Consider the following 66,848-nt stretch of genomic DNA (forward strand, 5'->3'; position numbering starts at 1 on the left):
GCCATTTAAGGAGTGCCCTGTGGGCTGTGGCGATACAAAATTATTTTTTTCAAATAAGCCTGCAGTAAAACAGTAAAATAATTGTTAAGATTGTATTTTTTATTTTACATGTAGGTACCTATATAAATCTAAATTTGAAAAATTAATGATTAAACTTTTTGTATTATAAAGATAATATTCCACGATAATAGGTTTAAAGATAATATGGGACCTGAGCATATATTAATTATATTCAATTGACTAAATAGTACACATAATTTATATTTTATGTAAAACCGTGTAGTTAAAAATTGGAATAAATTGTATTGAAGGATTCCAAATCTACGTCCAATAACTCAAAACTCCTCGTTGAAATTGAAAATTAACATCTTTAAAAAAATCATTTATTAGAATAATGTAGAATAAAAAAATGGAGGTTCTCATTTGAAATATATTTTTAACCGCCCCCCTTCCTTCTTAAATGGCTTAAAGTCTAAACTTTAGACATTTAAAAATCTAAATATTATAAGCTTACTAATTTCCGAAAATCAGAATTTCAAAAACTGCATAGTAAATTGAAGAAGTTTCACCTCGTAAAATATGAGTAAAAAATCAAAGTGCAATTTTCGGTGCATCACTTTAACTTAAACGCTCTAAACTTTTAATGCTATCTAATGATATTAGTGGCCTATTACATATTGGTGGCTTATGAAAAAAACCAATATTACTAAACATCGACGATAAATATATATTAATTTTACCGTAGTACTATACTTTCAAGTTTTTTTTCCAAACAGGCTTACTCATTTTCATTATTTAGCAATGTATTTATTACAATTAAATAGGTACTTGGATTTTTTTCATTTAAGAAGTGTCCTGTGGCGTTAAAAACTTATTCTTTAAAATTATAATACCCCTTTTACTTTAAATAGTTAAACAGATTATTTGTTATCACCTAAATCGCAATTCGAACTTGTAGTTTCTCAGTTGCTTAACTTTATGTGGGCACCTAATGTTAACAGCCTTAAATAATGGTTTTACACAAAATATCAAATAGATCAATAGAGTAATATTGCAATAGTAACCTGTCTAGAACTTATAATACTCGGACAATTTTTACAAAATTATAAGATTTTAATGAAAAATATTTATTAGAAATTGTACATACTTACTATATTTTTAAATAATCAGTAATCACTTATATTTATTTTTAACATTTTATTCTTGGAAAGTAGTTCAAGTTAAATAATTCAAAAACTTCTAGTTTTAATTTAAATTTATATAATATATGTTACGGTAAATTATGTTAAACGGAGAATAATGCTATTTAACGGTTATTAATCTGGCAGGTAACCATCATTATCATATTATTAAATCAGATAGTGTCGTATCATTTAATTTATTTTACTCAAACGGAATATTGCAAACGTGTTTTTAGTATAATTACCTAAACAGAATATTAATAAAAAAAAATAACAATGTTATTTATCTTGACATGAAGTATTTCCATGGCATTTACTGTTACAAATTATTGAAGCCCTGCGGCTAGCACAACTACGTTTGTTGTTGCACCACTTCTTGTAATGCCAAAGTTGATTTTTCTGGGAATCCAAAACACAACGGCTATGGTAATAATTACCTCAGTGCAAGGTTCCGATTTGTCACATTTCCTCCTAATCAGCATAATAAAATGTATTTTATGTAGGTACCTCTACCTGTATATTAATATTATGATAACACCCGAGAGCTTATAAAAATAAATAGAGTATGATAAGATAAAGATATTTGAATATATCCAACGCGTATAAATCGGCAATACGATTCAATCGAATTGCAATAGATAACATCGAACATTATAAACAGATGACTTGGACGTGTGTGAGAGAGTTCCGTTACTTTTTTAACGCTGTACATAGTGGCACACTAAATATTAAAAAATGATCACTTCGCATCCATCGACATATTATTATAACGAACACATACAAAATCGCCCGTGTTGAACTTCCCCTAAGAACAGTTTGTATCAGATTTATAATAATGACGGACTCCGTTACACGATTTATACAAATATTATCCATTGCAATTTAGATTGGTAACATCGAACATGATAAACAGATGACTTTGATGTGAACATAATCGAGTATATTCGAACATTTGGACGTGGAGGACTTGTAAGTGTTCACTGGAATATGTCATATCATTGTACCCTATATTTTAATACCTAGATGCAGAACAGTACCTATTGTTTTCTGTATTATTACATCGTTAACATGAACGATAATATTATCATACTGCTGTGCCTAATATGATTTATGATGGGATTATAATTTTTTATTTAACTAGAATTGATTAATTTCAGTGTTGTTGTTTATAATGAAATATACAAACATGCAGTAATCCAAAAATACCAAATTGGGTACAACAATTTATTGTATTTCACAATAAAATTATTGACGTAACCACGTGTTGTGTAGGTATGTGTTTATCGGTAGATAAATAAATGATCACAACAACTATAATTGCATTTGTTCAATGCTAGCTAAGTCTGCCAATTTGTGATTCAACGATGAATAAAAAAACCTTTTTAATTTTTTTGTTACGCAAGTTAAAAAATTAATGTAAAACAATAATATTATTTATATAAGTTATATTTTGAACTGTTATGTGAACCAACCTCATACGTTTTGGCATTTGTATTATTATTATCATTATTACATTATTATTGATAGTACAAAAACATTTGTATAGATCGTATAACGGAGTCTGCATTCTGCCATATTATAAATCTGATACAAACTGTTCTTAGGGGAGTTCAACTTAGGCGATTTTCTATGTGTTCGTTACAATATGTCGATGGATGCGAAGTGATCATTATTTAATATTTAGTGTGCCACTATATACAGCGTTAAAAAAGTAACGGAACACTCACACAACATATACCAATCTATAATCGACGAATTTTATTTATACGAAAAAGCATGCCATTTTTTTCATAACAAGTACATACGAAAATCGGGAGATAATAAGTTTGAAAAATTCTCCAATTTTTAAATTTTAAAATCAATTTTAAGGGCTGCAAGATATGAGTCAAAATTTGAGAAAAAGTATGGTCTGTCATTTTAACTATAAAGCCAAAACTGAAAAACAAAGCGAACTCATCATTATATTGTAAATTTAATTTAAATAAAACTCTGATAGTATTTATTTGGACTCGCTAGGTTTAGTTTCGTCTCTGTGCAGATCAGTGTATAAAAAAATCTTAAATTTTACAGTGAGCAGACGTGTAAAGATAATTCATTCGTTTTGAATTACAATACCTTATAAGTATTAATATTTTTTGAAATGCTACTAGTACAAATATTATGAAATCAGTTAAGAATAATAATAAAAATGTATTATGATTACTACCTACCAGACAAATTTCCTAATCATATATTATCAAGATGACGCCATACCAAGGTTTCTTGTTCGTAATCAAATTATCGCTATACTTAGCATCAACAAGTTTACGTAGATAAATCATCGATCATATTTAATAGAGATTTACGAAGAACTTGAAAAAGAAATAGTAACTACCAATTATGAAAATTATGGAAATTTTAATTAAAGATTTTAATCGTTTTTTTTTATCTAATTTATCATATTATTATAGTTATGCGTAACACTTCATACAAATCCATATTATGAAAAGTGATTCTTGGAAGCTAACCACTATTATTCTCAACAAGTATTAACATTCGTGAAATTATATTTTACACGAGATTTCAAGAATTGAGTGGACCAACATTTAGCGGGGTACCAACCTTGTACCACTCCACAACGCGCTCATCAAAACTAAAAATATTATTAAATATAACAACCAATTATTAATTATAATTAACTATTTCTCTAAAATTCAATTTTCATGTACAATTTTGTTCATGTCAATTTGCATTTAATCTATCACAAAAATAGTGGGTATTACTTGGAATATTAAATTAAAAATGTATATCTGCAGTCATTCAGAAAAGTAAAAACTTAAAAAATAAAAACGATACATAATTGTAGGAATTATTATGTTTTGTAATGATTTGATATTATGTAAAATAGTATTTGTATTTCCAAAAATATTAATACTTTTTGAGAAAATGAGTATTTACTTTAATAGTATCACTTTGTATTTTAATAAAATGTGTATTATATAATATTTATAATATTTATATATGACATCAATTTTTATCAAATATTGATAACTAACGATTTGAAAAAAACTAGGTTTATCTTAATATTATGTAAAATATTACCGTGTTAGTAGTTGCACAGCAAATGTAAATTCTTATAACAGTACCTACCAATTCTGTATTACAGAATTACACTAAGAATTCGGTGACATTCAGCGTATTATACATTTTTTTATGACGTAGGTTTTCTCGTAGGAGGTCAAAGTTAAAATTTCCAGTAATTCTAAAATGCATTGGGGGAAAAAAAAAAACGGGAAAGTGGATATCGCTCTGCAGTGCAGTAGGTTACAACTTACAAGTGTCTGACTGTAATGGATGGTGTTCAATTTGATTTTTATGATATAATATCATTGTATACGAAAAATGATTCTCAGCAGAGACGGTTTGTCAGCCTAGGATATTTTATATTATATTTATACTATATTATTATATTCATGCGGTACACGGTTGAGTGGAATTATTATTATTTGTTTATTATCATATTTTTTATATAGTAATATACATTGGAAGATTTAAGTACCCATGAATAATATTTTTAAAATATAGCACAAAACTAAAATCTTTCTTCTTCGTTTAAATATGTAATTTTGTCCAAATTTGAACATAAAATAACAATAAAAAAAATAAGTGTTTTTACATTTCTTAGATTTTTTGGTTACAAAAAATTCTACTTACGAGGAATGTTGTTTTAAATTTTCAATCCTTAGCTATAAAAGTTGAATATTTTATAACATTTTGACTACAAAATCATTTTAGATTCTGAGTGGACTTCTAGTGGTTTCACAATGGTTTTTATTTTTTATTTATTTTTTTTTATCCTGTATACAAAATTTCTACCAGAAGGAGTGCTTGGATTTCAACATATTATAGTACCTTCTATAGTATCTTTTACCAAATTGGATGAATATGGTACTTTACAGAGATCATTTTTCGATTTTCTCAATAGTTATTTAATGCCACGGGAAAAACCACCGACAAATTACAAAAAATCGCTAAAAATGGGATTTTCATTTCTAACGCTTTTTTTTATCACAATTGAAACGAATAGAAAAATTATAATATTAATTCAACTTACAGGGTATAATAAAATATAAAATAGTCCTCAGAATCGTTTTTCGTATACAGTGATACGATATCATTGAATTCAAATTTAATACAATCCATTATACCCACCCGTAACCTACTGTACACCAGACCGACACCTACCTACCTGCTTTTTAAATTTTAAATATCATAAATGTTGTCAAAATTCGAACTTTAAATGATTAAAAAAAAATGTGTTTCTATCTATTTTTAATATTTTTCAACTGCTATATAAGCAATATATCAGGAGCCTATAGTTGTATTAATTTTGACGCTTTTTTTCAACCAATAAGATTTTATTGATATTTATAGAAAAAAATAAATAAAAAATTGAAATTTGAATTTGGCCTTAAACAGCTTAAAACTAGTCAAAATATTTTGAAAATTTTATTAAGTATAAGAATTTATAAAATAAAACAACAAAATCAGAAAATGGCTACATAAGAAATCGAGTGAATAACCAATATTGTAAATATTTGAACTTCAAACGTTCATAAAAATTTAATTTAACTTTCCATTGTACATTTTTTTTTTTTTTTTTTTTTTGACAAAGCGCGGGTAGACCAACTATTGAGGAATCTTTTAATTTTTATAAATTTTAAAATGATTTGCAAATTTTCGTGATTTTTACGTGTTTCGTCAAAATTCAAACTTTAAACACTTATTAAAAAAAAATTGTGCCTATTTATTTTAATATTTTTCAACTGCTATTGCAACAATATCAGAGTATTGTGTTAATTAAGTAAAAAATGTATGTATTTTTTAAAATAACAGGGAAAATAATTAAGGGAAAACAGGAATTATTATGTATCTAAAACTATAGTTTTTGACAAAAATACAAAATCATATGTGTAACTCATAAAACGAATATCTATAAATATCAATAAAAAAACATTTGCTCAATTAAAAAGATTGAAATTAAATACAATTTTCCTCGTAATTTGTATTATATAGCTATTTAAAAATATTAAACATACATAGGCACGATGATTATTTTGTAAGAGTATTTGTAATTAAAATGTTGACAAAATTCGTTAAAATCACGACAATTAAAAATTAAAAAGATGTTGAAAATTTTTAAACATAAGACTCGAAATGCAATACTAGGTTTTTTATAAGTACCTAGTTCATACTGGAACCAAAAAACCTAAATAATATTATAAAATCACAATTTTTTGTACAGACATTTTAAATTAAATATGGACGAAATTAGATGTTTAAAGTTTAAACGTAGAATAACGGTTTTGATTATTTTGTTGTTATTAAAGATTATTGTTTGTGGTCATATTTTGCGTACATTATTATATTTTAAAATTGTATAATCCTATAATATAAAAATGAATCGCTGAATGTGCTGCTAAGCGCAAATCTCAAGAGCAGCTGAACCGATTTGGCTCAAATTTTTTTTAAGATGATCGTAATTGCCAGGAGAAAATTTTTTACGAAAGAAAATTTTAGGAACATCCACCGGAAAAGTAGATAATTCGAATGTCAAAAAATTCAATAGTGGCGCCATCTGTCCAGAAAAAATTAACTAAATAATAATAGTGTATTGTATATTGCTTGCTATTGGTTACGGGCATGTTTGTTTATTTGTATTATTATTTTTTGTCAATATGTGTATTAAAACTGCCATTCTCGATTGATGAGGTATCATACATTTTTCACGCTCCATTTTCATATATATAGATGAATTTTTGTGCCTAGATTATACCTTTGGGAAGAAGATAGGCTAATTTAAAATTAAATTTTTGTTTTTCTTTCATTGGATTTTAGTAAGGTTAGGATTTTGTATTAATTGATTATATTAATCCACCCTAGGTAGAATTAAGTAATAATGACAAACTTGGTATAACTTTGATACTCTAGAGTTAAACCATAATTTTACGTACAAACAGCACTGGGTCCGCGATCTACCGCAGGTAGATTGCCTACTTTATAATATAGGTACCTACTGCTGCAAACCAGAATTTTTATTCCGGGTGACGGAATAGTTAAGATAGGTTTAGAACACCATACACCGAATATTAATTAATAACGAATTGAACAAAGTTTGAGTCATATAGAGTTTGTAAACTTAAAGGGCATCGAAGTGCACGGGATCAGCTAGTATAGGTATACAATTTAAAAATATCTACGTTCATTTTATGATATTGCTTAAATATGATTCTACGAACTTCTTCACACCATTCTTCGCTTATTCGGTATTGACAAAATGCTTACAACCATATTATAATAAAATTATAATATAAATATATTCTATTAAAATAACTAAATATTATTAATAATATAATAAATGCATTGTTTTCGAAATAATTAATTCAACTTACCGTATTACCAATAGTAAAATAAGTTACTATAATATTGCAATATTAATTAATCATAAAATATACTAAGTAATGAAGGCTGAATGTCTTGTTTGGAATCATTTTTCGTACCTATATGCAATGATTTATGCAGAACTGTTAGGTACCTGCTTCCTCCACCTTTTTTTGTTTACACGTTCTAAAGTATTATTAAACATGGACATTATGCTTCGGTGAAATAGAGCGAATACATAGGATATGAAATCTTTCCACCAAGCTAACTTGGTTGCAAAAAAATTATTATATGATTTATGACACACATACAAATTTAATCGTAATAGTTAGGTATATTTACCTATCTTATTGATAGTATTATAGTTTGAATGATAACTTTTATTAAATATATATTTTTTATTTAATACAGTCAAAAATCATCAACATTTTCAATATAAATTCATAATTCTTAATGTAATATATTGTTTTTAATAATAGCTAAAAACCAGTCTTGTCCTAAATTATTCGAATATAGGTATTTTAATACTTTATTTATATTCTAATATAATTGTGTATCCATTTAAAATGCAGTACTCAAATGGTTACTGTTTTCAATAAGTTTTTTGTATTTTTAATTGTGTAAAGTACTTTATATATATTATACTAAAACACGAATAATAATTTGTTTTTGTAACAAAAAAAAGTTTGTAACTGTAAAAATAAACCATCTCTCCAAATTATTTTATTTTTTACATAGAAATCCAAAAAAGTATGAACGTTTTCGTGTAATATCTTTACACAAAGCTTCATCAACTGTATAATCTATGGACATAAAATTCTTATTCGAGTTAAAAACTCATACATTTTGATTAACTCTATTTAATATAAGTTATAAGTTTATCCAGAAGTTAAGTGAGTAATATTTAACTCAAAAACCAGACATTATCAAAAAAATAAAATCATTTGAACTCATATAATGGCACGATAAAATCCATAACTTATATAATAAACATTTTAGTTTCTAGTAGATTAAGCTTAAAATCTACATAACCATCAATATACAGTATTTTAGTTGTTTCCATAATCCTCGATAAGAGTATAAAAAAATAAAAACAAAGATACATCGAAAACGTTATTATAAATGTATAAATAAGGTGTTGATTATAATACTAAATTATCGTATAAAAAAAAAAAACAAAGAGTGGTAAGAATAGTATATGAATTAAAGTCAAAAAAAAAAACAATAATCCATAAGAAAAAAAAATGTAAAGAAATTAAATAAATATAAAATAACTGCAAGACGAAAATTACAACTATATAATGTTTCTATGATAATATTTGCTAAGATTGACACTTTTGAATAGTTTTTGGTAGAAAGTCTTATGATGCAGTATCATTGTATTTATAATAGTTGTACCTAATCAACTTTCTGGAATTATTTATAATATATTTTATAACATAAATGGTGTGGAATATGCACTTGCTGCACTCTAAAACATTCCAATATTTGGTATGACGTATTAGATGTGCTTTTCACCTTCAGATTTTACGCTTCTTAAATTAAACGATCCTCTTCTAATATCTCGCAACACCAAATCCACTATGCATACTTCTTCGTCTTTGGGTACCATAGATCCTCGGGCGCGCCTTTTAACATTCGGGACGTCCTTCTCCTTTTCCAATTTAGCGGCGAGTATTTTATTCTTTTCCTCTTGTATCCTCCGGTTTGTATTTTCCTGTAGAAAACAAAAAAAAAAAATTGTTTTTAGCAAAGTTGGTAAGTACACAGGTAGGTATTCAAAAATTGTCCATACATTTTGAAACCTCATTGAATTGTAATTATTAATTAATTTCATAAAGTATCAACTGTAATTTGTTAAGTGGCTAACATTTTATTCAATTGTTTGCATAAAAAAGCATTTTGTTGAGCTGTGAGAGATGACTAAAATAATGACCCAAACTATAAAGTCCGTCACAAGTTACTACATACTATATTCTACATTTCTACAGTATAGTCTTCTGAAGGACTATTGTTCGTTCACACTGTGTTTTATCGAATACGCGATAAGCTACCTAACTAATTACCTAAGTGATTTCGAACATTACATATTATTTAAAGATGACCTTACCTTAGCAACCGAGTCGATTCGCTCGAAGAAATTTCCTAACAAAGCAAAGCATTCTTCGATTTTAAATTTGTTAACGTCCTCGCCGAAATGAACGGCTACTCTTTGAATTACTTCCGTTGCACTCTTATACTCCTTGTTTAAAGTTTCGATATCGACAACGGCTTGCTTCATAAAATCTAAACAGTTTAAAAACATTTAATTTATTTTATACAGATAAACATACTACTCTGTTCTTCAAGAACAATGAAAATGTGATTGCGCACAAATCAAAACGCGTCGTACCCAAAGTGGACTGACCTCTCCATTATTCGGGTTGCAGCGTATGCGCAAAGTATACTCAGTACTAACTAGATTCTCTCAGTGAACGAAGTATATACATATGTCTACTTCAGGTAAATAAAACCGTTTAGATTATATAACATTATTTTTATTACTTTTTTTTTTTTTACTCTATATTTAAGTTTATATATAATTGAATAATGAAGACTTAAAAGTCCGAAATTCAGGGTCGCGTTTCGATGTATCACAAGATGCATAGTACGTTTGTCGATATTTAGATCCAATATTCGTAGTGCGACAGTTTATATGTTATTCAATTTATCTAGTTATGCGATTTTCCCGGCATTTTGTAAAAATATGAAATTCAGTTAAGTCACAATTTACACAACTACTGTACTTGCCTGAGAATTGAGAGCATATCTGTTTTTTCGTTTGTTTCGACAACTCTAAATGCAACTTTCTGATCTGTTTCGTTTTGATGTTGATTTCGTCTTCCAGCGACAAAAACGATATCCTATAATATTGGAACCAAAACAGAAACAAATAAATAAACCAAGACCAGGTTTGCGCATCGCACTTCAATATTGTGCACAGTTCACCGTCGTCGTGTACGTATTAATTATACATTTATAATTAATAATGTACGTACGAAAATTAAAGATGAAACTATCATATTGTTGTGGTTGTTATTATTATTACCTGGAGAGATTCCTGAGCGCCGCAGTGTACTTGGTGAAACTCAGTATGTCGTCCATATTGTTCGTCTGCGCCACTTCGACGACGAAATGGAGGAAAGTAACTCTAGGTTTGTTGGCTCTGGTGTCGAGCAATTTAGGCAACGTGTCCAATGTGAATCCGCTCGCGTTGCCAGCATAGCTTCCCTGCAAAAAATTACTTCGTCAACAGGTGAAAAACTACAAAAACACGAGTGCGCGCTAATGCTGGCGATTAAAGAGCATTTTATTCCGATGAAAATGTAATCGAATATTCATCGGTTATTTTAATTTAATAAAAATATTATTATTTTATTAGAAAAATATTTTTAATATTTTTTATTGTTAGGTACTTACAGTTATGTTTAAAAAATTAATTAAATGATTATTGTTGAAAACAATACAAGAAATGAACAGTAAAAAAAATGCATTGGAACACATAATATACGTTCAATTAATTATCTAGATACAATTTTGACCAATACTAAATACAGAAATATGTACCTAACATGAACTTGAAAAAATTAAGTAGTTAAAATTATCAAACTACATAATATATAAATATAGTTAAACCAAATAAATAATAACTAATGAGATAACAGGTACTCCACAATAATTATATTTTTATAATGTAAGAGCAACAAAATATGCAAGAAAAAAACTAAATCAAATATTTTTAAGTGAATACTTTTTTTTGACAATTAGGTATAATATCTTTAATTAAAGTTTATATAGTACTCTTTTCGAAATTTCGTTTGACTTAGTATGTTCATATCGGGGTTAATATTTAAAAGAATTTGTAAAATATATAAGTAATGTTGTGGGTAGTTGTATCATCAGATAAATTGTTACTATTTCATAAGTAAAAGTATCTTTTTATAATCTATTTGTAAATAAGTTACAAAATATTTTATAAAAATCTGATTAAAATTCATGAGTGTGTATATTGTAATTAAGAATTCGTATGAGTCAAAAAACCTATATGACTTTATGTATGAATATTATAAAATGCACGCCTAGACATTTTAATAGATCAAATTAAATAACAACAAACACAATTATTTAGAACAAAGTTTTAAACTAAATTAAGTATTTATGACAAGATGTGAAAATAAGGAAATACATTAGGTAGTATTGCATATTCCTAAAGATAAAAATATTTCTATCTTTTTTTCTTTAAAAAAGTCTAATATTAGAATTTAATAATAAATGAGTACTAAATAATAGTTTTAAATAAATATTATAAAGTATAACAGTTTTCCCATACTCAAAATAATTATAATTATAATTTTTTTTTAACCCATGGAAACTTATGATATTATTGTATTACTATAATTTGGTTTCACACATAGTTAATTTATTTTTATTTTGAGTTTTCTTGTCATTGGTGTTAATACTTGGATGATTTATTTTTTACGTTTTTAATTTAAATTTAACAAATATGATTCTTACGGCATTTAAATAGTTGCCGATAAACAACACAAGCGACAAGAATTGCTTAAACGGCTGATTAGTTATCAGGTCATTGCACATTTCTTTGATGCTGTCCAGTTGACTGTGTATTTCCGATACTATGACAGGTAGTTCTTCTTTCTAACAAAAAAAAAATAAAATATAGATTTTCAGTAATTTATTGTATTCAGTATAGTATAATAATGTTAATATTGTGCACGAGTCATCGTGGAACACTCAAAACTGCAACGTACTTCGATCATGAGTTTTATTCTCAACTGGTAGTTGGATATGCTGTTGAGTTGTAGACAAAACAGCTCGGCCGATCCGATGATAGTCTGGTTGGCGTCTTTTTTCTTTATCAATTTTATCTACGAATTCAATACGGTAAAAAACTAGTGATACCACGCCACCACAATCGACCGGAACACCGAACTTACCTCTTCGTCTGTAGGCAAAACCCTTTGAAGGCCTTTTAGTTTTTCAAGAGGAATTGTCGTCCCATTTTGGAGCGCTTCTAAAATTTCATGTGAACCGGATTTAAACTGTTTCAGCATTATGTTGATCGCTAAGCTCCGATTATTGTCTAATATATTCACGACGTTCGCTTTGGAAATACCGTTTGGCGACAAAACTGCCGGTGAAGATTTTGCTCTGGGTTTTTGGCAAAAAAGTTCGTCAATTTTCCTGAAGTTTATATTTAAGTTAGGAGGGTCTGCTGACGACCAAACGGAATTATCTGAAAACACAAAACAAAACTATTACAATTTAAACGAGCAATTAAATATATGAAAGTAGCTCGTTTTAATATAATTGTTCCAACTTTACCTAAATATTGGTTGTTGACCTTGGTCCAGTTCAAAGTCTTCATTTTGGTTTTCGGTAATGAGTAGTATTTAATATTGTTATTCGTTCTTCTTGTAGGTACTGTCCGATGACCATCAGTAATATTCGCAATAGTTGTACCAAGTCCCATCAATTCCATTGACGATGACAATGTTGATAATGATTGAGTAGCTTTCTCCGGTACCAAAAGTAGCTCTGGAGACTTCAATCCTGGGAAGGGAGGAGGTGGCGGAGGTACCATTTCAGGCAACAGAGGTGGCGGTGGTGCCATTCCGGGCAAAGGAGGTGGCGGAGGTGCCATGAATGGTAAAGGCGGTGGCGGTGGTGGTGGTGGTAGTGATGATATTCCTGTCGATGGAAGTGGTGGTGGTAGTGGAATTTTGGGTGATGAAGATGGTGGTGGAGGTGGAGGCGGTGGTGGCGGAATTCCTCCTGTAATTGGAAGTGGGGGAGGAGGTGGTATTACTGAGCTTTTACACGATGATTCCAGCGATTTACAAGCATCATTTTTTACACCGTTAACGTCCAATAAATTTGGACGGTTATTATTCAGCTCGGGATTACTGTCAACCACAGTAAGTCCAATACCATCACAATAACACGCACGGTCTGTCTGAGTAAATATAGAACATTTAATAGGGCTTTTAATATGGCGCCGGTTCGAATTAGTGTGTTCGTCTAATTTGCTGACGACTGGAAGCGCGGGCAGTGACGGTCTTTTAAGTTTAATAGTGGTTCGCTTATCTTTTGGTATATTTAAGCTACAGCGTCGGGCATTCGGAGATAAACCTTTAATAAGTCTTTTCTCGTCAGTTTGAGACCCCGTAGAATGTGTTTTTGAAGTTTTCCTGTATATATCCAATATGGCTCGTGGATCATTACAGATGATTTCGTTGATTAAATTCCAAATGTCATTACTGGAAAATAATTACGATTTGTTTAATTAATGTACTGTCGTGCCTAACTATTTTGTTTATCGACTTTTCCGAAAAATGTAAATAGGTACAACAATAATTAACTATTAAAAATTAATACAAAGCATTAATAAGTCGTAAAACTATAAATATTTGAAATAATATGTTTTTAAATATTTACATTTTTGTATCACTGTAATCCATTTCAGACATTTGCAGTAAAATGTTTTGCAAATACGAGTCGTATAACGTGTTTGATATCTATTGAATGAATAAACAATTAATCAATCGAAACAAAAAAGTAACATCATAACCAGTTATTAAATATTATAAAGATTATAATACGTCCATTATTTAAAATTGATATTTATTTTTCCATTGAATTTGTCAATAGTTAAAAATATTATTAAGACAATTTGTTCCTGTTCATAAATAAATACAAATTAAATATGAAAAAAATTGTTAGCAGTGAAATTCATTCATTGTCCATGATTAATATTGTTTTAAACTTAATTTGTAGGTATATTTTATTTACTCGTATCAACTATAGGTGTTTACAAATTCAATAAAATTAATAATTAATTATAAATTATATAGGTGCAATTATTATTTTTATACAATTTGAATTTAAGATATATCTACGGTTTATAAGCTTTATTCATCGGTCAATCAGATGTGATTTGCCCAATGTATATAATATATATGTAATATAATCTAGGCGATGAGCAAACAGACTGTAATTTTACCTTAGACCGTAACTCGTTAAGTAGCTGTTGGTGAGATTTCTGAGGCGATTGATTTTCGTCGGCCAACTGATGCTCTTCGAACACGGTGATTTGTATTTGTAATGCGTCATCTTCGTAACCCTCCATGTTATCGATAGCCGTCCGTAGTCCAAGAGCTGTAATACACATATTTGAACAATATTGGTATATGATAGTATAATATATTGTGTCATAATATGACTAGAGGACCGAACACAAAACCATTGTGAAGTATTCGAGAAAAATATCGATTAAAATGAAATCAATAATTCCGATTTTTGAGTGTGTAATATATGCGTCGAATTAAGTACACCTCTACTGTAGACCTGCTCTTAGTTATAGGTACTTAAATATTATGCTTTGGACCGATTTTGTTTTTATTTACTGCCCATTTATCGAAACTCATTCGTGAATAATTATTATTAGGTGTACATGCATTTGTTATGATTTATATTATATTACGATGATTTTAAATATTGCAATATTTAGATTTGAAAGTTTGTTTTCAATATTTCTTTTTAAAACTTATTTCGTAGGTAGTAGGTACATATTACGTATTTCAGTGTTCAGAAAATAAAAAGCATATTTTCTATATAACACCTGTTAGTAGGTACGTAAAGTTAATTTCAAAAGTATATTCTCCTACACGCCGCGGCGCGTTAGTAAAAGACAATATCCAATAATATATAATATTGTTCATTATATAATAATAATATTATAATATTATACGCACCAATCAGCTCGTTCCTGACGCACGTTCTCCTCCTCGGATTCTGTTCGACGAGTATCAGACAGTTGACGAAAGCCAACAGAGTCGTCTGATAAGCGAACGTGTCCGCCAGCTGAAGTTCCATCACCACGATTTCGTAATCATGTCGCAATTCTTGTTTCATCTATATTAAACAGCGAATAAATAACCGTACGTGTCCAAAACGCCATAGCCCACGGGCACAATAATATAGTAATGCACCTAATTATTATCATAAACCTTACCTTGATGTGTGACAAGACGGACTTTACGAAAATCATCCCGTCCGAGGAGAACACGCACAACGCGCACAGCAGTTCGTATACTTGAAGCTTTACGGTTGTATTATTGCATACGAGTACTGCTAAAAATTAAAATATAATATCGCGTCATTATTCGTCCATTAACTGCAATGCTGTGGTGAATATGGTTTTTAATTTTGGGCGAACGCGCTAATAACGACATATATAATATTATAGTATATATAAACAATATGTAGGCAGTCCATTATCGTGTAAATTATAACTAATTCGAACCATCACTTGTTGAAAACGAATTTTACTCGATCGCGATATAAACGTCACTCGTTGCGAATTCATGCATCCGTGTCATTCGAGTACCTAAACTCGACAATGTATAACATAATCGTCTCATTTAGATTGACCATACAATGATAAAATAATATCATTAAATTATGGCAAACAAATATATTCGTACACGGGACAAAGGTCGTTCCAGCACCCAAGAACAGACTCGTATAATTAGTATGCACGCGTCATTATACTACGTGTAAATATGAAACTCACTCGAAAATATAACTGTCATAATATATTATATTGATAATAAAAAATTAAAATGTCTTATCATCCATAATAATGTACTCTATATACCGTCGCTGTATACAATAATATTGCGCGTGTTAATAAATTAAGCGTTTAGTAGGACTTATAAAATAAAATGAAATATACAACTAAAATAACGGTGAAATATAGTTAGTTTATGATATCATTGCGACAGGCTCACTTGTAGAGAGTAACCGAAATAGACTGAAAATATTTAGGGGACGGAGAGTTTTAAATCGAGTAATAAAAAAAAAAAACGGAGATCAAAGTTTCCTAAAATGCAGCAGCGTTTAAGATCGCTGGATGCTGGCTTGAAAAATTATACTTAGCAGAGTACTTTGTAAATTATTATAAGAGAGCTGAAATAAAAAAAATAATGTGAAACTGAGTCCACGCCTAATAAAACATGTTTGTTTAAAAATTACGTGAAAAAATAATATTATCGTCTTACAGGTTGCCAATTATATTCACATGTATGTACTCCTCTACACGCTTTCCTGTTTTCTATTCTTTAAAACGTACGTTAAACCTAACTTGCAGGCCATCACATAAGTACAACGGGAACCATACTAAATCAACTTTTAAAATATGTACATAAATCAATAAGTTGGATATAAATTTTTTTTTTAACACGAAAACAAAAATTTAATCTTTTTTTATTATTAAGATTAATCGAATAATATTATAAATTTTAATAATTGCTGATCCCTATATTATAATATAATATATTAATTATAATAGGTATACCAAAAAGACAAAATTTGTCAAAACAGACTTATTATTCCTGTTTGATATCATGCTCAAATGGTTATAATTTGGTTTTTGCATTTGCTTCAACTCAGAATCATATTTCTTTTGGAGTTAATCTATGTATATAATACTATGTTTCCATATTATCATTATGCACGTATTTTAAAAGTTTAAAAACAATACCGATTTCGTTAAAATATATAATATTCAAACAGATCACAAAAAGTAAATAATCATATGTTGTACAGAAAGTATTAATGTCAATGTCGTATAAAAAAATTTAAAGTGAACAGCTGTGAAGACGAACCCGATGCCAAGTATGACGAATATTCCAGATGAGTGGATATGTATTTCAATCCGGTCCTGGACCTGACGACAGCACGCAGGCATTCGACGCATTGCAACTGGTCCATCGTGTCCGCGAGAGATTTTCCGCCCGTCGTGCCTAAGCTGCTCAACAGCGTGCCCAGGCCGTCTCTCTGCAGGAACTCTTCGATCCATTTCCTGTGACGCGAAGAAAACAAACCGCAACCGATTAATTTATTGGCGTACACGATATATTATGGTAATGTGTTGAGCGTTATTATCATATATAATATATAATGCAGTGATGGATAAACGCCGACGAGACGGAGAATCTCATAAGAGATTATGTGGCGGGTCGTGGGTATACGGGGGTTGAGATCTACCTGTGACCTACAATTTGTTTCTAAACCATAACATGAGTATAGAGACTAAATCTGCAGGGTGGGGGTCGGGGTTTTGAGTATGGCGAATAAATTATAATATTGCCCCCTCTAGATTTTTATCCAGTTACGCCACTGATTCTATACGTAATTCGGTTTACGATTAAAAATAAAAAGTGGTACTGCTGCTAACCTAAAATTCTTCGTACGGGCGATTTATATTATAATATTATTATTAAAATGTTTATGAATATTCAATATTGCGTATATATTTGGATTACGCCCTTTCAAAAATGTCTGTAATCGCCTAAAACCAAATAAATACAATATTATACAAGCAAGAAGTCTTGTTCTTTTAATATATCATAAATATTACAGTTTCATTGACGAAAATATAACATGTAAATTGGGATGGGCTGCAGTTAGTCCACGTCCATCACCATAGCTCACCCTCTGTATAAACACTTAACTCTATAATACGCAATACACATTTAATACAAAACCTATCTGCAGTGACTTATGCGTCTGTATATAGTCATAACGATAATAATTAGGGGATAGTTCTATTAGATAGGGCCGATAGGGGTTATTTATCCAACTCCACTACTATAAGCTGAATGACGGCAGAGTCGCTACTTTTCTTTTACACGTCATCTGATATTTATCATGCGGGTTGAGTGCTGACAGATTCATAATAGACATTTTTTTTTTCGGTAAAACAAATATTATTCCGTGCGTGAGTATTAATTTCTACATGGCGTTAAATTTATAGATTTATCATGATAATATTATACATTATTATAATATGACGTGGGTTACAATAATCCAACGGAGGAACAATACAGTTTAACATTAATATGACCGCTCAAAAACAACGACATTTCTAATGAATTGTTTTTTAAAGAAATATAAATGTATTCTGAACGAGATACAACCTAGAGATCACAGCATAGGTACAATTCATACGACTATGTAAACATTATACACTATAATAATGATATGTTATAATATTAATATGATATATTACGGTCAAAGTAGATTTGTATTTATTATACGCGTGTTTTACATAAATTATACACGAGATGTCCCATGGGGTTAGAACGGACATCATTTAATTTAGTATACTCGAAGTCGTCATCATATTTTTAAAGAGTTTAAATAATAATTATACACGGTAAACAATTTATCTACCGAAACCATAGCATAATATAGACAGCTAAAAATAGCATTAAATTTCGTATAAATTTAAATAATATGTATGTTTGTATACGAAATTCGTTAAAAATAATGACATGCGTGATGTGTTTACGTGTAGGTAAACAGATTACACAACCGGGAACGATTTGACATAGAATACTACATTATGACGTTATCCAACCGTTATGTTACCATGGTATGTACCTGCCACCGGCTAACTTCAATCTGTGCATACATTAGTCATATAATAATATTACATACATATAAGTATAATATTATATATAGTATAACATTATTGTGCCAAACAAATTATCATATACATGGCGTAGGTAATTTTTATGTTGTAACAGACTTACTGTTGACCAAATGATAAGGAATTCAGTGATATTCGAGTGTGTATTATTATTATAATATTATGCACCTAATATTATAATAATAATATTGTACGTCTTCAAAATAACCTTGATGGTCCACTATCAAAATATATTATCGTCTGATATGGAGCGATATCATACGAAAGAATTCGTACGAGATAATTAAATTGAATATGTAATCTATAAATTCGGATGTACACCACCATAGTGTGTATTCGATGCCGGAATATTAAATTCCATAACATATATAAACAATTTGACGTGTATTATTATTGTTATGTTACATAAATGGTCTCGACAACAGTCATAGTCCACATGCACATTTTCTGGGGTCGTTAATGACAATAATAATAATAATAATAATTATTGTTATTTTTTTATTAGCATACGCATTCGAGGCCTTAAACAAAATACGTATACGTGATATAAATACATAGTATAATAATACGCGTGTAGACATAATTTTCGATTTTCTCACCAACGACAAGCTAATAAATATTTTTTTTTTGTTACCGCGCATATTTGTTTGGTTTTAATTCTATTTCATCGTTTTATAGCCTCCGAATTGTTGACTTAAATAATCGTCTAATCCGTTTGACAAATGTAATAACAATATAATAAAACACAATAATATGCATGAGAAAAATACAATATACATAAACGAACGACAGATAATTTTCGGAAAAAAAAATGAATATTGTTGTGAAAAAAATCGACTGCACAATCCAAAAGCATTCATTGAGAGCCCATCGGCGAATTCAATGAAAACTGAGTTGACAATATTTTAATCGTATTGTGTATGATATTATTGTTATAAAAAATTTTTGTGACAATAGTGCATTCTTACGTTAATTCTCAGGAAGACGCATAATAATATCATAACGCCCGGCGGCGGCGTGTACGATTACAACGTTTGGTGCGTGTTGTATTTAAGCGAGTTTAAAACAAACACCCTGGCGAATTTTCCATGTCGACAAAAAAAAACGAAACGATTCCGGCAATGCTTATAATATTACACCGTGATAATAATTACGATGTAACTACGGCGATAGTGCAATATTATACAGAGCGTGTTACTGGGTTCTCCAGTATTGAATCACACGTTATTGATTATTATAGTGCAAGCGGAATCGAAAACCTAAACCTATTTTGCGTTTTGAGAATGCGAGACTTTTAGATGCACCCGCTTTCGGGATTCGGGCCACCAGCCCGTAATGTGTTGGATTTAATCAAGGCTGGGCATTAACGAGTTAATTTCCCCAAGAGACATAACATAAAATCACGCCGTGAGACATTCAATTGGATAATTAAATAATATTTGTTTGGTCTCCGACACAACAACTGTTATACCACGCACTACGACGCAGTAATCAAAATAATATTATATTGTCAACATTGGCCAACCATCGTCGAGGCGTCGACGTTTAGCACGTTCAAAAGTGTATTCATATTAGTGATTTACCAATACAAAATATACCTATTAAACTCCTATATGTTTTTCGCGTGCAGATTGCAGTTATAAATTTGTGCATTATTATAGTCAAATTGAAAATTATATGTTTATTAAATACATAATGGCATTAATGTGTGCGCTATGGTCAAGCATAGTCCGGTGTCACTATACCTATATATATATATAGCTCCTGGATGGGTGACCACCCGGGTGTTCAGTGAAAAATTCTCGCCCCACATACGTGTTTCTAAAACCAACAATAGGTCATAAGCCCCCTACAAAATGCTAATGGCCATAGTTACCGATGCTTCATAGTTCAATAAAAAAAAATATATTAATAAATAATTATATAGTAATATAATTTAAACTTATTTTATATATGAACGGGTAGTAGTTGACTAATGATATAATAATTACAAGATTAGATTTAACTTTTAATTTTTTAAACAATTCTCTAAATCCCTAGTCTTTATTTTATATTCGATTTGCAGTTTTAAATTTTCAAGTGTATTTTGTTTATACTTGTGAATTTTTTTGTTTGTTTGTTTTTTTTTTTTGTGGGTGTATTACCAACTGTTCCCAGCGTTTAGCTCTCTTGACTCATTGAATTATTTTGATTTCGCAGGCATTAATTTCGAGATGCATTCTATTATCTTTATAACTATTTATTTGATATTATTTGTTCTCATGGTTAAAAAACCACATTTAAAATACTCATCATAATATTAATAACAGTATAAATATACAATATACATAATATATTGTTTCTTTTAGAAAATAATCATGAAGCTATATAACTTGAATTTTTTTACATTTTTCATTTTGAATCAATATCGTAGGTATATTAATTTTTTTTATTACATTTTGTTTTTGATTACGATACCAACAAAAATAATTATAAAACTGTATATATTTTAAACGGTAAATCAATTATTTTTAACAATAATTAGAATAAGAATAAGCGAACCACACAATATTATATTTCCAAATCGGGATTGTCTCTAAAAATCACTCGACGCCCTCGAATAACAGCATTATGGCACAGTGTCCAGTCGATAAAATAATAACAACAATAATATTTGGCCGCTCACCGCTTTCGGGCAGTTCCTCATAAATCGGGTTTTGTTTTTAACACCGCGCGGCTATAATTATATAGGTACACCGTTTACGTCACGTCTTATTTTATTATTATTATTATTATTATTATTATGTATGATACCAATTTCATCTTCATTCCTGCGCACGGTATAATAATAATAATATAAGCACGTGGTCGTTCCTAGAATAATCCCCGGCCGGCAATAAATATAGCTCATCCGAGAGCCGTCACTTCTAAAATTCCAGTCTAGTTTCAATTACATAATCACCGCGGGGATAATGCGTATGCCACCTCCACACCCGCCTCGTGTGGGTACATCAGCTATTTTGTACGTTACTATAATAGTAATAGGCAATAGCGCTGGAATCAAACGGCACGCAATATCCCCAATAATAATATAGTGTAATGGCCGTCCCCAGTATAGCGTTTGAAGTTCACGAACGTGTTTTTAATCTTTGTATTATTGTAATATTCGTTTTGCTCGTCATCGTAATCTTACTATAATAATATTATTATGTTATTAGCCATTACCGAAAGCGTTTTATGTTAATGACATTCCGTAAACGTAATTCGACGGTGTTACGACGACAAAACTGTCACAGACCTTTTTAAATACAATGTTTATATTGTACCCATCAATGGCATCATCGTCTTTATTTCCCTCGCTCTTCGGCATCTCTCTCTCTCTCTCTCTCTCTCTCTCTCTCTCCATCGCATCATATTATTATATTGTCATATTGTATTTTGTACAAATACTATACCTATTAAAAGTTTACACACACGAAATAATCGTCTGGTTCGCAACTGCGGTGACTTTGACAAACCAATTGTATTTCAATTTAATTCAATTCGCTAAGCCCTGCTCTGTCGCTCGACGAATTTTCTGAACGGATATTTTCAATTTCTGATCGCCACCGCTCCTCGCCGTCTTATTTGTTCCAATTGAGACGACACACACAAATCATAATATAAATTAACAAACAATTACTATTTTATCTTGTCACGGACTAACAAAGACCATGACATATGATGTATAGGTTATATATACTACTACAGTTGTTTAACTGTTGCCGAGCGCACGCATATAACTGCATAAGGGATATTTATTGGTCTAGGTGTCTAGGTTCTGCAGTTTGATTGTTGTGTACGTAGAATACGTACCTAAATAAAGTATTAAAATAATATGATGGGAAATAAGATCCGAGAACACATGAATCCGATTTGTTGTAAATTATAATTTTCAAACAATTACAAATATTACAAAATATGAATATTGATTTAGTCTTATTATTAATCCATCTCTTCAACTGTAAACACTTTCAGTAACAGTCGTAGGTACCTATAAAATCTTCTATTTAATTTATTATATGAAAATAAGTATGGATGCAAAACGACGTCTGTTCATGTCTAATCATGTTATCATTTGCTTAGAGTCAAAAAAGTGGTATATTGTCTGAACTTTAGAATGCGAATATGTAAAAACCGCAGATTTAACCCAGGAAAATTTTTTCCAAATGTCACCTTTGAAAAATATTATGATAATATTATGGCCAATAATAGTAGAAGTCCATATATCGCATAATCTAATAATGATACTAATAATGATATTGTACAAATCGGTGACAGGAACCTTCAATTTCTTACGGTTCCGGTACTTAATTATTTTTATTACGGGGTTCTGGTTCCAGTTCAGGTTTTTTTAAATTTTATTTAAGGGTTCTGGTTCCGGTTCCAGATTTTATAGCTCTAAAAAAAGTAATCATAGTTTATCAAAAAACTTCTACATTTCTGATAGCTAATAAATTGAGCACAGGCTATGGAAGTAAACACAAAATTGTTTTATTTAAACATAAGGGTTCCGGTTATTTGAAAATATTAAAATTCAGTTCCGGTTTCCAATATTTTAATGGTTCTTGGGTTCCAGAACAAGTTTTTATCGGTTCGATTACCTACCCCAGTGCAGTATTATACAATATTCTTAAATGTCATAAAACAGAAATATTAAAACGACAGAACGTTAACAGTATATATATATATATAATAAATATTATATACACGAGCAACATAATACTATTATTGTGATGCACTTTGAATTACTGGAAAGTAAAACATGCAATAAAAAGTAATTATTGTTTTGATATTAAATATTAATAAATAAACATTTTTTTTTAGTTCGTTGCATACCTACTAATCTTCACAAGACATAATAACTATAAATTCTAATGTTTATAACATTACAAGTAGGAATTTGGACATTTGGTGCATAAACCGTGGTTTTCGTCATGCAGGCACGTGGCACTAAGTTGAAACATTCGAAAACCATAATAATATATAGAGTATCTAAATACTAAGTGAATAATGTTCACACCCCAAGAAAAAAAACCAGCGTTTTGAAATCGTACTATCACAAGCTGAAGTTTGAAAAAAAATACTTAAGGTTCAAACCAATTTTAAAGAAACCGTTGCACTATTAAAATATGTAAATAACATGATATTATAATAATTTTTATCGTTCTCCAAAAAATTGAATAGAATTTTGATCGAATCAATTCGGTTTTATATTATATTATTACTATACAATTATATGATACTCGAATTATGTTTAAATATGTATCATAATATACAACTACAACTCTGTTGTCTGCAAGTGAATCGTAGGACGATTCGCGAAATAATGGCGTTATAGCGTCGCGGCAATTTCGCGTCGAATGAATTTTTAAATTATTATTAAAATATTTGAAAATACTGACGCGCATTTTTTTTCGTCGTCTCTCACTGCGACCGCTACCCCTCATAACCATGATGGAAAATATCGAAGAAAAAAAAACCGCGAAAATATAATATTGTTATATAGGTCATTTTACGCACCGTGTAAAACGGGATACTTGCGCGTAACATCATAGGTATTATTATTATTATAATATCATTATAATTCAGTAACGAAAATACACATCGGCCAATTGAAAACGAGCGGAAACCGAACGAATTCCTGACCGAAGCCAAGTATGCGACCGGCGCACAGATGGTACAGCCCTCGGTCGCGGACGACACACGCACGACAGCAAATCGGACAGTGCGAGAGTGTGTGTTTGTGCGTAAACTTAATAATTTCATCTGACCGGGCGGCGGAATACCAGTTATATATTATTATTATTATTACTTTAGTATTAATGCTACTCGTGCGCATATCAATGCCCATATAGTTGCCCACGCACCGATATAATATTATAATGATAATAATAATATGATACATTGATACTATACTATTGTACATACTTTACGCGCCTATGTCGTACACGTGTGTAGACAATAATTATTATTATTCGTGACGATAATAATAATAATATTATATTATATTTTATATAATTATAAACGATAAACACACGCGCGCATAGGTGAGTTTATAAATATATATTCGCCTATATATTGTAATACCGTCGTGTAACATGCCGATGAAGAGATAGCGAGAGGGGGTGAAGGGGGGAGACACGGAGAGAGGGAGAGAGAGAGAGAGAGAGGGATAGAGGGAGCGAGAGAGCTGCGCTACGCCACCACCGCCGCTGGAGAGGAATTCTGGGAAAAAGAGTCCCGGCAGTTGTCGCGCGTATGAAAATTATGGAACAAAATTAGAAACGTCGCCGGCACCGAATATTTTGGCTTGTTAGGACGACGGACGCACTAAAAATAGTGTTCCAGGTTCACCGTGCTATGTGGCGCTCGCATCACTGCTTTTAACTACGTGTGTTCACCTGCAGATAGTTATAAATGTGTGTATGTACATAGTGAAACCTCTACAATAATATGTACAGACGTAAGTGTGTGTGTGTGTAAGTTCTATTATTCCCAAAATTAAAACTATGACCGTACGCACACCATGGAGATGGTTTTACAGGAGGGGCTCGCACACAGATGCGCATTGGTCGAAGTGATCCAAATTGAATGCGAAGGGATGTCAACACCATACATAATTGTATACCATGTGTGTAGTATATGTGTCCCTCCTATTCGATTTTAGTAAAACACATTTATGGGTGTTTATTTTTTGTTTACCATACAAACAAGATAATCGTATGGTTACATATGGTTTGTAGTATTGTTTTCATGAAGAAATACGTAATATTATTATTAAAAATTAAAATTACAAGTTTTTGGAATGGGTTGTGTTATTTTGGAAAATAAGATGAGGGGTAAAATAATATGTAATATAAAATCTAATGCAATGACATCCCGTCCATACGTCAACCACTGGGCGTTAGAAAAAATATCTTATAAGATAACAATTTATCGTAGGATTATGTCTATAATATGATATAATATTAAAGCGTTTCGCAAAATTTTATAATAATATAATATTATGCTAATAATTAAGATAGATATAAACAGATATACTCGTAGAGACGACCGTGAAGAGTATTTTTTCTCAACCACTGTGCGCTTTCAGCCTAATAGTTTTTTTCTGAAAATATTCGTATTTTTAAAAATCAAACTTTTGGATTTAATATTTTGGAGCTGAGTATTTTTGTCGATGATTTTTATGTTTAAAATATCGATAAATTTATCAAGCAATATAATAGGTGGTACACATTTAAGAGGATTTGAAGCAGTGATTTTCTGTCTTTATCTAACAAACGTGGAACATAGGAAATATGAACGTGTACCTATTATTATTCCAACGTACCGATTGATCTAGTGAAGCGATAAGAATTCTAAAAACAGATTTGAATTTTTCGTCAAGTCTACTAGAGATCGACTTTCCCAGATTTTTTATTTTTTAATTTAATTTTCACCAAAAAAATCAAATATTTGATTTACTTTTTTTATTACAAATTTTTGTAAGATTTAGGAGGATAAAATCTAAATTGTGGGAAAATCGATCTCAAGTAGACATGACGATAAATTCAAATCTGTTTTTAGAATTCTTTTCGCTTCACTTGTTCAAAATTCCTATGTTCGACGTGTGTTAGACAAAGACAGAAGATCACTGCTTTCAATCCCCTTAAAGCTTACAGCTCATCATAGGGATTTTAAATTTAAAGTTTATATAAATGATCCCTCACAACGCACTTGTATGTCATAACTATTTACTGTATAATAATATATCTGAAATACATTCACAAACATTATTGAACTGTTGCAGTTTTTTATACATATTGCATACGTGATTAGTGAAAACTATTCTATTCGAGAATACGAGGCTTTGAAAAAAGGATTGCCGAAATAATACTATCGTTGTGATGGAAATTAATAAATAGTTCAGAAATCAACTAATATTATGGAATATGTTATAGTACATGATATTATTTAATTTCTAACAAAATCAAGAGTCGTCCGAATTAATTATACTTAACTCTGAAAAAAAACACCCTGTCACTAAAAACAATCTACCTAACCAATATTGCACTGTTAACGTGCTACGGTATGATATTTAGGTACTTATATTGTGTATAATATGTTCGATGAGTGGAAAAAAAAGAACGATATACCTATACGTATGTTATTAATTATTATTTTTTATAGTATAAAACGTATACACTGCGTAAATATATAATAACATTCGCTGCGCATCTATGTAGCTAGCCCGCCGTCGTCGTAATAATAATATTACATTATACGAGTATTGTTCGACACTGTCGCGTAGTTTATAGGTACCTCTCGCTGTATACCTGCAAATTGAAGGAATTGAAAAAAATCGTATTTTTCCGAGGCTTTTTAGCTCTATATTATAATATTGTAATACACAAGACCGCAGACTTATTGTCATACAATATCACCCTCGGGCTCGAACGCGCACCTATCCTAGTCCAAAACGCGTACGCGTTTACCGTTATCGACGCAGGTACAAGGTTTGAGTAGGTATAGGTAAGTAGTAAGGCGGGTAGATATCGTGGATCATGGTGCACCGTGTATACCCGTAGAACATAGTACGCACGCCGCTAAAAAACAACACAACACAACGATCGCGTCGCGGATGATAACCTCCGGAGACGAATCTGTTGTCGTCGCGGTCGTCGTGACGTCATATATATATATATATATATATATATATATATATATATACAACATAATATACGCGTATTCCGATGATAACAATATATATATATATGTGTATACCTATATATTTCACGCGGGGACAATGACTATATTATAATATGTACTACACGGGCGTGTAATTATAATATGATTGTAGACAGCTCCTACCTACCGCAGAAAAAATGTCGATCCGCTCCGGGGTGAAAACAACAATATAATCGAGTTATTATAATATCACATTATTATACTGCTGTGTTGTCGATATTATATTATTATTATTATTATTATTATTATTATTATTATTATTATTATTATTATATAGGTACTGCTGTGGTTGTTGTCGCGGATCGGGTCGTTTCCTGAACCACAGAGCGTTACTCCGGAGGACTTTCGGGCGCAGATCTATTATACAGGTATTATAGGAGGAGGAACCTATACGCGTCATATACCTGCGTTATGGTAAGTATAACACGGAAAAAGTATAATAATAATATAATATAATATGTGGCACAGTTTGGCCGACTTTTCAAACCGGCCCGGAGTGACGATACGGAGTGGTCCATTTAACCGGCTAGTGTCTACATTACTCATTCACTAAGTAGATAAGTAGATTATCGCGTTTAAAATATAGAATCTAAAGTGTACGCGAGTACGGCGGACCGTAAACTGTTGCGGGTTGGTGTACTCTGCCATATTTCTCCACTCACGACTAAACTTTACGAATGTTGTTATTTATTAACAAATAAATAAATATTTATTCGGTACCTATTCGATATTTTACACATCAAAAGTTTCATAAAAGGATTATTCTTCTGAGGGCGTTGAATATTAAAAATTCATATAGGTATTATCACTTATCATTAAAACGAAATTAAAAAAAACCTAAGCTATCACGATGCGGCTTAGTAAAAAAATAGATAAGTTCATAAATATGAAGCTTTTGTGTAAATACTTCAAACCTATTCGTAATCGTATGAAGGTATACTATAAACATATTTCGACACCTACAAAAGTTGACTCGAAAAATGAGTTTGACCATGCAAATTGATCATTCTGTATATTATATATACTATGCCTACACATCGAACTGGACAGTCGCCGCGTCGAACCCCCAGCGCCATACCGGTGCGATTTTCGTTTTAAATATTTGGGTACAACAGCAACAACAAGTACCTCTATATATATATTATATTATATACACAATAATATAATAAAATATAATAATGGTAACAATAATAATATGATGACGATAGTTATATTATTATCCTCGCGCCCGTGAATACGGTTTTTGTTCCGTCGGACGCGGGTGCCCCTTTGTGTTACGGTTTGTGGGTCATAAATCCCGGGATAGTTACACATATAATATTACTATTATGTGTATACATACAATATATACAAAGCGTTCGCATGTGCGTCTGCCCTCACGACTTCCGGCCACTCCTGTGCGCACTACGTCAATATAAGGCTGTTTTTCCGATGCGTATATGTATATATTATTGTATACGACGACGTTCGGGCAGGCGCCCGTTCGGCAGCCGATCGGCTCGAGAGGTTTGAATAAAAAAAAAATAAAACTAATGTACCAATATATTATTATTATTATTATGATAATATGTCGTTAACGAAATCCAAAGCGTTACATACGGTAGCCAACGCGATATAATAATATATAGTACACCTACCTACATAATATCAAATACGCGCGAGTGTGTGCTGTGGGGAAACGCCTAGACTGCGATTAATTAGGATTTATTTGCGCCGAAGACTTAAACACTGCACGCGCGCGCATATTATTATATTGCACCTTTTGCATGTTAAAATCGTAGTAAATTACTCGTAAAAAGAATTTGAATAACTAGATTTCTCAAGAAATATTCCCAGAGTTCATCGACCATCACTTTCTATTATGCACCTAAACTCATCAGTCATCGATAAAACATATTATATGATAATAATAAAAATGCGATGATAATAAAAATTACGAAAATACAACGACCCGAATTATTATTATTATTATATAGTCATACAAAACGCCATTGGTCAAACATACCATTTTATATATTTTACGTATAGATATTTAGTGCTTTCAGAAACGCGACGGTATTAAAATGTGTATTATATTATTATGTCAAATACCGCATTGCACTTAGGTTGCAGTATACACGTGACTTTCTATACAGAATTTAGTCGACGTTCTCATTAAGGAGCACCCATACCCCCCGATTAACCCACCTCATTTGTGCGGTATAAATATTTAAGTTACTTTTACAACGAAGTATTTTTTTTTTTTATCTCCGCGTGCATAGTAGTTGTTTACTGCATAATTTATAACCTACCTACATATTATTATCGAAATCAGTCCAAATACAATATATGCATAATTTATGTTCAATGTAATTTTTTCTGAAAACCATATTGCACTGTTTCAACACGTTTTAAATGAGATAGCGAGACTTTAACTCTCTGTTGTCGAGAGTTGTAACTAGTACCTAAATTATATTATTTGTTTCTTCACAGCATGTTTTCATTTTTCACCGTGGTAATTATTGCCTACACCCAAGTCTAACCGGCAATGCTCGCCTAAAAATGTTTATTTTACCATATTCACATTCCAAGTAATCGCACATTATTTGACCAGCATTTTGCCCTTCACATAAAAATATTAACACATTATTACGCATTTATACAATCATTCGAGCGCCACCCAAACAATTATTCACCGTATAATAATATGATCTAAACTTTTATTTTTTTTTAAACCTTAATGTTATTTTCATATAAGCTGAAATACATTTTAACGTTATAAAAGAAAACAATTAAGTAAAATACAGTTTTTTTTTATTTGGGCATGTCAGCATTATTTATTTGGCGGACAAAATTAGGTAATATAATATGAACATGTGTAAATGTGTACACGGTAATCATTTTTTATATGAGGTACAAATTATTTCCGATCAAAGACTGCGGTGATTTATCATCACGGGTAAAACAAGAATATTTGAGGGACGGGTTGCCAGTCAAAAATGAGTGGTAAAAAATGAAAACAATTAGCTTTCAAGGGATACAAATACTTATATGCTATAGGTATACTGACGTCGTACTGTTCTATACAAAAATACAATGCGTACGTTTTTTTAAAAATATATAATGCATATACCATAAAGGTATAGGTACCTACTGCTATTGTCATCTACTGAAACTAATCTATTTATTTTTTACCAACATATCATTAAAATATGATAATTTGTCTATCACTGTTAAATCTGAGTCCTGTATGTATTACGGTGCATGATAGGTTACTGCAATTAATATATTATGTGGTTATATTATAGGTATACCTAGCGATATTTATAACCGTTTTTAATGATAATTTATCTTTTTGCTTATCTCGTGGTTAATATGTTAACTAAACTGTATTCACGGGGACAAAAATATAATATAAGAAATTAATAACGCGCCAGGCAACTATAGTAGGTAGTTAATAGTTATAGTAGGTAATTATTAGTATGTAATTAATTTTTATTTCCATAATTCCTAAACCTTATATCATTTTTACTGTATTGCTAGAATATACAATAATATTACATGACTGCCACGATTTTAAACCCACCAAATAGGTTAGGTACATCCTAATAAAATATAATCAGACCTTAACAAATTCGTTACGTATTACACGAATAATGTGTAATAATATTATATTATTAACTATCTGCAATATCTATAGTGGCTTAATAATTAATACATTATATATGTGCATAGAGCGGAGTAGGTATAACCACCTGTAATCTGATTTTTCGTTTGACTACAATATATTACTTTTTTTAATTGTTTACAGAATTCTTTTAGAACAACGCGCTCGCGTCATTGTCCTGAATTTATTATTATTATGACACTATCGTCGTGCTAATAGAACAAGGGCTCGAGCAAGATATTATAATGGTGAAATTAATGCATTAATGATGAGGATGAAGTAGAAATTAATTACGCGTTGTATGATAATAATAATGCACTAGGCAGGCATCGCGGGAAGACCACAAAATGTATATACATAAACAATAATTTAGTAAATAGTATAATAACAATGACATTGAAGTGGACAATTTTTGTGTCGTAGTTTTTAATAATTCAGATACAGATAATGGTTTTAAAAAATGTTTAAGAAAATATGTAAAATTAATATATTACTACCAACTGTCGTGCATTGTTTGTAAATTATGTCATTGAACATTTTTCTATTCTAAGTTTTCCATAAAATAACAAAAAAATATTGTACAAAAATGTAAATTATGCCTATTATATAGTATTAAAAATCGTATAAAATATGTCAAATTGCTAACAGTCGATTGCATTTGGTGACTGTAAAAATGTAAAATTCTATATCAAAATTATTTATAATAATATTTCGTGTTAGAAATAATCGGTCAACTATGATTTATAAAAACGATGTGAGATTTTAACTCAAGAACTACGATAAAAATTGTACTAAAATTGAACCCGTTACATCATAATATTATTATTACATTAAATTTTTAAAAAAATGTGAACCACCTCCCCCCAAATTTGAAAACGCGAAGTAGTGCCATTCATTCGCGTCACCACATTTTTCTATTGTACATCACATTTGCTTATTGTAAATATGAATAGAGATAGTACATTTTATATTTTGATAAAAATATTGTTCAATTATTATTGTTGATGACGCTATCGTTTAAAGTACCCTACGTTTGATAGTATAAGCTTACACGAAATCGTTTGGTTTGGGAAATCTCATAATATGACAATATAGAATTATATTTTGCAATAATAATATGACACCTCACAATATTATTTAAGTTCAAAATGATTTTGTACATTAATCCATTACAATGTAATTTGTCTGCGTACACGCTACGGATGCTATATGCACGCTATGCACGCTTTTATGACCTACCCAACTATCTATCCATCTATTTGTCTATCTAATATATGATTATATTACTTGTCTTGCCATTTTTGCAGCTTGCAATTTTCCATGTTCGGTTCAATCATTTTCCCGGTGTGAATCACACGACATGTTTTATCGAATTCAAATTCAATCGAATGATAATAAAAATCATCGAGAGGCGGAATGTTATTATCGACCAAATGCGGTTTTCGAAAAAAAAAAAATGAAATAATATGTAATACAATAAGTTATTATGCTAATAAAGTATTTTTAATAAAAATTAAAACGTACACACACCGAAATAAAATATAGTTTTATGGTTAACAATAATTATTTTACTAAAAGGCCAATATAATAATACAATATATTAAATCAATTAAACGCGTGTATATAATAATATTAAAATTGTGCGGAGCGCGCGGAAGACTTGTCTACGCAAGGCACACGACGATTTTAAAACTCGTTCACACACATGGTTCGGTTTGTGTACATCAGCCAAGATTGACTCCCACCCCTTCCTAACAGTTATAGTACGATTGTTGGTTTTAGTCAGCGTTAAATTATCTTAGAACAAATGTTTATACGTTTTTTATTATTATTATTATTATTATTATTGAGGTATATACATCATACATTATATAATATAATAATAGTATGTTATTAGATCAAATAATATAATAATTATTGTACAAAAGTACTATGGGGTTTCGTTATTTACGCATTGCTCGGTTTTTTTTTTTAATGACTTTGTAATTTTTTTTTTCTAATATATGTTTCGAGATGCAGATGGAATTCTTAAAAATTATAAATAATTTCGTGTTTGGATTCATTTGAACTTAGCAGTATTTCAAAATAAATTATATTTTAAAATGGCGAGGTACATTTTAAACACGATTATAACAGCAAATTAAAATACCTAAGACGCATATTAAATTCTTAAATATTGATTTTTTTTTTTGTTTATAAAATCTGAGACAAAACAAATGTATGTTTTATAGTATTTGTTTTAACTTTACCAAAACTATTAAAATAAGTATATAACATTAGTAACAATAGTAAAAAAAATTAAGGTTCACTACTACAATTAAATTGACTATAATGGCGAACATTCTTTAACGAAATTCCTTTTGTGAGAAGAATAAAATAATAATAATCGATCTCAGTCTTTATGAAAAATGTGCTTACATTATGATTTATTAAAATGCGTACTCGTAAATTACTAATATAATATAATATTATATTATACTATCATAGTATTAATCGCGTTTATCATCAGTGATTCTGAGGTTCTAAAATGTCACGTCAAGTGTATATAGACACTTCAGCGTTCAAATGATTTTAATAAATACATTTAATAGGTAATACAAAAATGTATCGTGTAACGTAGTTATATTATTTACAGAATGAATAATAGTAGGTATATTATAATAATAAAATGTACGTCTGTAATAATTGTTTATTTGATTTAAGTTAAATTTAAACTTTACATAATAATACTGTTAATACTATAAATACCCTGAATATATAATAAATATGCCGCTATCGTGATAATTAAATAATTGATAACAACGCCAATAAAATATTTTGCGTATATGGACTATGGCTATCGACTTATATCAATATATATATACAGTCGACGTGTTTTTCCTAATCAAATACAATTCTGATAATTCCGTAGGAAATTAAAATATAGTGTGTGCATAATTAAATATGCTGTAATATAATATGACTAATAGCACGTTAATAGCGTGTATAGGTAATAATGCTTAAAAGGTACAGAGTAGCAGAGAGTATAATGCAATTATAGAACTCCACAACAATTATAATTATTATTATGATATCATTTAAATCGGATAACAATACTATACAACGCGTATAAATTACGAGTTGATTGCCAATTTTTTAGGGAATTGATTAAAAATCAATCAAGGCTGCGTATATAGAATATAGAGATTGAATTCTGTTTAATCAGCTCAAGGATCGATGAAAACCTAAAACTATGAGGTATACGTGCGTATAATAGGTTCATTGGGATAAAAATGTGATTTATCGGAATAGTTGTCGATTGTCCGAGATTATGATGTGTAAGATGAACAATTTTAGAAACGTATAATAAGTTATTTTAAGTATATGGCCGCACATAGGTATGCATATTATTATACCTAAAACGAACACAACTCTACAGTAGTTAATCAGTTTTATTTCAAAACACCTAACGTGTTCGTTTTACCTACACCTTTATAATATACAGGGAAACTATAGTCGCGCGATTATGGAAAAAAAAACATTCACGTTATCAAAACGGTAAAATATGACAATAAATTATTATTATTATCATGGGTACTCGTATCATTATCGACGTCCCCCGCGATCCGCGTCCCGATCACTATACAGCAACAGGTGCATGTTAATAATATTAAAGTATGTGGCTACAACAGTTGTACTGCAATAGTGCAGTGTGCGAGTTGGCACGAGAATATAATAATATTGTTACGTAAACGAAAATAATAACAAGATGAACACCGATATAGTGTAGCGCCTATAATATATAATATAGGTTATTATTATACGAAGAATCCGTACGGCGTGTTTAACCTAGTCCAAAACTACAGCATAATAAAATATTATGAATAAATGTCAGCGTGCAAGGCTGTATGCAATTTGTAGTGAACGAAATTTTTTTCACTCATAGTGAATAATAAGACGGATTTTGAAACTATTATTTTGAGGTATTTTTTTAAATTGTATGTACAAGTAATTTTATCCATTTCCGTAGCATTTTTTGATGTTATACCTATATTATTATCGATTTCAAAAGGTATTTTACGGGCTTGGCAATTATGATCTTTACGCGGCGTCTAATATTGTTTTTCATATATCATGTTTATTTCTTGTAGTTTTGTACTTATATAATATTATGTATTATATGTTTTTAAGTATAAGATGAATAAAATCATTGAGATTTTCTATAAGTGTTAATCTTGATATTTTGAATATCTTTTAATTTTTACTAGAATTCCCAGTCCTATTCATGAGCCCTGCAGGGTCCGGAATCGGGATTTATAATATAATATCACAGAATAAGACAATCGGAATGGACACTGATTATAAAATATACGGGGAATATAGGATAAAAACGAAATCAATGCCACCATGTTTTTTGGAGGACTAATCAGTGTTATTCAATTTCGAATGTTATCAAATACGTTGTCTTATTCTGTGTTATCACATAATAAAACAATGAAAGTGATTTGATTACAGCGATGATAACAATTTGTCCTCCAAAAAGATGGCGGCCGAGTGTCCAGGGACTGATAATATATTAATATGTATTATGCACTTAAAACGTGGCGACTTTACGCATTTCTGCGCCATTAATATATGGAAATACGGGAAAAAAATACCATGTTAACTTGACGTTTTTACAAAAAACATTTTCGAATGTGCCGCTTTGACGCGTATTATTTTTTCTGACAATTTGAATTTTTCATTTGGTAGGTAGTTAGGTACTATACACTTTTAAAATGGTGGCACATTCGGTGAGATAAAACTGGACCGCTTCCGTGCCGTCGCGAGGAGCCGACGAGCGTTTATGATATGAGTGCTAACCACCCGTATTATTTGTATTTAAAATAATCAGGAATATGAATCTTATGATATATTTGTTGCATTAATTTTTACGAAAAGCGCCCAATTCCACAAATACATAAATACATGTAATAATAATTTTGAGACAAAATTTGCACATTTCAATGCTTAAATAGCCAAGTATACCTGAAATTACCATGTCTTACTTCTAAATGTACTTACTAGAATATCTCTAAGGGCCAGTATTACAATCATCGCGGTATGCTTCGATTACGCTTAACCGGCTGATAACAGATTTTATTACCGGCCGAATTCGGCCGGTTAGGAGTCGGTTACATTTAACGGGAGATGGTAATACTGGCCCTAAATATGCAAAATAAAACTAAGTTGACCATGATATTAGTAGGTCTTGATTCGAGTTTAACACACTGCTATTTATTAATTATTGAACAAAATGTATTTATATGGTGTGCGATAACGCATAGAATTTTGAGCCCTATGAAGTTATAATATGAACCATTTAAATTTAGGCGTACAACACATTCTTGAACACTTCACACGTACACGGTCGTTTGGAGTAAAATATAATTTTGGTCGGAATATACGCATTATTATTATAATGGAGAGATAGAGAAAGGAAGAGTGTGTGTGTGCGTGTGTGTATGAGAGAGACATACATAGAGGCAACTGTCAAAGTTACTATATATATAAACAATTTCGTTTGTCGTCGACATTTCTTCGTTCATTCATTATTATTTCTGAAAACGCAGTATTTTTAAATTTTACAATAATAAATGATGCATTAGATGATGTTGACGTGTGTGTTGAAGTTCACGTGATTGCAGTGCACACATAAGAGCTAGCTGTCGTTGACGACGGGGGTGGATATCCGCCCCCTCCGGTCACCGTTGCAACACGCATATGGATCACACATGTTTCACGCCCCGCACCCCCGACTGTGGTGTTTCGACAGATACAAAAATGTCAAAAAACGAAGATCATCGCTCGTGAATGATGAAATATGAATGAAAGGTTCGACGAAACCATACGCACGCGCATGCTGTTATTATTAAATATTTTGTGAGTTATAAATATATAACTATATCTAAGTGTATAATAAGTAGGCATTGTATATTATAATACTTGTGAGGCTACGCGAGCAGACGCTATATCTGTCATCCGTGTAGAGTATCTATTTTGTGTTTAAATCAGTGGATTTCGAATGATCGCGTCAATATTAGTGTCTTATATTATTGTAATGTATTGCCAAAAGGAGTAAAGGAATGGATGGATATTACAACCCTTTAAGTATTTTTAACAATTTATATATTACTGTTGTAGACAAAATGGATAAATTCCATAAAGTTCAAATCGGTCGGATTATAAAGTAATTTTAATCCTTTTTATGTTTTTAATAATTTATAAATTGTAGCTTGTAGCAAATAATTATATTTATAATAATGGTATTTTTAAAATTAAAACAGTGGAGGCGTTGTATACATTTCAACATTTGTTAAGTTAATATCTAGGTCTAGATACGATCCAGTCATGAATTGATGATTAAATAAAACATGAACACGTGCCACTTATTATATTACCTATGTATAAAAATATTACTTGTGTAAGGACCTTGATCTCAAATCGAATTCGTCGATATGTTTAGTATAATGAAACACGAAATAGTATGGAGCAAGAATTAAGTACTAACAAAAAAGTAAAAATATTTTTTTTTTTTATGTAACTAAGTGTAACTGAGTTGTAACGCGTGTTTTATATTTTGTCACCAGCCGTGGGATTTGGGTATATGACAAAAATCTGGTTATTTCACACGATTGGACGACGCAATAGGGAAGCGAGAAATCATCATTATATGGTTGTATAATTATTAATTATATATCATAATAACACAGTTACCGGCTGAAGTTTATCGAGCAAAGCGAAAAAACATTATTCAAGTCAAAAAATTAATACATTTAGCCCCCAACCATGATTTATTTTTCGGGACGACATCGCGCATACACAGCAACGACGGCCGTGTATACTGCCACGACCTACGTCGTTGTTTCGTTCAATATTTAAAACATCGTTATAGTAATTTATCTGGTGTTTTTCTTCCGTCTCGTAAATCATCAGGGCCCACCACGCGTGTTTTTACTATCCAACAACTCTATAGCCAGAGTATATAGAATTCTAGAATAGTATAAAACATACAAAATATAAATATTGTATATATATATATTTGTTCGTTTGTTTGTTTGTGTGTGTGTGTGTTTAATTAGTCGCGAGGATTGTTGTAAATCAAAGGGTATATATATTTCCCGAGCTCCTAAATCCCGTTTGATTTTACTACCGTAACCGGTCGTGTTTTTTTTTTCAATTTTATAATCGATGAAAACACTATACGGTAGCGCGGCGGGCTGCAGCTGCGGTAACAACTCGAGGAAGCTAATATTATATTATATGTATAGTATACAACTATAATGCTAACGCGTAAAACGGGACAGCATTTAAAATGCACTCCGATTGTATATCATACGTGTTTGAACATTACGAGCACGCGTATATAGTATTTGTTGGAAAACGGAAGTGGAATAAATTAGATTTTTACGTTTTAACGCGTTTTAAAAACGAACTGCGGAACCAAGTACCAACGTATAACAATATATAGTCACAACTCACAATATTACAATAACAACAACAATAATGATAATATCATTATTCATTATACATTATAATATACGTACACCACGAGAACGGGGTTCGCCCTCAACGCCGCCGAAAGGATATTATAATAATATGTATATGTATTGTAACAATGCTATACATTTAATATGCGCACGCCGAGAATTGAACATTATACAATTATAATATACTATAAAGTGTCGTAAAATAACATAATATAATATTATGACTGAAAGAAACTCGTCGTTGATATTATATTAATTATTGGTCCCTCTAATCGATTTTTACGCACTCCAATATCGTCGAACAATCGCGATTATAGGTATACGCCATACGCGCGTATATCTATACCTATATATATTTATAAAATATAGAGCTTTTAAAAGTTTCAAGAAAATATAAAATAACATTTTGAAACCTATTTTTGTTTTATTTATTATTATTATTATTATTATTATTCATTAAATAATTGACATCAAAAAGTATAAATTAACCTACTAAAATACTTAACTAACAACTAGGATACTATATTAATTTGTTACAACTTATCCGGTAGTGCGTCTACCATCACTTGGACCTAAACTGCATGGAGGCAAAGTCGAACATAGATACCAAAAAATATGTATCATCCTATAGTATCCATACGAACTGGGTATTAGCTACTGTTATTCCCAAACTATATTATAAAAAGACAAGTGAATTAATTACAAAAAAAATGCAATATAGTTCAAGGTTATATGGAATATTTCAGACCTCCAACTCTACGTACTACATATTTAATATGCGTCTAAACTAAAATCGGCTAGACGTGTTTATTATTTCTAATTACAATATAATATTTTATAGTTTGAAATGGGTGTAGGCGCGCAATGCGTTATCGAAATTTGAAACGAGTAGCGCGTTTATAATATTATACGTACGGGTTTTATTTTTTATTACGAGACGCGAAACTTTTAGAACGATATTATTATTATGTGCCGGCTGTCATACGGACGTAATTGACTGTGTGTTTCTATTTCAGAGGCGCCAAAACCTATAATTGAAGATAAAAATCCCATTAATAAAGATACGTTTTAAAAGCCTATTTTTAAGCGGCCCGTACAAGTGGATTTTTTGGCGCCTAAGTTTACAATTTAAGCACTTCACTTTGTACGATGGCATGTCTACGGCCGAATAAGCTATTTTCGATTTAATTTTCAAATATAATAGCCTATACCATGAGTTCATTATACTATAACGTATCACATAATTATTGAATATTTTTCATTTTAATAACGATCGAGAAACGACAATTGTTTTGAATAATATTACACTAATATACTCGGAAGAATGTCACAATTTTTTAAAGAACATTTATTTTCTTCTTACGCCTTACGCGGTCTTTCGATTATTTTGAAACCGGAAAACATTAATGTATTTCAACCCAGCTATATGACAAGATAAGAGGCAAAAGGGGACGTACACTTCACTTCAGAAATGTTAAATACTGTATATTACAATAATTTTTCATAAATATTATGTTATAGATTGAAATGTATAAAATGTTAACATTTTAAAAATAGTTATGATGCAATAAATGTATTTATATTTATTAACAAATAACAATATATTATTATCCTCAATATAGGTACTTATTTAATATTAAATTATTATTTGAATACGAGGGGAAAGGCCAGAGGGTCAAGTCCTCTGTGCTCTATGTCTTTATCACAACCCCTAAAAATCAATGCGAATTATGTCACTGCAGTTAGGTATATTATATAGCTATTTACGTTATATACCTATGTATAATATAATACAGTTTGAACAATACCGAAATTCGTTTTTAGTTTTCTCTTTAGTGAAGTACATAAGTATATAATACGTTAACAGACACATATATTACTAAATTGTGAATAATTAATAATATATTATTAAACAATTGTTGTTAGAGTCATAGATAATATAAGAATGGATAGGACATATCTATACCAGTTCCATATGGGGCCGTGTGCTTTTTTGGGGAAGAGAGAACGTAAAGAGAGAAAGACAATATGGGGCTTTTTAAGGTTATGTGCAAAACTATTTTATTAAATAATAATTAATAAACATGATAGTCAGTTATATTTAGATATTTGTCACTTTTTATTTTGATTTTTTTGCCACCTGTACCTGGAAAATGGAAATTGGAAAATAATATTTTAACAAAATAAAATTATGTTATTTAATATTTATTATTAATTATCAATTATCACATTAATATTTGTCCCATATAACCTTAAAAATAGTATCACTAAATGTTCATGTGATAAGTTCTTATGTCCTATCCATTCTTATATTATCTATGGTTAGAGTACGCTTAAAGCAATATGCACTCCTAGTTTCAATGTGTGCACTGTGAATGCAATCATAATAATATTATAATGTGGTATAACAATGTGGGTTTCAGCTAATGTGTAGCATTTTAAAATTGTTTTTATTGAACATTTAGCAGGTTATTTATTTCGACAATTAATAACGGTTTGATGATCACAATGTAACATATACCTAGTGACATGATGCATAATACTATTTTATAGTTATAGTGGTATAGTTGGATAGTACATTTAAAGACAGTAATTAAGACGAAATAATATAGTCATAATATAAAATAGTGATTATATTATGATAGTTGATTAATATTTGTTTATGGATAATAATCAAGGTGAGATAGTGCCTTTGGCAAGAAGTGTAATAAGAACTGTTTATAAGAAATAAATTAGGGAGCTAATGATAGTGTTTAAGTCTGAACGAAATAGGATAAAATATTAGAACTAGACGGAGTAACATAATCGTTATATTATATTGGTATGTAGTATTGTCTTTGGTCTCATCTGCATATATTTTTTTTTAGTTATAATCAATATAGGTATCTGTATTCAATACTCAGTTTTTTTTTTTTATTGAGTTATGCGATAGTTACTTATACATAATAAAATGTAGTGTGTATTATTCATACCTACACGTTATAATATTATAATAAATAATACTATGTGAGATATGTGACAGGATTTCGTGATTCACAAACGAGTATCCGCTTATGTGTATGTATTCTAATAGCTATGCTATTTGTCAATTGTCTTACACGGTGTATATTGACGCAACGCGATTTATTATAATAAATAAATATGCGCAGTGACTTGCAACTATTTGTAGTTAATGTTTTAATATTGAAAAAACGCCTGTATAGTGCAGACTTATATTATTTAGTTTTACAGACTCATAAAGCCTCGAGTGCGACGTTCGGGTATCGGATGGTAATATAATAATATTGTGTAGTCCGCACGACGACGTAGGTGTAATATCATCGGCTAGACAGTACCGTATGGTATTATTGCAAGAGGTATTCGTGTATAATAAAACATAATATAGTTGTCGAACACAAAAATCAATTAGTTAAAATCCGAACGGAAAATTCTATGATATTGAAAACGAAAAGTCGCGAAATTCTAGACGCAAACATAAGATACGCTTCGTTAACACGATTCGCGATGGCTATTTACCATTTAGTATTTGCATATTTATATACGTCACAATAAATACGATTCATACAGTCATACGTAAATATTGAATATCTACTAACAATGATATCATCATAACGATTTGCAATAACGAGGGTCGACATGACGAGACCTTAAACAAACATATTCGATAGGTACTCGTGGATTAAATTTTGAAACGAGCAAACAATTAAGTCAGTATGTAAGTCGATCGTTGAAGAATGGTGCAAGAAATTTGTGTTTTTGCGAGTAGAGGGAAAATCTCAAACACCCAACCATATTATACAGTTTCGCCTTTGTGAGTGGGTATACTTGTTGAATTTGAAGAAAACTGTCAAACGAAATAGCGTGAATACAATAAAATAGGTAATTTAAAATATCCACGTTGCACACTTGACGTCTCGACGAGTGCATATTATTATACTTAATATAATATAATATAAAATAATATATTGACTCGAAAAAAAAGGGTAGTTGTTACTTATATTACTGCTGCGCCTGCTCGTATAATAAATTGTGGAGTTTACACACTTAAAGTGCATTCGACGTAATTATCAATTGAATTGAAACAATGGAATCAAGTGAATAACAAAAAACAACAATAAACGCAATTCAAACGAAATTAGTGCTTACACGTGCATGTATATACGGAGTGATACATTTCACTGACTACACTAATTTTCTAACTTAATTTCAGTGGCTTAAAAAAAAAACTATTGCTTTTTATAGTCTAAACTCTAAAATTCTAATGTATTTACTGTTATACATGTTTTTATCATACCTATAGTGATTGTTTAGATGTCTTAATTCATAAACATAAATATTTAGACGAGCTGAGTAAAATCACACGGAGATAAACTGTGGTCCGCACTACTCAGCTTATATCAATTATAAAGTAGACTGTTGACATATTTAAATGCATCATTCCGTTTCCGTCTATTATAATATAAATTTACATTTTGGTGGACAATAATAATAAATTAAGTAGGTTCATAATACTACATTTTGGATAAATTAATCAAACGGTTGTAAAATGCTGTCCTCTTGGTAAAATACAATTATGATTATAATTAATATTACGTATTAGGTATACATCTTGATAATATATTTTATGTCATACAATGTGTGAATATATTTTGTGCAGTACCTATCAGTGCTTGAATTTGAAATTATTAAGTAGAGAAGCTCAATCTAACGATTTAAAAACTGCGTTCCAAGTGCAAAATCATTTAACACAGCCCCCTCAATACCAAAAGGTATTAGATAGTTTAAATCATTGAAAAGATAGAAAAATATTTTTAATATTAAAAATGTAAAATTCATTAGATATATCATTGACAACAATTTTAGTCCACTCCACATTTTAATAAAAATTATTTCGGGCATTAGTTTGTGCCGTCCCCCGTCCAAGCAAAAAAAATAGTTGGGGCACGCAAAAAAAAAAAATAGTAGAGGAGCTCCGTCCCCGAATTTAATCATTGGTACCTATAAGTACAGACACAGGGTTGATGAATATCGGGGCTATGTCCGAAATGTTTGCGGGGTACCTATTTAGTGGATGTAAGGTGTTACTTAGGGGCCTCAGAAACAGTTCGATTTAAAGCCTATTGGTGAATCTGAATAATTAGATAAATACCAATAAATACATTGACTATGGACCAATATTTTTGCAACAGGTCGCGGTCCGCGGACCCCCTATGCCACTGCACACCTGAAACCGCCTTTAACTTTCCAGAACTACCAGTAGGCTCTATACTGTACGAGTGCATACAAACAGTTCATATAATACTCACACCGACTCAGCTACTCAGGTCACTAATCCTCGTCTTATGTATAAACATCAACTATACCTACATAATATTTTCTACATACCTATATTGCAAGCATGTGCGCCGAAGTCCATGTTAAGGTCGGCCCATGGCCCGACTTCTTTTTAAAAAATTTGGCCAGTAGGCCACATTTTATTTACATAATAACTTTATTACGAGAAAATGTGTATTAGCCATTAGGACACCTCTATACTAAATAATTAGGTAAGATATCGATCCGCGAAGTTTTGAAGTTGCCCGACCACATTTTAAAACCTTTGGCGCTACCGAATTTGCAAGTATCTTCTTTCTAATTGTTATTGTATTAAAACTAATCTTATTATTTATTATAATAAAATATAAATTACCTACTTATTACAATATTTATATTTATGCACGGACAGACAAGTGGCAACACATGCGGGTATAAGTAAGTATACAAGATAAAAATATACATTGTGTACGATTTTAATGAAATTCCATCCAAGTGCCTGTAAAGGGGTAAAACCTTAGTAAACTATAACACTCTATTCAGTCTATTCAGAATATGAGTACAACCAGTTCGTGGACGCATACCTAAATGATGATTGGGTGGAGACTGGTGGAGGCATGTGAGAATATGTGGAATACATGTGCAGACTCGACGTGTTTTTGTCCACCGACTGGTGTACTTTTATTCTGAATAGAGTATAATATATTTAAGTCAACAATATAATGAGTTACATGGACCCTATATTATAGAGAATGTTTTACTATTCATAATGTGTTGATAAATTAATATATAACAATTCTTTATAGGTACTAGGTAGCCGGGTAGTACCTTCTCATGTTAAATTTACCAACTCTGTTAAAACGAAAATGTATTAAAACGAAACGATATTCTATACACTACATACTAAATAGCGCCTCTCGATGACAGATACCTATGTGTGTGTTTGTTTTGGCAGCATTTTTAAGTGGGCACCCGTATCTGCCCTGTCCGGGTGGGGGATGACGGCCTCTCTCTCCGGACACCGTGACTGCCAGAAGAAAAATGGCCGAGTTCGAAACGGCGACGGCGCGCGTTGCAACCGATGCCTTAGTCCACTCGGCCACTCCGACCCCATTAAACATTTATTTGGCACTTATTTTATTATTTCCAGTGGTTATAAATGAAAATTGCATTAAACACGTATTATGCATAAATCCAAATTTTGAATTACTCTAACTTGATCAGTTTTGTGAATAGAAAAAACTTTTAATACAAAAAATGTTCAAAAAAAATAATCTATCCGAGTATGTAGAAAAAAATTAGTGTTTCCATTTAAAAAAATGTAGGTTGTATTGCACATGCGCACACCAATGGTGTTAAAATTTTGAAATTTATCGAAAAATATGTATTTAAGTACTCCCTATCACCTCTCGAAGACCCCATTACAATACAAGGTCATCCACCTGACTTATTTAATGTTGCCTTAAATCGTGATCACACTGTATAGGTACGAATGTACGATGGCGGTGGCTGCACAATGATTTCTGTAAAGGTAATAATAATGATAGTAATAATATTATATAATATTATTATTTTATTGTCATATTGTTGTGTTCGATCCCGCTTGTTCCTATATAATATTTTACCATATTGTTCACATCGACAGTCACGATCTCTATAATTGGCCACCCACCCATACGAGTACATCGGAGAACATTGTCGTGGAGCCCATGTATAATAAGGTATAAGTATACTATAAATGTAATACTCGACGGCGTCTATACATATATCGAAAAGCTAGTTTCTTTTTTTTACGAATCGTCTATATGGTGGAAGGGGTGGGCTGTGGGGGTTGTCACCGAGTTGTCTACGAAAACGTTTAGGTTGTTATTATAGATTATTTAGTCATGTATCTAAACACATCGCGGTGTCAAGTCCATGTGGCCCGCGGTAAACGCACAAGTGTATAACTCTGTTTTTGGTCACCGTAAAATCGTATTGATCTATATAGCCACGTAGCCACGTAGGTATACTTACCAAATAACAATATGATAATATATTATTATAATTTGCATTTTTGCCTATATACGCCTCAATGCCCGCAAACGATACATAAATTCACACATTTTATCTGTGAGTAATGAACATAATATAATGTAATAATGTATAGGTACAATAGGTACATATAATAATAATATTTTTTTATAGCTAGTATAACAATTATTAATTATATCGTTCATCAGTATAATTATATACCTACTGATGTCTGATTATGTATATAATTACTAATTAGTTAATTGTTAGAAATATATTAACTCGAACATAATAGTAGCAAAAAATAGTTTTGGCTACATACCAAAAGATCTGAACTGTGTTAGAGATGTTTTTGTGTAAAGCGATTAGTTTTTGAAAAATGTACACTATAATTATGTAGACTATAATAGTGCAGGCATGCAGTTATGCAGCTAGTATAATATAAGTACGCCTATGAATGAACGATGCTATGATAATATTTAAACAAAATGATTTTTTTTAAAGAATTTTACTAATTTTCCCTATAGCATTAACATTTGGGTATTAATATATATTTTATATAATTTCAACTATCTCAACTTTCAAGCCATTACAAACAACATTTTTGAAAAAATGTTTCGTTAAGTATAATATTTTCACGTTTTAGAATGACGGCAGTACGGCACACATTTTTAGTTTCATATTCTATCCAAAGCAGAATATTTTCTAAAAAATTGTAATAAATAGAAATCTAATTTTGAATTACTATAAATACTAATGTACATATAGTCTACTATTGTTTATAAGTAATAAATACCTAGGTACATTTTAAGTTCATATGAGTTGAAAAGAGTGATACAGAAGTAACCCACCAAATATTAGTCCATCTTAAATATGTTGCTTTTATGAATTCTATAATTATGTAATAAAATATATTTTCAAAAACGTTTTTGAAAAATATTATTTACATTTAAAAGATTCACCTTGTATGTGTTATAATATTATATTCTTTACCTATGTCCTATATACGGATTATTATGCCATATAATAATATGTATTTAATATTTCTTGCATGTCGGTCGTGCCACCGATTTTGGTCGGGCGTACCTAAATAACACAATGGTCGGCTGATAACCCGATGACGATGACGATATTATGATTATTATTACCGCTGTAGTAGTTATATTATCGGCGGCTACCATGCGTAGTGTACACAATATATAATGTATATTATGTACAATATTTATTTACAATAATATTATGTGTGTGTGAGTTACAACGGACGACCGGAAATTAACGCAATGATAGTTCTCCAACCCCCGAAACGTGAATCGTGTTCAATATTACGGTGTACACGATACACCGACACAATATATCGGACGCACGCGCGTACCGTTGGGACATCCGGTAATGGGTACATACATGGAAGATTCATCCCGATCGAAGTCGTCGGAAAAAACGCGATTTCATAATATATAAATAACATAAACATTACACATATTATATGACTTTTTAGTAAAAATATAATAATGGATGCATAATTGAATTGTATCATACAGTCACTGATCGCTTTTTTTTTAAGTAAAAAATTAATTCGATAATAACCTTCACGTACTCAGAATACCTAGGTTCCTAAGATATACCAATCGAATATCGATCCTTTCTAAATACGAACATTTGGTCGGCTGTTTTCATGGTTTGAATTTGAACCTGCGGGAATTTATCTGTTAAACAATACGTTATGTTGCGTTCTTATATACGCAAATTGAAATGAACTTATTTTTAAAATTATACGACTAACGCTCGTATGTACGTAATAACTCATTTAACAATAATCTATGCGTTGAGAACTACATATTCGACACGGTTATAAATGAAAACCTATTACATTCGTCCTACGTCGAGCCAATTTGCGTCATGGAAAAATGTAAAATATCCTAATGGATATTTTATAACCTTTTACAGTTAACATTAATAATTGTTATAGATTAATATTTTTTAGTATGTGTACAACCAAAACGATAACATTACTATACAACCTTAAAACTTCACTATTTATTATAGCTTATACATTTTAAACAAACGCGGCTAAAACATACCTAATAATTTATAGCCTGATATAAAATCAAGAAACATAAATTATTTATTATTATTGTAATATTCTATTTTTCTTATTAAATAAATCATTATCATTAAGTTATTAATAACTTTATTATACGTGAATGTATAAATACAGTATACCTACTTTGCTCAAATTTTAAGTTTCAAAATTATGCATATTATATTTGAATGTTTTATTTTCGTTGATTTTTAGAAAATAAGAACCTCCCGCAGATTTGATATTGTACCTATTAAATTAAACTTACGTCGGTAATTTGGCACATTAATTCGAAAAACCATTATAGCTGGTATCAAAATGACAAAATGCAAGTATAGCCGTATACTGTAGGTAGGTATATAAACAAACTTAAATATGTATAAGATTGAAGTTTAAATTCCAACTACTGAATTATTTCTCCTTCAACAGTTGATAGGTAATGATAAATAATTTATAATTTTTTTTTAAATTCCTTCTGCGATTTTGATAAATAGATATTATTGCTTTTGGTATTTAGGTACATTGTTTACTCAAGTAATCTCACGAACTACGATACATGGCATTAAATGTATACATTTTTATAAGAAGATACTATTATAAATAAATATATATTTGTTTAACTCGTTTATACATTTTTAGGTCTGGTTACCATCTATGAAATATTGAGTAACTATACCTAGTGATTAGATTATATTTTAAACAAAAAACATCCATCCGCAATAAATATTTACTCTGATGAGCGAATACGCGTATATTCACGACGATGTTGCAGTAATCTTTAACTTTAACCACTAAGACTATGGTCGTGTATACAGATTTAATCTTGAGATTAAGTAATTCTTATGACTCATCACTCTAAACGGTGTATAGACCATAGATTATTACTTAAAATTCCGTTAAGATTTGTGAAAAATTTAAACCAATTAATGACCATGTGTAATAGACCAAAATCCAATTACTAATATAAATAAATAGATAGGTAGGTATATAAATACAAATTATACAAATAAAAATAAATAAAATTATGTTGTACGTCAAGCTACATTTTAAATTCTGTAAGCTTGATACATGTTTGATGTCTTAATACTTTTCAACTGTCATTGATTTCTATATAAGATAATGTAAAATTAAAATTCTCTTAAGTTTAATACAAGTGATATTATTATAATATTCATGAAAGGTAAATTGATTAGTTAACATTCGTCGTAAAACTGATAAAAGAGTAATGAATTAATTATATAAACAGTATTCTTATATAATTAAAAATATTATTATTGACATAATAACATTGAAATATATAAAATAAAATATTTTAAATGTTCAATTCAAAACAAAAAATACGGTTGGTTATTTTTATTAAAATGCATGATAATTGGCAATATACATTTCTCCTTAAAAATTTACTGAATATTTTTACTGCAGAAGGCATGTTTGCAATAAAATTTAAAATAATATATAATACAATTATGATAACCAGAACTCGAGACTTGTATCTGCACTATAAAACAACTAAATGTGCGCTATAATATGCAATAAAAAAATTATCTTTATCGATGGATTTACATTGCCCTTAACTTCTTTTTCCCCTTAATACCTTGTTATGACTTATGAAGACATAATAACATTATTATATGACACTCTCGTATAATATGGATCATTTTCATGTATTAAGCGCTTTAACCAATTATACCGTATAAGGAGCTGTATCGTTTTAAATAATTATCTGTCGGTATTAACAAAAAAAAACCAATATATTTTTATCTGACGGTTATCACATAAAAATAGACGGAAATAATTTAGAAGAATGTGTAGGTACATTTACAACGACAGGCAGCCGTACTAAAGTCCAAAACCAAATTTTCGAGGTGTGATCATAAAAAACGACGGTATCAATGGAAATTCTTCAATTTAGCAAAATTAAAACAACAAACCTTGAAATGTGCAAATAGAAACACTAAAAATGTTTGTTTCTGGTACAATTACCGAGCCTTGATGACAACATTATTGTTAAGTACCTAAACGTTAAGTGGAAATCAGACACCAGTTTTCCCTACCTACTTATTATTTACACTTGCTTGATATGAAATTAAACGAATTTTACATTATACAGTATAAATGTATAATATATGGAAAAAGAACTAATAATAAATTTATGAAAATAAAAAATAAACAAAAATCAATAGTTTGATGGAAATTAATAACTATTAAATTAATTTAGTCATAAATCAATTATAAATGTGTTATAACTTATAATTATATTATACGTGATATACCTAAAGATACATAATATATAATACACAGTGATCCCAATTTTAGGTCCCCGATAACATAACAATACAATAAGTATCGATTTTAGAGTTTTCTATTTTGTTATTTCAGCAAGTTTTAAATTCTATTTTTGTTAAATTTGTTAAATGACCAAAATAATTTAATTACACTACGAAATTAAGCACTAAAAAATTTAAATACCGAAAGTACCTATTAGTATTTTTTTTAAAAATTGCTTGCGTCACAGTATTGAAATGATCACACGAACAAAAACTAAGAAGCATTATTCTAAGACATACATTTCAGTTATTTACTTATTTAAGTCACCCAATAAATTGAGAAGGGTTAATTTTGGCCAATCTTTAAATGTATTAAGTATAAACATTATATTCACTACATATTTTTAATTTAGGGACAAAAAGCGTGATTTCGTTGTGTGCTTGCGTTTTTATTAACACTGTGAGGCGCTCACGGTATTATATTATACATTGCTATAACTACGGTTTGTCCCAAAAATTATGTATTTACGGTTCAAAACTTATTTTGTAAAAATAAAATATGATTTTTATTTACATTTTAGTTTGTATTTAACTTAAAGCGAATGTATACAAGGCATGAAATAAATATAATTAATCAATAACTAAACTTACCATTGTATGTATATTTTATCATTAGAACCAATTCCTTTGCTCTCACATCCTCTAAACTCTACAAGCATAACTAGACATGCTCATCACTTTCAATATACTATTTTTACTAATGTGATAAGCGAATAAAGAAAATTAAATAAAACGCGTGGGTCGTGGGTACATTACGATATCGAAAGTCCAACCAGTAGAACTAGTTAGCCATAAATTAAGAAGGTACCACTACCTATAGTGTATTAAATATAATTCTATTTTAATAGTTTATTTTCTTGATAATAATTCGATTCTTAAATCAAGTAGGTATACACAACAATATAATACTAATATACATTAAATCAAACACGATTACGCAATCATACAGAAATTATTGCTATCTTTCCGAAATGTCAAATTTAACGAATAATATTGGTCATATTTAACTGTAGAGATGTTTACTTGAGTATCTAAATTGTTTTAATATTTGAAAACATTAAAAATAATAATTCAGTTATAAACGACTTTGTTCAGGGAATTTTCACACCGATGTTATTGCTGAAAGTACCTTCGTCTCACACTCTCACATTAATATAATGTAGTTATAACTTATAACTTATAAGTATTACCTATCTGTATAATATATTTTTTTCACTCAATTTCTTATTTTTACGTTTTTTATTTTAGTATTAAGTTTCATACCGGTTTCAATCGGTGCACCAGTATTTCAATAGTATTGATTTTTTAGTAGGTAAGTACTTCGATTTTTGATATTTCTTTTGATACAAATTACACTTCATAACTTGCGTCACCCGAGTTATTCAAAAATCTAACTTATTTCTCATTGAGACATTAATACTTTTTTGGGATACTTGTTTGGTAGTTTTACAATTAAACGCTATTTTTGGTATACATCAAATAAATAAAAATAGGTATGTACAAATTAATGAAAATCGAGTAAGTATCTATATCTTTTAATTTCCCTGAAAATCTTACCTATGGAAATTTCACAGTTGAATTTTTTAATAAACATGAGATAAGAAATAGTTATTAATTATTAATTATTTTACTATTCATCAGATAATAAATTTAGAAAAAAATACCGTATGTATAAATTATATTATTTATTACGATAATATTATGATTGTATCTTATATATTCAATATTCCAAAACTGTGATAGATAATGATGTAAACACCGTTGATTATTCGGCACTTGAAAATTAAAAATCCTCGAGTGATCATTGATTTGTTAGGCTTTTTAGGCACGCAATTATGTAAACAAAATGTAATGGTTCTTTACAGTCCTCCAGGACAATAACGAATTGGAGTTGCCTTAAAAGGTTTTGTATATGCAATATTATTTGACGATTTGTATAGATGTTTGTATTCTTTTGTTGTAACAATATTTTGCTGGTTTGAAAAGTAATGGTTTAAAATCGAGACAATACGAAGGTCTAATTTAATCTTAATTAAAATATTAATGAGATAAGTGTATTACTTTAAAAAAAGCATAGAACGAAAAGTGGGAATTCCGAGTAGGAAGTTTACTTTCTAATATAATAGTATTAATGAGTAATGACTTTATTGAGATTGAATATCATTATAAAAAAAAATGTATGATGTTATATTATTTACTAACGTGGCCTCGTTCGATGTGTTTAATCTATTTTTTAACTGTTCCCAATTATATCCTTGTATTGAGGATCGAAAAAAATATATTTCATAGTCAAACACCTACTAACAAGTCATATTAGTTGGTTTCTCATGAAGTATGCTTAATGTTATATTAAAAATATTAAAAAGTTATACAAACAAAAATGTAATAATTACGAAATAAAAGTTGCATTATGTTTTAAATAGTTAATAAGTTTAAACCATTTTTCAGAACGTAAAACCACACTTTTCTAATATATCATTATTTATAAGCTATAATGCTGTATAATATATAGCATTATTATATAAAAATATATATATTTTATTAAGTTCATTTTTACTACCAATACATAATGAAGCTTCAAATATAGTATGTCAACTACAAATTTGACAAACTAAATAACATATATATTTTTATGGTTATTTATGAATTATGCTAGGTATCTACAGGTAGGTAAATTTAATGTATTTATGACCGATATTTTAAGTAATATAAAATATCTATTATGTTAAGGCTTAATATTTTTACTGGTGGCCGACCATACACAATAGTATTGTAATTATTTGAATTTCTAGAGCTCTAACATTATATTATATATGTGTGCAGTGGTGTACGAGGGGTAGTCGTAGTTCCACTAGTTCTAGAGTTTTGAACCCCCTAAAATGTATTCTTTTTACAAAAAAATCTCATTTATTATCATAATCAATACATAGAGTATATAAATTGTTGGTAATTTTTAATAGATATAAAATAAAATTTAAAATGGTAATAAAACCGAGAATCATAGTTTTAGTTTTCTTTTTGTCTGAAATAAGAACATTGCTAAACGTCTACCACAATCGTTTTATCAATAATGATTACCACGTTTATAACGACACAAAAAAGATCTATAGATGACCAGGTCAAATACGTGAGCTAAATTTCAGACTTAACTTTATAATTGTTTTAACCAATTATACGAAAAACTGTGTAGCAAAATAAGTGAAAATGGGGATAATGCTTTGGGTCTGTGATTAATCTAAGTACAAACCCTAACCAGACTAAAATTCTGTGTACGCTACTGTAGGTGTGATCAATAGCTCATAATATAAAATGAAAACCTTGTTCGAAGCAAAAATGACAATAATGTAAATACCGATAAGAAATAGGGTGTAATACTATAATCTAATATTTTGATTACTTTACATTTACGATTCACATAAGATTTATTGCAAGTATAATTGCGTATATTTTTTCAATTTTAAGTGAAAAGCTGTTGGGCTATTTTTTTAATAAAAATTTAAAAAAAAAAGGTTTACGCTTAATGCTCAATACAATAGAAGCATGCATATTAAAAAACGTAATATTACTTACTTGTCAGCTTTTTTTATTAATTTTTTGATCGCCAAATAATTGTCAACGCCAGGTAACTGTAACATTTTTATACAGAGTTCTGGTTCCCATTTTGAAAGGTTTACACCATTTCTCATGTCGGCCAGCAGCTTTGACCCACTGAACCTATTTTTCTCATTGTTAATTGTTGTGCCATTGTTAGTCTTCACAAGATTCGCTAATCTCATCCACTGGTTTTGCGTAGTCATATTGTATCTTAAACATAATTTATAAAAACTATTTAATTATTACTATACGTATATAATATATAGTATGTTAATTGTTTGATGATAAATTATTATTTCACCATTATCACAGCTATAGTTTTTAAACTTAGTTAGATATACAATGCCTATACATGTCAATATGTCATGTATTATAATCTTACTACTACCTATGATGTAAGTATAAGTCATTTTTAAATGCTTTTTTTGTTTCAAAATAAATCTACGTGATTGTGAAATTGATGTTATCATATATACACATCTAATAATAAAAAAAATCAATGCCTGGTTGCAAAACAAAAAAGATTTAACAAATTTAACTGTTCATTAAAATATATATATACATAATGAACCAAGTACTGTGATGGCACTGATGGCAGACAATATTTAATGTTTGAGGGACTGTTAAATGTTTACGATCGATATGAATGTACCTATATAATATGATATATCGTATAAATGGCTATCGTATAATGTAATTTAATCTATGCTATACATTTGTGGTATAACTATTATCTAGAAGAGCGGCAACAGGTGCAATATTAACGATAAATACATTTTTTATTTTCTTATTCCAACGCTGTAGGTATATGATAGAACAAAAAATGAACCTTGACATTTTAAAAAGCAAAAAACTAAAAATAGTTGTTTTTCAAAAATGTTGTTTTTTAATGACTTCAAACAATATAAATACATATTTTAAAAACCATTGATACTTTTCAAGATAATGAGTGCAAACTACTTTAGTTATCAGGATTTATCTTGTAAATGCCATGCCACAATTTTGCGACTCATTTATCAATGATAAAATTATATAATAAAGGGGGGAAAATTCATATTCACATAACATCATTAGTCGCAAAATGGTGGCATAGCATACCTAGTAGCTATAATTATAATACCTAAACGCCAGAAAAATGTGTTTGTTTTACTGACTTACCGCAATGAAAGACGATCTACTCTAAAACTGAGAATATAGTTATTTACCGCCAGAATTGACCTCTCTGTTTACCGTCAACCTGACCGTGCCAAGTTATCATCCACCATCGGAAAGTACGATGTACATTTTAGCTTAATTTTTTTATACCTGCACATTTCTTTTTACCACAAATTTGAATTATTAAATGTATGAAATAAAAATAACTATAGTTTTTCAATTCATATATGACATAATATCTCTTAATAGAGATGTTAATATTTGGATACGATTATAATATGAACGTGGAAAATTGAAATCTTATATCATAAATAGCAGTGAAAAAATTCTATTTTGGCGGTAAAAATTAAAACATAAAAAATAGGTACAAATTAATAAAAACTTAAAAACTACTATGTAGTACAAAAACACAAATCGATTCTTTGCAATATTGCGCACATGTCCACGTGGACATCAGACGCCGTCTGTACATATCGTTGTGTGGAAAAAAATTAAATTGAATTCGCTCGTTAAAAAATATAACGAGCTCATATAAAATACGCAAGTAGTGGTGACGATGACGTAATAACAAGTGGCTGTTGATAAGTGTGTGGGTATGTATGAAATAAAAATCAATTTAGAGTAAAAAAATAACGTTTCAAGTTTCAACCAGTCCACAATGTAAAATTATTTTTGCGTTTATGGTCACAATTATTGACTGACGCTGCATAGAGACTTCGACGACGATATGTGTGTTTCTTATCATTGTATTACATCGTGTGGCACTAAAGCTGTCGTCCTAATTGTTGGTTAAATTTTTTTCTCCTCGAATTGGAGGCCGAACGACAATCGTTCATACAACACCCCACGTGAAGTCTGTTTATTTCAAACATTCATATAATATTATACACATGACAGCACAGTAATTATTATATTGCTGTTCTTACGCCAACCAATACCCATCATGTTACATACATATACTATAACCATTAATCAACCTTCGTCGAGGCAGACTAGTTAAATACAATAGACTATATAATATGGAGCACAATCATGGATATATCATTATAGATTCCATCGCAATATCTACGTGTCAGAGTTATGCGTAAAGTAGGTGCTGAAATGAAAACAACAATGACCGATGTCATGTATATTATCATCATGTTATATTGAGGTACTCGGTCTTCTCGACCAAAAAGTTCCTGTCACAATTAGCACGTGTACTTTTATTAATATTTATAACTACCTATATTGAACACCGCACCTATAACCTTACATATTTATACAATTGTACATAGTAAATCATCGTTGTATAATCAAGCCTGGGCATAAACGCGTTAAAAAGTTAAAAGTTAAGTTAATTTTAACTTTTGACTTAACTTTTTTAAATTTAATTTTCATTAACTTAATTTTTAATTTAACTTATTTTAATTGATATTAACTTAATAAATAACGAGTTACTTTTAATCAAATTCAAGTTAAGTTAATTTATAAATAATTAAATAATAAAAATAAAAATTATTATTGATATTACATAACCATTTACTAGAATAGGGAATTAAAAATATAGTTAAATCAATTTCTTAAATAAATATTTTACTGAAGTATAAAGTTGGCTATATTCTCTAACAGTTTTAGACTTTTAGTACCCTGAAAAAGTATTCAGAGTTTAAAATTAAGTACATTCTTAAATACCATGTTATTTTTATTTAATAATTTAAAAAAAATGTATAGTACGTATCTGTATTAGTGTATTAATAAATCAAAAGGTTGTATTTGTTTTGGCATTTTCAATTTTGTATTTTTTTCGTACCTACTTCATAATTCTATTAATTCAGTACCCATGCATAGAAAAGCTATTGGCTATTTCCTGTGTTCAATAATATTTATGATTTTTATTATTTAAACCATATTACTGGGTATTTATAAAGATATTATAAAAAAAAAATAACTTAACTTGACTTAACTTAAGTTAATAAGTTAATTGAAAATGTTCATATAACTTTTAAAGTTAAAAAAAAAATTAGGTTAACTTTTAACTATTAACTGAGTTAAAATGTTTTACATTAACTTAACTTAACTCAGTTAAAAATTATCATTAACTTGGCCAGGCTTGGTTGTATTATTGACGGTGAGATTTATATTATATCATACCTAGGTGGCTGCGGTACCTAACTACTGGTCGCGATGAAGTCAACTACAGACCTAATCACGCGTTCGTATATTATATTTGTATTTCTGATGACATACCGGATTCTGCGATTTGTATTTTGTATCATTACACGTCAAATTATAATAACTAAATCATAATATGTGTTAGACGATGTTATGCCGATATTATTAATTTAATATACCTACATGGCTACATATAATACATAACGTCATATCGTACAGCACATACAAAACAACATTAATTAAAAAGAGCAGGTAAGTAGATGTCACTAAGCTGTACAGTAGATTACAAGTGGGTCATTGTACAATGGATTGTATTGGACTTGAATTCAATGAAATAATATCATCGTATAAGAAAAACGATTCTTAGCGGAGACGGTTTGTCAGTCTGGATATTTTATATTGTTATTATTTATTTTATCATGTAAGTTGAATTAATATGATAATATTATAATTTTTATTCATTTCTATGGTGTTAAACAAAGCGTTAGAAATTAAAATCCCATTTTTAGCGTTTTTTCGTCATTTTTCGGTGGTTTTTCCCGTGGCATTAAACAATTATTGAGAAAATCGAAAAATGACCTCTCTAAAGTACCACCTTGATCCAATTTGATAAAATATAAAGTACTATATGTTGAAATTGAAGCACTCCTTCTGGTAGAAATTTTGTATACAGGATATTAAAAAAAATAAATAAATAAATAAACACCATTGTAAAACCAATAGCTTCCTCGCTCATCTCAGAATCTAAAAAGTGTTTTATTTTAATTAAAAGTAATTTTCTAAAATACGGTTTTATTGCGTATTTAATTTGTCAATACTTAATTTAATATTATTTTGTTTATTTATTCATCATTTGCAGGCCATTGGTTCATGCATTGTGACATACATTTAAAGAAAACAGTTATAAAGAGATAAAATCTAAAATATTAATATTATACTGTTTATCAGAAATTTGGTGTTCATATTTTTCTTAATTCTAGAATATCCTATTGTCTAAAAAATATTATATTTGACAACGGCTATATATTGATTTATGGTGTTTTTATTCTCATATACAGTTTACAACCACACTGTTATACGTTTTAACGTTTGTATGATATATTAATAGGTAGGTATAGTTGATTTCACAATTTTATTGATTGTAATAAAATAATCACTATTCACTAGATATAGCGCCACTGTAAAAAAAATAGAAAAATAGACGAATTTGTTCAGAAATACCTATAACATTAAAGTGAAACATTTTTAGTTATGGCCATTTAGTACAGACATTGCAGTTATGTACACATTTTAATACCTATGTCTATAAGTATAGAATTTTAACTTAATTATATTAATAGCTAGTACGATAGTACCTATACTAATAATAATACGAATTGATTCTCATTCTTAAACAATACTGTCTCCGTGCATTGTCCATACCTACCTACTATGATACGCCTTTTATAATATATATAATACATATATAACATTCATATTATATACTTGAATGAGTACAAACTATGAATTCCTGAAGCGTTGGGCCTCTTAAATATAGTATGTGTGTATGTGTGTATACAAGTAATATTAAATGTCCCACAAATATTTACATTGATTACAATCAAGTTTTACCTACTTAATAAAAAAGGTCATATAACGGGATGTATTGTTCTTGTTTTTTACAATCAAATAGAAATAACGAAAAAATAATTAAATTGAATCTGAATATATATATTATATATATAGGTACCATACCTAAATAGTTTATATATATATATATGTACTACTACTATACATATAAGTATATAACTACATTACCAATGTAAATAATATATACACGAATAATTCATGAGTCACTGGTAATATAATCTAACATAAATCGCGTATTTTTCCTATATTTGACACGCAATAGTACAATGCTGCAATATCTACCAGCTACCAGCTATAATACTGCGTGTATACACATACAACTTTTATCGTCATTTTCGAATAAGATATATTTAGTTAATTTTATGGAAAATATTCGACGGTATACAGATTAGTTTTGTTAAATTTCAGAAATCTAATTACCTATTTTAAAAATATCCAATAGGTAGTGTTTAAAAATGTTCAAAGCCATTATTCAGGTTGGAGTATTGGTCCAGGTCCTTGTAAGCTGTAACGGATGAAGTTTTGAATTTGAATTCAATGATAATTGATAAATCATAGTATAAGAAAAAAAATTCTGATCGGAGTGTTTCAGACGCCTATTTCTAATGGTAAGTATTGTATAATTTGTTTTAACATTACGCACAACAATTTGTAACATATTTTATCATGTGTTATTGCTATGAACTTATAAGTCAATACGTTTATATAATTTTCTGGAATAAATAGCACAAATAATTAAATAGAATAATAATATTATATTATATTACTAAAATACTAGGACCTATCTACCGTGATAGTGGGATACTTGGCTCCGAGGGTTAAACATTGCTCCAAAAAAAATATATTTGTACAGAATTTCATAATAAATAAATAATAACAAACTAATGATTATTAATACAAATTGGCTTACTTATAAATGCATCATTCTAGCCGAATCTTTTGTCCTTCTCGTAATATTGTCAGAAATGCTTCAAACTTTTTAAGCGGAATTAAAATAATTTGTTTTGGGCACACACCGGCGGCACCGCATGTTTAAACGCTTCATTATACAATTTGTTATTTATAATTTATTTTATGATAATTAGTGATTTGAAAAAATGTGAAATTAGTGTAAGTACATAATGTCGAAGTCATTTGTTAAAAAAACATATTAGGTACAATAATAATTATATAATATGCGCGATGGTATTTATACGTGAGCTTTTCAATGTCAAACTGGTTTGAATTAATAAATAATTAATTGAACTTGTCATAAGTGCCACAATGGTTTGAAAATATAGCATTTGGTTGTTTTATCATATTGAATGTCAATGTTACATCTTTAAAAAAATAAATATTACAGGAGTCAAGAATCATATAGAAAGGTAGGCACCTAGTTGATATTGAAATAAAATTATGACATTTCTATGAAAACTTGCAGATTAATATAATATAATAATATTATAATTATCAACTTGTAGAGTAGATATATCTAAAACTTGTTATTCTGTATTTTTTTTTCGAAATGATTATTGTAATTATTATCAAGCAATATTATATAGGTTAAATTCTGTGTGTATTGAAAGCCCATAATGTGAAGTGGGGATCATCAATTGAGGTATAATATTATTATGTAATATGTATATATATATATATATATATATCTTGTTCAATAACCGATTAAATTGATTGAAAATAACACTACAATTTCCGATAACATGTATTTTAGCAAACATCGTTAATTAAATTAAATTAATTAGTTTTGCCTTTTGGTCTCATATTATTATTATAAATTAATAATCAAAATGATTTTGGTCACATATAATTAATTATAATCAAAATATTATATAATAATCCGTATTTTCGAAAACAAATAATATGATGTGTACGGTTTTCATACTTTATAAGCACATAGGTATAGTTATATACTCATATTGTATATTATTATATACCTAAAATATTCTTTTCCTACAAAAATTATATTTTAAATTTTAATACAGGAATAATCAACCATCGCTAAATCACTGGGTAACTGAAGTTTATCACTATGGTTTATAAATAATATTATATACGCTGATTCTTTAGTAGACTCTTAAGTCTTAGATGAGTTAAAGTGAACGCCAAACCAACTGTAATTTGTACATTAAAATGGTTTTTCCCGGAACAAGGGAACAACGGGGACAGTATTAACAGTGGCTTTACCAAGTTTTCACGATACATAATGAAGGCATTTTTTATTATTTAAAGACAATCAAAATCGTTCATTTGTGAAAATTAATTATTAGATTCTGAGCTGAACGATGAATGTATTTATTTTACAATGATATGTGTTGCTGTTTTTTATATGTCACCTTTTGGAACCTATAAGTAAAAATGCTTCGATTTTCTATTTCAGCAATTATTCTAGTAGGAAAGTGAATCTAGTTAGTACTTTGAGGGGTAAAAAGTATAAACTCCCAGTAGTTTTCAAAAGCGTCTGATAAAAGAAAAAAACTTTAGGAAAAATGGTTTTTTGATAAATTCCATCTTGATTTTGGTGTAACTCTAAAAAAACAACAATAGGTACATGACATTTTTACCAAATGTTTATATTCGAACTTTTTATACATAATTAACATTTTCACTTTTTTTGAGCTATTTATAGTAATAAGAAAATTTCGATTTTTATTAGTTAATTTTAATTACTGTCAATAAAAAATGTTCACTTGATCAAAAACCTTGATACCTAATACAAGGTTTCTCATAAATTGTTGTAAATGGAAATTAAATAAAAAATCGAGCGTAAATCCACAATATTTTTTTATGAGTGTTTGATGTTTTTTCAACATTATATGTTCACCGGATTTCTCATCTCTTATTTTGTTGTAAATCAATAACAAATAATCTTAGATACTCTAACTGTACACCAAATGTTTATTTTATGATTTTCTATACATGATAAAAATTTCAAAATATTTCTAATCTTTTTTGGCTATTAATTATAAACATTTACAATTTTTAATTACTTCTAGTTTTTTTTTATAAATTTCGATAAAACTTGTATCGTTGAGTCAAAAAGCTTGAAAACTTAATCCAAGGTTCCTCATATGTTTTATAATAGTAGTTAAAAAAATATTAAAAATACATTGCCTGCTTTAAAATTAAACACAATTTAGTACCTATATAATATTACTAGCCGTCCCGACGTTGTCCAGGCCAAAGATTTGTATTTTTAATAAATATATTTGTACCAAATGTTTATACCATATTTCTTCTAATTATAATATTAATATAATATGTAACGAATTGCAAACATTTAGATTGACAAAAAAAATGTCTTTTTTCGTATGTTAAAAAAAATCATGTGTGACCTACACTTTACCTATCTACAACTTATATGAGTTGAAAAGTCAAGCTGTATACACCCTCCAATTTTCAATTTCTTATATAATATTACCTCCTATAACCAATAGCAACAATTTATAAACAAAAATGTCTAGGTATCGTAAATCTCAAAATACCTGTTTAAGCACCTCTCCGGAATGAACCAACTGGGTCTATTGTGAATCTAAACCATTCAGAAAAACCATTTCAGGCAAATTATTATTTAAAACCTTCCCCGTTACTCGACCGATTCATTAGTGTTACCTAACGGTATTAAAATAAGTACTTCTTTTCGGGATATGCTCGTACATAGGTACAAAAAAAGGACAGTGTTTCTCTACTAAATTATGCATGTATATTATATACATACCTATAAACTTTCCTCTTAAATCACTTTGTCAATTAAAAAAAAAAACCGCATCAAAATCCGTTTCGCGGTTTTAAATATCTAAGCAAACACATGGACAGCCGCGGGACTTTGTTAAAATAAAATCAATTATTATTTTTTTTTTTAATTTCAATATTTTCTATTTATTTGTGTCCATAGCAACATATTAAACAACAATTTCTATCGTAAATCTCAACATTCCTGTTTGAGCCCTTCCCGGGGGGTGTTTCTCTTCTATATTATGCTTATTATTATATACATATAAACCTCCCTCTTGAATCACTCTATCAATTAAAAAAACCGTATCAAAATCCGTTGCGTAGTTTTAAAGATCTAATCATACAGAGAGAAAAAGGGAATTTGTTTAACAATATGTTAAGAAAGATAATATATTAAATTGGGCATAAATTCACTTAAGCTACCCAGCATTTTTTTTAAACAATTTATTTCAACGAGTTAAGAACGACGGTGCAAAAAAAAAATATTTGGAAATCATTTTTTTGGAAGATATATATATCTTTTCAAAATTTGCGATTTTATGTTAACACGCATACGCACAACAATTGTACGCTTATTACTTTAGCCACTTATGTAAGCACGTAAAAATCTTGAAAATTAAATACAACATTCGTCCTAAGTTTTTTTGTTCTTACTGGAATAAAATAAAAAGTTTAGCGTTTACATACAATATTTCATTTTCATGCGCGTTTGAAGTTCAAATTTTGATGAAATTGCAAAATATACCTATTAGTAAATAAATAGTATATTGAAATGTATAAAATACAATTTTTTATAAAACACTATTGGCTAAATATTAATCATAGAAACTTGAAACATTCCACTAAAACAGTTATTTACAACACTTATTTTCTATACACAATGTTATTTTCAACATTTTTAGATTTTAAATTGGATTTAAGATATTTAAAGGCTCTTGAAATTGTTAATTTTTTTTCTGCTTGACTTTTAATAAATAAAGTAAGAATTTATTCGAAAAAGTTTAAATAAAACAGTTGTTTTTCAACCAATTTAAAAATATTAAAAATACAAGCGTCCACTTTTTTTTACAAGTGTTTCGAAGTCATGAAATAAACAATCATAGGTACGTCGTTGTAGAAAAATACACCGATGATCGTATATTGTGTACGTATAGTGCTCTATCAATAACGCCGTGAAAGTACCTACGTGCTAAGTACCTAGACTTGACCATTACTTTACATTTTTACGTTTGAAATGTATTAAATATAATATATTATCAGATATATGTAAAATGCATGATTATTGCGGCAACGTGGGGTCTAAATATAAAATGGAAAACTTTTTTTTTTATTGAGCTTGAGCCCGGCAACGTAGGCCATTAGCTATTTTTTACTATAATATAAACTTTATTATAGTGTATTTTATAGAAATATCTAGGCATAGTATTGCAGGTATATATTAATATTTTATATTGGTAGGTACTAAGTACCTATCGGTGGCAAGCCAGCTGGAGAAACTACTAATAAAAATTTTATTTAATAATTTATCAATATTTTTTTATGTTTCCAATTTTATTATTCTCATCATATAGTTATATAATTATATTATGTAAGTACTTGGATAAAATTAATCATTGTACTTTTCATGTAGGGATTGTAATAATTATTTCTAACAGGTAGGTAATAAAAAAAATTACAGAAAAATTATAACTATTTGGGCAAATGGTTCGTGTATGTAATATGTATTATGATAAATAAAATTATATAATTTATATTACAATAAATATTTGCAATTTGTTGTTTTTAGATTCTGAGCGAGGCGATGAATTTATTGATTTTATAATGATGTATTTTTTTTTTTTGTGTCTGTTATCACCGTTTTGGGCAGTAACACTGCTTCGATTTTCAGTATCTTGTTCAATGAGAAAGTGAATCTAGTTAGTAGTTGGTGCATTCGGGGGGTCAAAATATAAATTCTCAATAGTTTTAAAAAGCGCATGGACAAACAGAATAAAAATAAAGGAAAACGGTAATTTTACGCAAAATCGGTTTTCGACAACATTTATTTTGGTTTTTGGGTGTAACTCTAAAACAAATAACTGTAGATACATGCAATTTTCACTGAATAAACATTCAGCGTTTATATTTGCATTTTCTATACACGATACAATTTAAATTTAATTTGTATGGTCAAAAAGCTTGAAAATTTAATACAAGCTAGGCTTCTAATATAATATTGTTATAATGACAATTAAAAATATTAAACATAGTCACATTTTTTTTATAAGCATTAAAAGTTCGAATTTTGACAACATTTATCAAATTTAAAATTTAAAATTTTGTAGTTAAAAATTTATAAAATGTTTATATTTCATAGTTAAGCATTGGAGATTTAAAACAATGTTCCACGTGAGTAGGTTATTCTTCCGTAACCAAAAAAATCTTAAAAATAAAACACAGTTTTTTTTATAATTATTTGATGTTCAAATTTTTGGCGAGATTACATATTAAATAACCAAGAATGACGATTTTAGTAATTATGTTGTAGTTTTAAATTTTATAATATTAATTCAACTTACATGCTACCGTATGTATACCTTATTATAATAAGTAATAACTAAAAACAATTTATCCACATCCACAATCCACACTTACAAACCATTACCGTCCAGAATTGTTTTTCGTATACAATGATATTATATCATTGAATTCAAATTTAATACCATCCATCATTCAGTGACTGATTTGTATTTCCCATTTCAACAATTAACTAAAAAATATTTTTATTGATAAACCATTATAGTATTATTTTACATGATTTTAATGTTTAATCATAATCTCCATATTTTGTTTTATTCTATGTACATCTATAAAGTAGAAATATATTATAAATATAAAATATTTTTTTTATATTAACTTTTAACTTATAAAGTTTAATTTATAATTTGTTAACTGTTAACTTTTAACTTATAGATCTTGTGTTCTCTTAACTTAACTTAACTTGAGTTAATTATTTTCATTAACACACCCACCTTTGGTTTTTAAAATATAATGGCACAATATTACTACATACACATTGGTGAAATAAAAAAATTAATATTAAAATTATAAATTAGTTTTAAATGTAAAAAAAAAAAAAATAAAAATCACAAATATCGTATAGTATATGCTATAGCCTTTAAAAAAATTGGAATATCTCTTTCCCCCCTTGAATATTCTTTACATATATTTTTTAATTTATTTTGTAACTCTGCATAAATCTTCGATTTTTTTTTCTTTGGTAATGTCCCCAATGCATTTTGGGCTAATTTTATTTCGTCATTCGCTACCACCAGTCGGATTTTCACTATCAATACCCATATAGAGGGATGGCAATGTCCCACTAACATTGAAAATCTATGATTCCATCCCTCAGTTTCATTATTAGTCCAATCACCGTCGTTCAATGTGATATTATGTACATTCCATACATTCTATACTTAATAACTTCCATGTTTTATAAAAAAATACGGTTATATATCACGTATTCACGACGCATTTGGAAAATATGCACCCCGGGGCAACGTATTTTTGCCGCCCCCCCCCCTCCCCTACCAAAAAAAAATAATAATAATATATGCAAATTTATTAAACATCATTCAAACTTTGAAGTTATGTAAAAACTTTTCCTCCAAAAGGTCTTTTTCAGCTTTTGAAATCTTCTTCGTGCTTGTCTAGTAGCAAAATTATTAATAACATTGTTAAATTTAGTTTTGTTGTAATGTCATTTTCAATATTTAGGATTGCCAACGCATTTAATCTTTCCTCTTTTTTATTTGATC

General features: G+C 29.3%; 1 protein-coding gene across 7 annotated transcripts; it reads right to left on the reverse strand.

Annotated features, from left to right (window-relative positions):
• Window positions 1–8,482: 8,482 nt before the first annotated feature.
• On the reverse strand, window positions 8,483–60,670 carry LOC100162660 (inverted formin-2). Of its 7 annotated transcripts, none has more exons than XM_016805336.2 (15): window positions 60,230–60,670; window positions 54,358–54,591; window positions 17,327–17,523; window positions 15,673–15,791; window positions 15,413–15,572; window positions 14,662–14,816; window positions 14,097–14,176; window positions 12,984–13,918; window positions 12,596–12,894; window positions 12,410–12,526; window positions 12,156–12,296; window positions 10,690–10,871; window positions 10,392–10,504; window positions 9,712–9,887; window positions 8,483–9,318 (listed from the first exon to the last, which is right to left on the reverse strand). In XM_016805336.2, the coding sequence occupies exons 2-15, from the start codon at window positions 54,582–54,584 to the stop codon at window positions 9,103–9,105; spliced, it is 3,117 nt and encodes a 1,038-aa protein (XP_016660825.1). In that variant the 5' UTR covers window positions 54,585–54,591; window positions 60,230–60,670; the 3' UTR covers window positions 8,483–9,102. The 7 variants fall into 7 exon arrangements, with proteins under 7 accessions (XP_016660825.1, XP_029342468.1, XP_029342467.1 ...); XM_029486608.1 differs by lacking the exon at window positions 60,230–60,670 and adding an exon at window positions 55,540–55,773 and having other exon boundaries at window positions 15,673–15,788; XM_029486607.1 differs by lacking the exon at window positions 60,230–60,670 and adding an exon at window positions 55,540–55,771.
• Between the last annotated feature and the right edge of the window lie 6,178 nt (window positions 60,671–66,848).

Source organism: Acyrthosiphon pisum, chromosome A1 (assembly GCF_005508785.2).
Source record: "Acyrthosiphon pisum isolate AL4f chromosome A1, pea_aphid_22Mar2018_4r6ur, whole genome shotgun sequence".
Taxonomy (NCBI): domain Eukaryota; kingdom Metazoa; phylum Arthropoda; class Insecta; order Hemiptera; family Aphididae; genus Acyrthosiphon; species Acyrthosiphon pisum.

Coding starts and splice junctions, on each gene's coding strand:
- LOC100162660 (XM_016805336.2), bottom strand. CDS start 54,584: ATGACTACGCAAAACCAGTGGATGAGATTAGCGAATCTTGTGAAGACT. Junction 12,895..12,983: donor GGTCAACAACCAATATTTAG/GTAAAGTTGGAA, acceptor TTGTGTTTTCAG/ATAATTCCGTTTGGTCGTCA. Junction 10,872..12,155: donor TCGGCAACTATTTAAATGCC/GTAAGAATCATA, acceptor AATTTTTTGCAG/GGAAGCTATGCTGGCAACGC.